This window comes from Mytilus galloprovincialis, chromosome 7 (genome assembly GCF_965363235.1).
Source record: "Mytilus galloprovincialis chromosome 7, xbMytGall1.hap1.1, whole genome shotgun sequence".
Lineage (NCBI taxonomy): Eukaryota > Metazoa > Mollusca > Bivalvia > Mytilida > Mytilidae > Mytilus > Mytilus galloprovincialis.
In genome coordinates this window covers 38,015,787-38,087,875 of record NC_134844.1, presented here as the reverse complement: position 1 = coordinate 38,087,875, position 72,089 = coordinate 38,015,787, and the positions used below count along the sequence as shown (strand labels likewise).

The 72,089-nt window shown below is 33.6% G+C and overlaps 1 protein-coding gene, 2 long non-coding RNA genes and 1 pseudogene across 4 annotated transcripts; 2 read left to right on the top strand and 2 right to left on the bottom strand.

The window, feature by feature from the left end:
• The first annotated feature begins 10,947 nt into the window (after nucleotides 1–10,947).
• Nucleotides 10,948–32,593, top strand: LOC143082922 (DNA damage-regulated autophagy modulator protein 1-like). Of its 2 annotated transcripts, none has more exons than XM_076258937.1 (7): nucleotides 10,948–11,091; nucleotides 23,066–23,119; nucleotides 26,131–26,198; nucleotides 27,555–27,700; nucleotides 28,246–28,426; nucleotides 30,774–30,811; nucleotides 32,242–32,593. In XM_076258937.1, the coding sequence occupies exons 1-7, from the start codon at nucleotides 11,006–11,008 to the stop codon at nucleotides 32,428–32,430; spliced, it is 762 nt and encodes a 253-aa protein (XP_076115052.1). In that variant the 5' UTR covers nucleotides 10,948–11,005; the 3' UTR covers nucleotides 32,431–32,593. The 2 variants fall into 2 exon arrangements, with proteins under 2 accessions (XP_076115052.1, XP_076115053.1); XM_076258938.1 differs by lacking the exon at nucleotides 10,948–11,091 and adding an exon at nucleotides 15,976–16,123.
• LOC143082924 (uncharacterized) lies at nucleotides 18,084–22,598 on the bottom strand. Its single transcript, XR_012980506.1, has 5 exons — nucleotides 22,092–22,598; nucleotides 21,275–21,342; nucleotides 19,882–20,504; nucleotides 19,065–19,132; nucleotides 18,084–18,293 (listed from the first exon to the last, which is right to left on the bottom strand). It is a non-coding gene; the product is annotated as an uncharacterized LOC143082924 (long non-coding RNA).
• Nucleotides 32,594–51,521: 18,928 nt separating the features above from the next.
• Nucleotides 51,522–71,872, top strand: LOC143082921 (uncharacterized). Its single transcript, XR_012980505.1, has 8 exons — nucleotides 51,522–51,651; nucleotides 59,273–59,355; nucleotides 60,050–60,103; nucleotides 62,538–62,605; nucleotides 63,533–63,681; nucleotides 66,582–66,771; nucleotides 69,020–69,054; nucleotides 71,429–71,872. It is a non-coding gene; the product is annotated as an uncharacterized LOC143082921 (long non-coding RNA).
• Nucleotides 55,551–58,463, bottom strand: LOC143084074 (uncharacterized; annotated as a pseudogene).
• Nucleotides 71,873–72,089: the final 217 nt, after the last annotated feature.

Below are 72,089 nucleotides of genomic sequence, written 5' to 3'. Positions count from 1 at the left end.
CAGCTACAGATAGACAATTTTATATTACAGGAGACATTCTACTATAGCCTCCAAGAAGCTTCATTGAAATAACAAATTACAGAAGAATGGTACTAGGCATCAACAATTTGAGTGGTGGCCTAGCAGGTGTTAAATGTCCCTCCGACTGTCAGTATCAATGCAATTTACACTTGGATAAAAAATAATGTAATAAGGTAGTTAAATTATCAAAAAACATCTTTTTTGTTCTTTTTCAGTTATCAATCAGAGAAAATGTGTCCTAAAATTAGTTTGCCAGACAATACATTTCATTAACCAATGTGATTGGAAAGTTTGGAATAGCGGTGTGTGCATAACTTCAAATCATATGTTTGTCCACTTCTGAATTGAGTGGTTGCCAATTCAAATTGACATCAATTCACTTGGGGAAAGAGTCTAACCCTCTGGTAATAATCACTTATGAAAAGATTTGAAGAACTATGTGACTATACCTGTAGAAAACATATTTTTTAAAATGATAACACATTTGTTTATACCTGTATCTTGGTATCGCACAAGACCATGTTTTGCACTTAATCCATTTGATGTTGGATGTGTACTGATTGATAATTAAGTCTTAGTAAATCATACCACATCTTCTGATTGATTGATTGATTGTTGCTTTACGCCGCATTAGCACAAAAAGGCTATATCGCGGCGAGAGCTAATTCAAATATTTTTACAATTTAAAGCATATTTTTAAAATAAGACAAAAAGTTCTTCAATATACTAAAATTCTTGACTAAACCAAATTGATTATATACAAATAAAAATCAACAGTAAAATAAAGTGGTAAAAATTAAAAACGATTTAAATATAATAACATTTTCATATTCTATAAAAAATTCCAATTTCTTTTAAAAATGCAACAATATTTGTAAATGGAACATTATTGAATAAATCATACATATTATTGACATTGAAATGCTTCTTACGAATATCAGCAAAGTCAATACAATTAATTAAAACATGTTTAATAGTATACTTGCAGTTGCAAGGAACACATTGTGGTTCATCTTCATTTTTTAAAAGATACTCGTGTGTTATTCTAGTATGCCCAATACGACATCTAGTAATAGCACACTGATCTTTTCTGCACATAATATTATTAAAAGGTTTGCCTAAATTAGGTTTAATTTCGTACACTTTATTATCATCTTTTTTACTCCATTCATTTTTAAAAATATTAAACACATATTCTCTAATATTAGATTTAAAATCAGTATATGGTATATCACAGTTAGATAAAGGGTCACTCAGGGCATGCTTTGCCTCAAGGTCTACAGCTGTGTTTCCAAGGATTCAAAAATGACTCGGAACCCATAGAAATATTATTTCTTTCAGAAGAATTTTCAAATTCCTCATTACATATAAAATTTGGAGAATTGTTGGGTTTTTAATTTTAGTATTTTGTATAGCTTGTAAGCATGAAAGTGAATCAGAACATATAATAAATTTGGATTTATCTGAAGAAGCAATAAATTTCAAAGGCAAAATTATTGCTTCTGCTTCAGCAGTAAAGATGGATGCATCAGATGGCAAACGGAGAGTTGCAGCTCTGTCCCTGAAGACAGCAGCAGATGCAACTCTGTCGCCATCTTTTGATCCATCAGTATAGACAGTTGAAAAATCTGGATAATTGGCTTTAATTTCAGCATAGTGTTGCTGAATTAAAAGAGGATTTGTTTTATTTTTATTGTGTTCACGGAGATCAAATATCATTTTTGGTTTGGGAAGTTCCCATGGAGGACATTTGCAAATTTTAACTTGAGCAACAGATTTTAAATCAAAAGAAGCTAAATGTGGTTTTAAACGTATACCTAACGGAGGAATTTTATTTTCATGTTTTGCAAAAATATCTTCATAAATCGGATTAAAAACACAGCTGTAGGCAGGATTATCTGAATAGGCTTTTAGTTTGACAGCATATTGAAGTCCAAGCTTCAAACGTCTGTTAGAGAGTGAGTGCTCATCAGCCTCTACATACAGACTCTCAACTGGTGAGGTTTTAAATGCGCCAAGACAGAGACGCAAACCCTGGTGATGCACAGCATCAAGAATCTGTATGTAGGACTTCTTTGCAGAGCCATTCACTATAGAGCCATAATCTAGTTTAGATCTAACTAGAGATCTATATAAATTAAGTAAAATGTTGCGTTCAGGACCCCAGTCAGTGCTGCCGACAACTTTTAAAATATCTAAAGCTTTTCAACATCTCGATTTTACCATTTTGATATGGGGTAGAAAGGTTAACTTTTTATCGAAAATTAACCCAAGAAATTTGGTTTCATCAACCATTTTAATTGGGTTGCCGTACAAAGTGAGTTCTGGATCCAGATGCAATTTCCTTTTGTTACAAAAATGCATCCCGACCGTTTTTGACGTGGAAATTTTAAAACCATTTTCCGAGGCCCATTTTTCAATGCTTCCAAGACTTAATTGTAATTGTCTTTCTATGTTATTCATATTTTTGCCTCTGTAACATATTAAAAAATCATCCACGTACAATGAACCTTCAATGTTACTTTTTAAAACTTCAACAAGGCTGTTGATTTTAAGACTAAATAATGTAACAGATAAAATACTGCCCTGAGGGACACCCATCTCTTGATCATACAGATCAGACATGGTCGAATTAACTCTAACATTAAATTGTCTGTTAGAGAGAAAATTAGAAATAAAATTAGGCATATTGCCTTTCAATCCCATATCAAATAGATCTTTTAAAATACCATATTTCCATGCAGTATCATAGGCCTTCTCAAGGTCGAAAAAGACCGACACCACATGTTCATTTTTCGCAAAACCATTACGGACAAATGATTCGAATCGAACAAGATGATCAAGAGTACTGCGGCCCTGTCGGAATCCACACTGGATATTGGATAATAGCCCATTGGATTCCAAGAACCAAACAAGGCGATCATTGACCATCCGTTCGAGTGTTTTACAGACACAACTGGTAAGAGCAATTGGTCGATAATTAATAGGATCCGTATGATCTTTATTTGGTTTTGGAATAGGCACGACGGTTGCAAGCTTCCAGATTGATGGTAAATCACCAGATTCCCAGATGTTATTCATGAGCTGCAAGAGAGCTTCTAGCGAGGAATCTGGCAAGTGTTTTAAGAGTTTACTAGTTCAACTTCAGTTATAATGAAGATCATACTAAACTCTGTTCTCTCAAAAGAAGAAATTTGCGAGAAAATAATGAGAAGATAATATTACTAATAAGGAAACATTTGTTAAAAACTGTCAACCCTCAGAAATAAAGAAAGGCTACAGTATATTCTATTCGACACCTTTTATTCGTCATTAAATCTGTGTTCTTAAGGTTCCCAAATTCTGTTGTTGGAGTATTTATTTTCCTATTTCCACTTATTATTACTTTATTAAACTATTGCCAGTTTACATTATCAATAAATTTAGTATATCAATTGACCATTATATATATAGAATAAAATGCCTTGGAATATATCTTTTTCTAGGTATTAATGTTCAAGGTTTAATGTTCACAATTCAACGACATGTAATATAAAATGGGTATAATTTTTGTGTATCTATTTTTTAAATCTTTCACCGAGTGAGTACTCATCATATCGCTAGGTAAATCCAAGGAGTGCTCAAGTATCACTAAGCAAATCAAAGGAGTACTCCGGTATCGCTCAGTAAATACACCGAGTACTCAAGAGGTAACTGAATCTTCCCTGTAATATGTATATCCACACATCAATGTAAAATACCTTTCAGATATCATCTAGCATTGATTCATTTTTATGGTTTCCTAATTTTATTTTATAGATTGAACAAAATGAAATGGATATTCAAACAAATGTATGCGACTTTCTTGGAAAGTCGTTAAACAAAATGATATCATTTGGGGCACAGCCCATTACTTTTTCAATAATTGGAAATTATATCTAGCTACCATCTTCAACATACTCTGAAATACAACAATACTGCAAAGAGGCTGAATGCAGATTGGATGGTAAGTAACATTTCAAGAAATATGAAGTTGGCAAGTTAAGAAGAACATATCCTTAATCAACCATATTGTATTTCAAATATTTTCATTAGTTATTATGGATTCTCAAGATCGAATTGTAAAATGTTTGTATAATAAAAGTGCTCAGGATAGCACCTGTGGAAATTTTGCAACGTTAGATGGGCAATATTTCCAACAGGTAGTCGATGTGAATTACATGTACTTTAAAGGCAACATTTGTCTCAAAGATTTATGATTATTTTAGTTATCCAAGTCTCACATATGTACTAGCAAAATTGAGAATGGAAATAGTGAATGTGTCAAAGAGACAACAACCTGACCAAAGAGCAGACAAAAGATGAAGGCCACCAATGTGTCTTCAATGCAGGAAGAAACTCTCCCATCCAGAATCGTACTTCAGGTGGCCACTAAACAAAAAAGTATACTAGTTCAACTTCAGTTATAATGAAGATCATACTAAACTCTGTTCTCTCAAAAGAAGAAATTTGCGAGAAAAAAATGAGAAGATAATATTACTAATAAGGAAACATTTGTTAAAAACTGTCAACCCTCAGAAATAAAGAAAGGCTACAGTATATTCTATTCGACACCTTTTATTCGTCATTAAATCTGTGTTCTTAAGGTTCCCAAATTCTGTTGTTGGAGTATTTATTTTCCTATTTCAACTTATTATTACTTTATTAAACTATTGCCAGTTTACATTATCAATAAATTTAGTATATCAATTGACCATTAAATATAGAATAAAATGCCTTGGAATATATCTTTTTCTAGGTATTAATGTTCAAGGTTTAATGTTCACAATTCAACGACATGTAATATAAAATGGGTATAATTTTTGTGTATCTATTTTTTAAATCTTTCACCGAGTGAGTACTCATCATATCGCTAGGTTAATCCAAGGAGTGCTCAAGTATCACTAAGCAAATCAAAGGAGTACTCCGGTATCGCTCAGTAAATACACCGAGTACTCAAGAGGTAACTGAATCTTCCCTGTAATATGTATATCCACACATAAATGTAAATTACCTTTCAGATATCATCTAGCATTGATTCATTTTCATGGTTTCCTTATTTTATTTTATAGATTGACAAAATGAAATGGATATCCAAACAAATGTATGCGACTTTCTTGGAAAGTCGTTAAACAAAATGATATCCTTTGGGGCACAGCCCATTACTTTTGCAATAATTGGAAATGATATCCAGCTACCATCTTCGACATACTCTGAATTTCAGCAATACTGCAAAGAAGCTGAATGCAGATTCGATGGTAAGTAACATTTCAAGAAATATTAAGTTGGACGAGTTAAGAAGAACATATCCTTAATCAACCATATAGTATTTCAAATATATTCATTAGTTATTATGGATTCTCAAGATCGAATTGTAAAATGTTTGTATAACAAAAGTGCTCAGGATAGCACCTGTGGAAATTTTGCAACGTTAGATGTGCAATATTTCAAACAGGTCGTAGATTTGTATTACTTCAAATAGGTTGCAGATAACTGGGCCTACTATTATTTATTTACAGAAATATATGAACAAAATCAATTAGTAATTTGCGTGGTTAAAGTTTGGTTTTTTTTACTTTTAAATTTTTTTATTTGATACATTTAATTTTATTTTACAGATAAAAGTATAAATGTAGGCGACTTTGTATAAAATTGAGAATGGAAATGGGGAATGTGTCAAAGAGACAACAACCCGACCAAATAAAAAACAACAGCAGAGGGTCACCAACAGGTCTTCAATGTAGCGAGAAATTCCCGCACCCGGAGGCGTCCCTCAGCTGGCCCCTAAACAAATATATACTAGTCCAGTGATAATGGACGCCATACTAATTTCCAAATTGTACAAAAGAAACTAAAATTAAAATAATACAAGACTAACAAAGGCCAGAGGCTCCTGACTTGGGACAGGCGCAAAAATGCGGCGGGGTTAAACATGTTTGTGAGATCTCAACCCTCCCCCTATACCTCTAACCAATGTAGAAAAGTAAACGCATAACAATACGCATATTAAAATTCAGTTCAAGAGAAGTCCGAGTCTGATGTCAGAAGATGTAACCAAAGAAAATAAACAAAATGACAATAATACATAAATAACAACAGACTACTAGCAGTTAACTGACATGCCAGCTCCAGACTTCAATTAAACTGACTGAAAGATTATGATTTCATCATATGAACATCAGGCACAATCCTTCCCGTTAGGGGTTTAGTATCATACCATCATAACATATATGAGAAGAACATAACCCGTGTCATGCCAACAACTGTTTTTAGAATAAATGTGTTTAGTTCCGATGCAAAGACCTTATCAGTAACTCAATATTAACGCCAAAATATGCAATCTTTAATGACTTGACAACGGTATCGTAATTATATCCCTTCTTAATAAGTCTATTCAAAGGTTTTGTAAGTTTCTGAGGTGAATACTGACACCTTTGTGCTTTATAAAGAATATTTCCATAAAAAAATGGATGTGAAATACCTGAACGTATTAGAAGTCTGCATGTTGAGCTATATTTACGAATGATGTCTTTATACCGATGATAAAATTTAGTAAATGTTTTGACTAGTTTGTGATATCGAAAACCCTGGTGTAATAATTTTTCAGTAATACATAAATTTCTTTCGTTAAAATCTAAAATATTGTTACATACACGAGCGAATCGTACAAGTTGAGATATATAACCACCGTAAGATGGTGACAAGGGAACGTCACCATCTAAAAACGGATAATTAACGATAGGAAATGAAAAATCATCCCTTTTATGATAAATTTTAGTATTCAGCTTTCCATTAGTGATATAGATATCAAGATCGAGAAAAGGGCAGTGGTCATTGTTAGTATTAGCTTTATTTAAAGTAAGTTCAACAGGATAAATATCAATAATATACATACTGAAGTCGTCATTATTGAGAGCCAAAATATCATCCAAATATCTAAAAGTATTATTAAATTTGTTTATCAGATGTTGTTTCGATGGGTCTTTGCTTATTTTTTGTCATAAATTGTAACTCATAACAATACAAAAACAGGTCCGCAATAAGTGGTGCACAGTTAGTCCCCATTGGAATTCCGATAATCTGACGATATACGGAATCCCCAAAGCGAACAAAAATGTTATCTAGTAAAAATTCAAGGGCATATATAGTATCAAAGCATGTCCAATTAACATAGTTTTTTTTGTTTATTGCTACTAAAAAATGACCTAAAAGAGTTTGAACATATATATTCACATTCTGATTTTTTGAATGCCCATTTAATTAGGTGTGTGAATTTTTTCTTAATGAGAATGTGAGGCAATGTGGTATACAGGGTAGAAAAATCAAAACTTTGAACAGATTCAAAATCACCAATATAAGCATGCAATTTATCAAGTACTTCCAACGAGTTCTTGACACTCCAAAAGTAATTTATTCCACTATTTTCGAAGGCCTTATTTAAACAATTTATTATCAGGTTTTTAATTGTACCAAGTGTGCTGGTAAGAAGAAGACAATAGTTATCAAAAGTACCAGGATTATAATTTTATACGCCAGACGCGCGTTTCGTCTGCATAAGACTCATCAGTGACGCTCAGATCAAAATAGTTAAAAATAGTTGAACAATGGCTTGAAGACGAAATAAATCTATATTTGTAAGGGGTTTTGTGTAGCTTCGGAAGCCAATACATAGTTGGGACTTTCATTGTATTTTGCTCTGCTTGTAAAGCGGTGGCTGAAAGTTTATGTTTGTTACAGATTTCGTTTTCTGAAAATGGAGTCAGTTGGAATGTTGGTGACTTGGTGATTTCCTTTTTCAGAACCTCAATGTAAAATTTACGTCAAACAATAATAATATTATTAGCAGCTTTATCGGCCGGGACAGAAACAAATAACTTGTATGCAAGTTATTGAAAAGAATGATAACTATGGGGGCACAGCCCATAACCTTTTCTTGTTTGGGAATGATAATTCATACACTGAAATTCGGCAAATCGTGAAAGAAGCTAAATGCAGCTTTGATGGTAAGTAACATTTCAAGAAATATTAAGTTGGATAAGTTAAGAATAACATTTCCTTATTATTAACCATATTGTATTTCAAACAAAACTCATTAGTTATTATGGATTATCAAAAGCGAATTGTAAAATGTTTGTATAATCAAAGTCAAAGTGCTGGATAGCACCTGTGGGAGTTTTGCAAGGGTAGATGTGCATTATTTCAAATAGCTATATATATAGGTTGTAGATGTGTATTTCATGTACGTCAAATAGGTTGCAGATAACTGGGCCTACCATTATTTATATGCAGAAATATATTGAATAAACTCGAACTACGATTAGCAGATTGTGTGGTTAATATTTCTTTCGACTTTTAATTTTTGTTCACTTAATACAATAAATTATTGTTACAAGATGCTGTTAAAAATTTCAGAAATAAATTTATAGAATGTAAATTATCAGCTACAGACTATTTTATATTTCAGGAAAAATTTTAAAACAGCCTTCGAGATTGATTGATTGTTGGTTGCTTAACGTCCAGTGGCAAATATTTCATGCATAATCAGGACGAGAACAAGTTCACAATAATTACAATAGGTAGGTTGATACAATGCAGGCCATCTTGGATGATGGTCGGGGAAATTTGGACTGCCACTGGAAAATGAGGGTATATTGGATAGGGACAGAAATTTTGCCTTGCAACAGGCCACCTACGGACCCCTCAGAGAGTTGTTGCAAGGGTTCTTAACGTGCAAGGAGCGTGGCACTCTCTTTACACGAGGCATCGGATTTAACGTCCCCCTTCCGACCAGTGGCTTCAAAGTTCTCGCCGACCTATCTTTAAGTGTGGATGCAGAAACATGGGAAATACCAGTAATATACGGCTGGTTGAAAAATGAGGTAATAAGGAAAAAAGTAGTCAATTTATAAAAAAAAATGCAAATCAATAGTTTTGAAAAGAATTGTTAACGGTCTTTCCCCTCCGAAACATGATTGATTGGTTGATTGTTTTTTGACTGACTTAACTAAACACACGAGATAGGGTCTCTTGGATTGATTGATGGTTATTTAACGTCCAGTGGCAAATATTGTATGTATATTACGGAGAAGAACACGTTCACACTAAATACAATAGGTAGGTCTTGTCAAAAATTAGGCCATTTGGGCTGATGGTCGAGGAAATTTGTACTGCCACTGGAAAATGAGGGTATATAAGTTAGGGCTTGATGGCTTAAAAGTATCTACCGAAACCTTTTACAAGATACCCCAACAATTATTAACCCAAAGATTGGTCGACTCCGACAGTATTCATTTTCAAAAAAAAAGAAAACATAAAAACATAAGAAATAAATGGAACTTTTATGGGCACTGACTATCAGGACCTCCCAGATTTAGATACAATGACGCTAGAATATGCCATAATCGCGCTGATGAGTATCTCATTAAGCGAAGAAGATGCCAATAAGGCAGACGCAATCCTGTTTGAGAACTAAACATTTGGTTAGGACTAATGTAAGTTTATTAAATTTAAATAAATTTTCTAAGAACAGAAAATTCCCACGAAAGTGAAATACTATAAAAAAAAAAAAAAAGTACATGTGGTATGATTGCCAATGAGACAACTCTCAACAAGAGACAAAAATGACACAGACATTAACAACTACAGGTCACCGTAAGGCCTTAAAAAATTAGCAACGCCCATACCGCATAGTCAGGCCCCGTTATGACAATGTGAAACAATTCAAACAAGAAAAACTAACGGCCTTATTTATATAAAAAATGAACGAAAAACAAATATGTAACACATAAACAAACGACAACCACTGAATTACAGGCTTCTGAATTGGGACAGGCATATACAAACATAATGTGGCGGGGTTAAACATGTTAAGGTGAGCCCAACCCTCCCTAACCCTGGAAAGTGGTATAACAGTACAACATAACAACGATCTATAAAAATCAGTTAAAAAAGGCTCAACTCATCAGAAGGACAAAAATACAAGTGGACGTGGCCTGGTACTTGTACATCCCGACAAAAAAAGACACCAAGAACAGATCTGAGAGTACTCGCATATATCAGACAGATATCAAAGTCACTAACAACTAATAAAAAAATCATGCATCTAAGACTAAACTATTTATCCGTACACATCCAACATTCAATTGATTTACCGTAAAGACGTCATAAGCAGTAAAAAAAAACCTTGACCTTGTGCAATCCTAAGTTACAGGTATCGACAGATTGCAGATCCATGAATGTATATATGTGTATAACATACTAGTGATAAATTAAGTTTGCTTTTAATTTACTGATAACAAAATCAATATTTATACCAATGCAAACAATATTCAGTTATCTTATTACAGTGTTGAATTGGTTACATTTTAGAATAAGTTTAATTAAAGAAGCGATGTTTACAAGGATCATTTCTTAATTTCCGGGCACGGTTAACAACATTTCCGTAAAAATGAGGATGTGCTATCCCGTTTGAAATAAGTTTTCAACAGGTACAACCAAATAACAAAACCAAATCTTTATATCTATGGAAAAATTTAGTAAAGGTTTTAAGTAATTTATGGTAACGATATCCTTGGTTTAATAATTTACCAGTAATACATAGATTGCGTTCGTTAAAATAAAAAACGTCACAACTGCCACGGGCATAGCGAACGAGCTGTGAAATATAAACACCGTAAGGTGGTGCCAAAGGAACATCACCATCTAAAAATGGAAAATTAACAATAGTGCTCCTTTTCAACAAGAAACCAATAACCCAACGACCATTCATTTGAAGTATATTTTAAATTGATCTATTTTGTAGTGTGACATCAATTTCACTGAACTAGTATACATATATTTAAAACCGATACAAGATACCCTAAAATTCATTCGCCTAAAGATTTATTGACACCGACAGCTAATTTATGTACCATTTATTTTCAGAAAAAAAAGAAAGATCCAAGAAGGTAAAATAAATGGATTTTGTATGGGCACCAAATATCTGAACCTGCCAGCTTTAGATACAACTAGACAACACTCGCGAAATCGCAGGCATTCAGAACGTAGTTTAAAGTATGTAAAGTGTCGTTGGAAGAATTTTGTAAAATATTGAATGACTGGAGAATTTCAGCAAAGGTATCACAAGTCTTAGGTTTTTTGGGACAGGGAAATGTTTTTTACCCCTCCTCCTTCATTTTCCAAAATTCCCAATTTTTGATTTTCTATCAATTTCAATATGAACATACATTTAGTATGCTATGAACATTTAAGTAAGGAGCCTGTTCTGACTGGCTTGTTCATGGACTTCGGAAGTCACATCTTAAAACTACTCACCCCAATACCTCAAGACAAGTAAAAGAATACTTCAACACGTTATTACGATCATAAACTATGCCAGTACCAAGAACCTACATTTCCTAATAATCGTGAGGTATTTGTGGAGTTAATACGGAGTGTTTATCAACAAGGTCTTGATACCTTCCTACTATTTTTTTAGGAAAAGATTCATCAACTTTGTATTCAGACACACAAGACAACGTGAAATGCTAGGTAATCAAAACAGAAAATGTCAAAATGAGCCAATCTAAATACAACCAGTACAGTATTGAAATAAAGAAATTGTAACAATGAGTTTTCAAATATAACCTGTACAGGTAAACTTTACCTGATATTGATTTGCTATTTATAAAAAAACAGGTTGACATATAATCCTGAACTTCATACAAAATATTTTATTATATTAAAGAAAGCTCAATTATGAACATAATCATTAATAGCAAAGATACTAAAAAATGATAATCATAGGTTAAACAATACTTTGTCATGATTTATGAAGATTTAAGGTTCATTTTTTAGAAAATGTATAGATTTATACAAGTTTCACTTAATTTAATGTATCTAAGTGCACGAATATCAAAGGTACAATACGGAAATTGGACAAAAATGACTAAACATGTTTATATGACAAATAAACTTTAATTTAGCTTGCACTGCATTATATGTCATTAGCGGATTTAGGGGGGGTCCTGGGGTTGGAACCCCCCTTTATTGGACGATCAATGCATTTGAATGGGAGCATATAGTTGGAACACCCCCTTTTTACTCTGGGTTGTGAACCCCCTTTTTTAAATGGCTGAATACGCCCCTGCATGTACATGTAACAGTGCTCTTCCATACAAATGTTAAACAAATTAAGTCATCTCGCAGGCCTCAAGATTTTTTGGAAAATTTTGTGTTCACCCCTAAAACCGATTTGGCCACATCATAAAAATTTCAAGTTAATTTACAATTTTCACAGTGTGTATATTATGTTTAGTACTATTAAATGAACATATGTTTCCATATTTTTAGACTTGAAGGTTGAAAAATACTGGCAAAGTTTAGAAGTTTCTGCAGTGTCCTATATTTTGACTTTAGTGGAATCTTAAACCCTTTGTAAAACATGACTAATTATAAAAAAAAGAAGATGTGGTATTATTGCCAATGAGACAACTGTTCACAAGAGACCAAAATGACACAGACATTAACAACTATAGGTCACCATACGGCCTTTAACAATGAGCAAAGCCCATACCGCATAGTAAGCTATAAAAGGCCCCGATATGACAATGTAAAACAATTCAAACGAGAAAACTAACGGCCTTATTTATATGAAAAGAAATGAACGAAAAAACAAATATATAACACATAAACAAACAACCACTGAATTACAGGCTCCTGACTTGGGTCAGGCATATACATACATAATGTGGCTGGGTTAAACATGTAAGGGATCCCAACCCTCCCCTAACCTGTATAATTCGTTCTTGTGTTTTACTGTTGACATGTTTAACCCCGCCACATGCTGTATGTATGTGCCTGTGTAATGGTGGTCACTTTGTTTACTTTTTTTGTTTTTTATCTATTTGTGGAAATTGGATAACTTTAGTATGACGTATAGTTCCTTAAATCTTTCTTCCGAGACCGGCTATGTAATTATTCTTGTCGGTACTTCCTGTTCTTGCACGTTCCCGGCAGGGCATGTTGTACCAAGGAACTATAAGTATGACGTCACTCACCTGGCTCGGGGCAGTCTACACTTAGGATTTGAAAAAGCAGACGCTCGTACAATTTAGCTTGGAAATATGGAACTTAACAATGGCAAACAGACTCCGCCCCATCGTATGTTGTATTATGCTTGTATATAACACATAATCAACCATAATGCATGTCTTTAAATAATCATCTTGTTTATATAAACGTGTTTTACGTAGTTTGTCCAATATCCAAGGGTAGACAACGTAAAAACGAAGCTAGTGGAAACTTCCACTCCCGTTACACCTGTCCCGAGTCATGACCCTGTAAAAAGTTAGGTTGGATTTGGCGCAGTTGTTTCAGATGAGAATAATATTGATAAAGTCTACGAACTGCAAGTTTTGACATTTTTTTTTTTAATTTAAACGTTTTTTGTTTGTTTATTTCATATAAAAAAAATATACAAGACATAAGTATAAACTGTCTACAGCAAAAGAGATCAGCAATAAATATTTCACTATGGCAGATACCATCAGATGACTTCATATTCACATGGCCTTTACCGTCAGATGAGTCTAAAAATCAAAGGATCACAGTTTTATTTCCCCGTTTCTTATTTCAAGTATCATGCTCAGAACTATTAGAATCACTTAACTTATATTAACTGGAAAAGGACTTTTGATTCTGTTTGTATTAGAAGAACATTCTTATCAAAATGAATCACTTTTTAGCTCACCTGGCCCAAAGGGCCATATGAGCTTTTCTCATCACTTGGCGTCCGGCGTCCGTCGTCGTCGTCCGTCGTCGTTAACTTTTACAAAAATCTTCTCCTCTGAAACTACTAGGCCAAATTGAACCAAACTTGGCCACAATCATCATTGGGGTATCTAGTTTAAAAAATGTGTGGCGTGACCCGGTCAACCAACCAAGATGGCCGCCACGGCTAAAAATAGAACATAGGGGTAAAATGCAGTTTTTGGCTTATAACTCAAAAACCAAAGCATTTAGAGGAAATCTGACACGTCGTAAAAATGTATATCAGGTCAAGATCTATCTGCCCTGAAATATTCAGATGAATCGGTCAACCCGTTGTTGGGTTGCTGCCCCTGAATTGGTAATTTTGAGGAAATTTTGCCGTTTTTTTGGTTATTATCTTGAATATTAATATAGATAGAGATAAACTGTAAACAGCAATAATGTTCAGCAAAGTTAGATTTACAAATAAGTCAACATGACCGAAATGGTCAGTTGACCCCTTAAGGAAATATTGCCATTTATAGTCAATTTTTAACCATTTTTCATAAATCTAAGTAATCATTTACAAAAATCTTCTCCTCTGAAACTACTGGGCCAAATTAATCCAAACTTAGTCACAATTATCTTTGGGGTATCTAGTTTAAAAAATGTGTGGCGTGACCCGGTCAACTAACCAAGATGGCCGCCACGGCTAAAAATAGAACATAGGGATAAAATGCAGTTTTTGGCTTATAACTCAAAATTCAAAACATTTAAAGGAAATCTGACATGGGGGTAAAAATGTTTATCAGGTCAAGATCTATCTGCCCTGAAATTTTCAGATGAATCGGTCAACCCGTTGTTGGGTTGCTGCCCCTGAATTGGTAATTTTGAGGAAATTTTGCTGTTTTTGGTTATTATCTTGAATATCATTATAGATAGAGATAAACTGGTAAACAGCAATAATGTTCATCAAAGTAAGATTTACAAATAAGTCAAATGACCGAAATGGTCAGTTGACCCCTTTAGGAGTTATTGCCCTTTATAGTCAATTTTTAACCATTTTTCGTAAATCTTAGTTATCTTTTACAAAAATCTTCTCTGAAACTACTGGGCCAAATTAATTCAAACTTGGCCACAATCATCTTTGAGGTACCTTGTTTGAAAAATGTGTCCGATGACCTGGCCATCCAACCAAGATGGCCAACACGGCTAAAAATAGAACAGGGGTAAAATGTAGTTTTTTGCTTATAACTCTGAAACCAAATCATTTAGAGGAAATCTGACAAGGAGTTAAATTGTTAATCAAGTCAATATATATCTGCCCTGAAATATTCAAATGAATTGGACAACCGGTTGTTGGGTTGCTGCCCTCCAATTGGTAATTTTTAAAGAAATTTTGCTGTTTTTGGTTATTATCTTGAATACTATTATAGATAGCAATAAACTGTAAACAGCGATAATGTTCATCAAAGTAAGATCTACAAATAAGTCAACATGACCTAAATGGTCAATTGACCCCTTAAGGAGTTATTGCCCTTTATAGTAAATTTTTAACAATTTTCATTAATTTGGTAAATTTATGTAAATTTTTTAACAAATATTTTTCTCTGTTACTAATAGGCAAAGTTCATTATAGATATAATTGTAAGAAGCAAGAACGTTCAGTAAAGTAAGAACTTCAAACACATCACCATCACCAAAATACAATTTTGTCATGAATCCATTTGTGTCCTTTATTTAATATGCACATAGACCAAGGTGAGCGACACAGGCTCCTTAGAGCCTCAAGTTATTACTTTCATGTATTTATAAACGTATATTTAAATAGTAAGTTGGCACATATATGTTCTGCAACACTGTACAGAAATTATACTTTTGTGTTTAATTCTATTTTCCAACCTCAATCACTATAATCGTAACTTTAAAATAGTTATTCTCAACACGTCATTTGCCCCACCATAGGAGCTTTCCGAAATAAAAAGTAAAATAACAAAAACATCGAGCATAAAGAAAATTCAAAACGACAATTACCTGTGGTTTATATTTAAGTCTTTTAGGAGAAAAACAATTCGTGTCAGGGAAACAATCTATTTAAATAGACCACATTCAATAAACTTAACGGGTCAATTTCTAAAGTAGTAATTGTTCATACTTCTTATTGATTTGTAAGAAATTTAAATTTCAGATTTCAAAAGTAAACAATATATTACATTTAAACGTGTTAATACCATGTAGTCATAACAGGAAGTTATAACGGTGTGTGTTAGAATTTTACAACTATGATCTATTACATAAAACCATGGATTTATCCAATAATATTGGCCATAGAAATGATATTTGCTTGCATAATACCGTGAGTATGGATATTTTATTTGATAAACACATGTCTGTAAATTGTGTAAGAAAGTATGACAATCACTAAAAGAGAAAGGGGACAATCCGTTGTTTTGTGTTCTATAGAAGGGAAAGTCTGTTTACATTTTATTACGAATCCACTATAATCGTTGATAGGTAACCAAACTAAAATCACATGAGAAAAGTAAAATCACAAAAATACTGCACTCCGACAAAAAATTATCAAAACTGTTATTCCCTAAACAAATGGAAAAATCAAAGTTCTAAAACTTCAAACGAATGGATAACAATTGTCATATTTATTCCTTTTTTGGTTAAGACATTTTCTTGTGTAGTAAATCACCCTCTTGTATGTATTTCATAGATTAAATGTAAAAATGGAAATTAAATAAATTTTCATTGAAAATTCAAGTAATCCAAAAACTACTCCAATAGAAAATTTGTGTTCGCTACACCCTAAAAGCACCAGTAACACTATCACGTTTTAACTACTTTTTGAATAAAAATGTCCCGTTACAACGTTATTCTGAAAGTTAAGTTTTACTAGGTTTGTGTTACGTTTTTATCACGTTCTGCTACGTATTACTAAGTGTAGACCCACGTTTTCACCACGCATTGATACGTTTCGATACGTAGTAAGCACGTTTTGTTACGTTCCGCTAGGCTTTGATACGTATTTACTAGGTTGCTATATCGTTTCAATTTTCGCTACAGTTTGTTGTTGAATTTTCAAAACATACGGGGGAGGTCCTTTATGTGCAGAAAAGATCAGTGTGTTATTTCTAGATGTCGTATTGGTCATACTAGAATAACGCACGAATATATTTTAAAGAATGAAGTAGAACCACAATGTATACCTTGTAATTGCAAGTATAATATTAAACATGTTTTAATTAATTGTATTGACTTTGCTGATATTCGTAGGAAGCATATCAATGTCAATAATATGTATGATTTATTTAATTATGTTCCATACAAAAATGTTATTATATTTAAATCGATTTTAATTTTTATCACGTTATCTTACTGGTGATTTTTATTTGTAAATAATCTATTTGCTTTAGTCAAGAATTTAAGTTTATTGAAGGACCTTTTGTCTTTTTTTTTAAATATGCTTTAAATTGTAAAATTCGAATTAGCGCTCGACGCGATATAGCCTTTTTTGTGCTAATGCGGCGTAAAGCAACCAACAATCAATCAATCATTCATGATATTGACGATTTTAACTTTCACCGTTCATCAGTTATTGTTCTTGTGATATTGCTAGGACACAAATCAATGTAAATAAATCCAGTTTGCTGTCGTTGTGACAGCCTCTTGATTGTTAATCAATTCACACCTTTTAAAAGGAACACAGGGGGCTTTATTGTAAAGCATACTAAAAATATAAATAAATTTGCATTTATAGAATTTAATCTGACGAAAAAATAAACAAACCTTGTGAAACAGTTTTACAAAAACTCGAGAAATAGTTTTACACTAACACTAATTTAACTTGTGTTCTTCAAATTATCTATTTTACATTTGGAGGTTGCCATTTTTAAGTGTTTCTCAGCGATCATTCTAGACCTCTAAATCTTCAAACCAACTACCATTTAGTCTCTAAATAAACTCATAGATGGGTACAGATGCGCATTAGTTTTTCCATAGGCCGTAATGGTAACGTTTTCTTCTGTTGCTCAGTCCATATCGTTAACTTGGATATGTGTGATGGCTCGTTTCGAAGCTGAGACATTTTGACATATGTGGTTAAATTTTCGGGGTACGAAGTGAGATTACTTTTTCCGTAAATTAGTAAACCCCGAGTATCCTTTTGTGATGCGGCTCCTCATGGTAAATAATCCCATTTTTAACACAAAAAGTTCTTTGAAAATTTAATACTTTGAACACATTTAATAGCTCCATAGATTTTACACATTTATTCTGTGTTCCCCTACTTTCTAAATTAACTCAAATGGTTAAGCTCAGTCACTTGTTTATCATAGAAAAGTGTCAAATATCACTACACAGAGAATTTTTGTTTACACGTGACTTTTGAGTTCCTCATTTCAAGGCGCATTAGGGATCTTGTCCCATATTGAAATCCATACTTCTGATTTTTCCAAATATTTTTATGTGATCTTCATCGGTATAACATTCTGAATAAATCTGTGTATTTTTGTCCATTTCTGAAAAAAAATAAAGTTGTTTTAGCACTATAAGGCAATGACACTTTCGTCGCTATATTCATTTATTTTGAATACAATGAGTATGTATAAGTAATTTCTTCCAGAATACCTTCACTAGTCAAAACAAGGACAAAACTTCTGATTATAACCTCTTATTACAATACACAGACCCTGTTAAAGCATTCTACAAAATTTTCTTGTGCCTTAAAGTGCATTTTGACAGAGAAATTATGCAAAAATGAAGGTTGTAAAAAAAAAAAACACCAAAATAATTATTCTTACTACAATGTACTAGTGGAAATCTGGTATTTAATACTGTTAAAACCACTCTAAACTACTTGGAAATCATCCATATCATATAATTAGAGTACAATATAGTGCAAATTTTCAAAACTTGTCCTTTCACATAATTCTATTTGAGAAAAAAATGTTTTTTACATGTATTTCAGTGAAAACCTTTTATCAGTGAGAAATCCACAAGAGGTCTTAATGGAAACATTGTGACATCACATGTATAATGGCGTCATTAAATAACGACAGATCAAAGTAGTGCTAAATATAGTTTGCAGTGTTACATGAGAAACAGTTGCCGCAAGATTTAACTCTAAATATTGAGTCGTAACGATCTGTAACTAAGCCTTTTCATTTAATACCAAGACCATAGCAACAGTTTTCATATTAGCATATTTTTAACATACCGACTGTAATTTCAATTGCATAAATATCATAAAAAAACAATTTAGAGCTTGCCTAATAAAACAAAATGCTTACCAGTTATTCAGGACTTTTTAAAACCTCTAGTTTGCCATCTCAGGTTGAAAATAATGATACGTCTGGAACTGAAATAAGACAAAAAAATTACTCAGGCTTTGTTATCATTTGATTTAAATACATAAGTATTATTGAGAGAGAAAAATCTTATTCTTGAAAGTTTAATCACAAAGAAAGACAAATGCTTCTCCCTTGTGGCTTAGCCACCTTCATTTAAACCTTTTGTATTAGAAGCAATGGGTAGTAGCTAACTAGCTTAATAATTGAATAGGTGCAGAAATATTGTTTTCAAAAAAGTTTGACCCTCCCCCTTTTTCAGTGCTGAGAAATGACAGTATCTTTTGTTTTGCTCATGTGCATTAAAAATAATAATTCATGATTTTCTTAAAGCATGTAAATGTTTTTTCTGTTTTTTATGCATATGATATCTACTGACCAGGGGTCAAATCATTGGTTAAAAGCACATGCGATGATGTATCTCACTTTACTCGTATGAAGTTTGTTATCTCCCTTGATTATCAGGTATTCCTGTAGACCAGAGTGATAATATCATAACAAAGACTATATTGTGTCATGTTTACTTACAATTTAATAATATTTAAAAGTTATTTCTTGCCTTTTCAATGTAGCAAACAAATTCCTTTCGGATCTCTCGGAAGTAAACAAAGTTATGATTGTGCCTAAAAAAAAGTGTTCAGCCCCGTGCCAGTAATGTATTTTAAAAGCGAAAATTTCCTTGAGTTTTTGCTGATCTATATCAATAATATTTATCTTAAACCATTTATTATAACTAGGTATAAATAAAAAAAATACTAACCATCATTTTCGGTGGTGTACAGGTGAAATCATCCATAAATCAGTCCGACAACTTCTGGAATTGAGCTTCTAAATTGGGTACAGATGCGCATTAGTTTTTCCATAGGCCGTAATGGTAACGTTTTCTTCTGTTGCTCAGTCCATATCGTTAACTTGGATATGTGTGATGGCTCGTTTCGAAGCTGAGACATTTTGACATATGTGGTTAAATTTTCGGGGTACGAAGTGAGATTACTTTTTCCGTAAATTAGTAAACCCCGAGTATCCTTTTGTGATGCGGCTCCTCATGGTAAATAATCCCATTTTTAACACAAAAAGTTCTTTGAAAATTTAATACTTTGAACACATTTAATAGCTCCATAGATTTTACACATTTATTCTGTGTTCCCCTACTTTCTAAATTAACTCAAATGGTTAAGCTCAGTCACTTGTTTATCATAGAAAAGTGTCAAATATCACTACACAGAGAATTTTTGTTTACACGTGACTTTTGAGTTCCTCATTTCAAGGCGCATTAGGGATCTTGTCCCATATTGAAATCCATACTTCTGATTTTTCCAAATATTTTTATGTGATCTTCATCGGTATAACATTCTGAATAAATCTGTGTATTTTTGTCCATTTCTGAAAAAAATAAAGTTGTTTTAGCACTATAAGGCAATGACACTTTCGTCGCTATATTCATTTATTTTGAATACAATGAGTATGTATAAGTAATTTCTTCCAGAATACCTTCACTAGTCAAAACAAGGACAAAACTTCTGATTATAACCTCTTATTACAATACACAGACCCTGTTAAAGCATTCTACAAAATTTTCTTGTGCCTTAAAGTGCATTTTGACAGAGAAATTATGCAAAAATGAAGGTTGTAAAAAAAAAAAACACCAAAATAATTATTCTTACTACAATGTACTAGTGGAAATCTGGTATTTAATACTGTTAAAACCACTCTAAACTACTTGGAAATCATCCATATCATATAATTAGAGTACAATATAGTGCAAATTTTCAAAACTTGTCCTTTCACATAATTCTATTTGAGAAAAAAATGTTTTTTACATGTATTTCAGTGAAAACCTTTTATCAGTGAGAAATCCACAAGAGGTCTTAATGGAAACATTGTGACATCACATGTATAATGGCGTCATTAAATAACGACAGATCAAAGTAGTGCTAAATATAGTTTGCAGTGTTACATGAGAAACAGTTGCCGCAAGATTTAACTCTAAATATTGAGTCGTAACGATCTGTAACTAAGCCTTTTCATTTAATACCAAGACCATAGCAACAGTTTTCATATTAGCATATTTTTAACATACCGACTGTAATTTCAATTGCATAAATATCATAAAAAAACAATTTAGAGCTTGCCTAATAAAACAAAATGCTTACCAGTTATTCAGGACTTTTTAAAACCTCTAGTTTGCCATCTCAGGTTGAAAATAATGATACGTCTGGAACTGAAATAAGACAAAAAAATTACTCAGGCTTTGTTATCATTTGATTTAAATACATAAGTATTATTGAGAGAGAAAAATCTTATTCTTGAAAGTTTAATCACAAAGAAAGACAAATGCTTCTCCCTTGTGGCTTAGCCACCTTCATTTAAACCTTTTGTATTAGAAGCAATGGGTAGTAGCTAACTAGCTTAATAATTGAATAGGTGCAGAAATATTGTTTTCAAAAAAGTTTGACCCTCCCCCTTTTTCAGTGCTGAGAAATGACAGTATCTTTTGTTTTGCTCATGTGCATTAAAAATAATAATTCATGATTTTCTTAAAGCATGTAAATGTTTTTTCTGTTTTTTATGCATATGATATCTACTGACCAGGGGTCAAATCATTGGTTAAAAGCACATGCGATGATGTATCTCACTTTACTCGTATGAAGTTTGTTATCTCCCTTGATTATCAGGTATTCCTGTAGACCAGAGTGATAATATCATAACAAAGACTATATTGTGTCATGTTTACTTACAATTTAATAATATTTAAAAGTTATTTCTTGCCTTTTCAATGTAGCAAACAAATTCCTTTCGGATCTCTCGGAAGTAAACAAAGTTATGATTGTGCCTAAAAAAAAGTGTTCAGCCCCGTGCCAGTAATGTATTTTAAAAGCGAAAATTTCCTTGAGTTTTTGCTGATCTATATCAATAATATTTATCTTAAACCATTTATTATAACTAGGTATAAATAAAAAAAATACTAACCATCATTTTCGGTGGTGTACAGGTGAAATCATCCATAAATCAGTCCGACAACTTCTGGAATTGAGCTTCTAAATTGGGTACAGATGCGCATTAGTTTTTCCATAGGCCGTAATGGTAACGTTTTCTTCTGTTGCTCAGTCCATATCGTTAACTTGGATATGTGTGATGGCTCGTTTCGAAGCTGAGACATTTTGACATATGTGGTTAAATTTTCGGGGTACGAAGTGAGATTACTTTTTCCGTAAATTAGTAAACCCCGAGTATCCTTTTGTGATGCGGCTCCTCATGGTAAATAATCCCATTTTTAACACAAAAAGTTCTTTGAAAATTTAATACTTTGAACACATTTAATAGCTCCATAGATTTTACACATTTATTCTGTGTTCCCCTACTTTCTAAATTAACTCAAATGGTTAAGCTCAGTCACTTGTTTATCATAGAAAAGTGTCAAATATCACTACACAGAGAATTTTTGTTTACACGTGACTTTTGAGTTCCTCATTTCAAGGCGCATTAGGGATCTTGTCCCAGATACCAGGACTAAATCTTATATATACGCCAGACGCGCGTTTCGTACAAAAGACTCATCAGTGACGCTCGAATCCAAAAAAGTTTTAAAAAAAGCCAAATAAAGTACGAAGTTGAAGAGCATTGACATCCAAAATTCCTATAAGCTAAGGTAATCTATGCCTGAGGTAGAAAAGCCTTAGTATTTCAAAAATGGATATTAGGGGAAAAAAATCATACCCTATCTTATTTTATACTACTGTATCTAAAATATAACTCTGAGCCCTGTATAACCGAATATACGATATCGGTCTTTCTCATTGTTGAAACTGATGCCGTTTGTTTACCTATAACTGCTTACGTCTTCTTAATTTAAACTTTAGGGAATAGTTGTCTCATTATATCATATCTTATTTATACATAGCTTTATGGAAATGATAAACGAAAACTAATTCCTTTTTTTTCAGCTATCTGAAATCCACCCATGATGGAGATGTGAAAAAAGATTTTCCATACATAAGGTAATTGTAAAAATATAACCCAAAACCCGATACATTTACATTTATTGTATATCAGTTAAACAAAACAGACTCCAAAGAGCACTTTTTTACACAAGCAATTCACGTAGTTGGGTTGAATTGAAACTTTCAGCGCAAAACTAGTGTCTGCATATATAAATGTGTTTATCATTAATACTTTTCATTCACAATAAAAGCAAAATGGAAATGAAATGCTGAAATTTTGATATTGAGAAAAAAACTCATGTAAAAAATATAAATTTTATACTCTAATAACAATTAACAGGTATATAGTATCTTCGATTGTCCTAATTATGTATCGGTGCTAGTTACATGTAGTTATTATGGCATTCAGAGGTAATAGATTTAATCACAAAACATGTGCATCTTTTATCAAATCATGTTTAACGGTTTTGAAGCACAAAAATATTTTAAATTACAACTTGTGCACAACACATAGTTATGTGTAAAATACTGAACGAATTGCAACGTATACTGTACTTTTATTTCTTCTTTGGAGGTGGGGTGCTTTTTTAAAATGATTTTGCTGGTAAATGTTGACCAACATTTAATCGAACAAATATAAAACACATTTGTTTAAAAAAGAAGGACAAAAGATACCTGAGGGACAGTCAAACTCATAAATCGAAAATAAACTGACAACGCCATGGCTAAAAATGAAAAGGACAAACAATAGTACACATGACACAACATAAAAAACTAAAAAATAAACAACACGAACCCCACCAAAAACTAGTGGTGATCTCACGTGCTCCGGAAGGATAAGCAGATCATGTTGCACCCGTCGTGTTAAGTATCCACTCAACTGCAAATTAAGCTTAACTCATCATAGTATTTAAATTAACAATGATAGGATAGTACGTTGACATACGGTAACACAAGTATTTCAATCTCCAACTTCATACTGCTTTAAGCTCAAACCTAGCAGAGAATAACCAAGACAGTTTTGTTTATTCATTTATATGTCCCATTGAATGTCTAACGCAATTTCTTTGGCTAAATCGTGGCTGTTTTTGTCCTGAAAAAAAAACCGTGTTTGTGTTAGGATTTTTGTAGTATAGTGTTGTGCCGTCGTCATATTTTATAAACAGACGAATCATAACAGGCTTTCCGAGAAGTTAATTGAAAGAGATCGAAGAAATTCATATGTACAAAACCCATTGGTGGCTGGCTGCTATTTGATCGCGTTGTTGGTCCTTTGACATATTCCCCATTTACGTTCTCAATTGATACTATTAAAGTATTTGTTTAACTTGCAGGTTCAGAATGGGAATGTTTTATTAGTGATCCGTGCACAAATCTTGCAAAGAGTAATATACATTTAGGTTTGGGGTGTGATCAAACTGTGTATGTAAAGATGTTTCTATAGTTAACCTTTAAAATATGTGTACTTCTTTTGCCCGATTTAAAAGGTGAAACTTTGTAGAAAACAGAATAGAGGTTATTGTTTTTGTGGGTTATTAAGTTTTGATATTTTCCTTAGCAAGGAGTGCATTATGTTCGAGAAACCCCTTAATTAGAATTCGATTCGATTAAATGTTTCGCATACATATTCTGTTGTTTCATCGTTACCATGAAAAATGTCGGGATGAAAGAGGGATTAAATTTACGTACTCGTTAAAACGCTATTCAACGACAAAAGTCATCAATTCATTTTAATTGGCATCTCACAATTCACAAATAGAGTCAATAGAGTCAATAAACACGTCCGGTTGTCAATACTGAATTCTTTGTTTAAAAAAATGTTGGTTTGCCCCATTTCTATATTCGTTGGTAAAATGTTTCCTTGGTCAAATTATTTTAAAAACTTTTTTTGCAAGAAGAGAGGAAGTTGAGAAATTTAAAACGTAAGACACGACAATGCAACGCACTGTTCAGACCCGTCCTGGATTCTGCCATGAATGCTTAGTTATTTAAGTTCTTGTTGAGAGCTACATGTAATTGCATATATGTACGTTCATGAATCAGTCTCCTATATTGATATTAAAACTTTCTTAGTTTTAATATTGGAGCCTTTGACGATTCTTGTGTAGACGAAACGCATGTCTGGTGTAGCACAAACTAATGTCAAAGTTGTGCTTAAAAGGTTCAAACAACACTCTGGTAACTACAACAACAGCCCACGGGCACTTGTTTTAAGACTTTTCCCCTATATACCTTAATATTAAGTATAATATTAAGGTATATAGAATTTTTTTTTATATTAAGGTATATAGGGGGGGGGGGGGAATTGGAGACAATTGCCTGAGCAACAGCCCCTTTAAATTTTTAAATGTGTTTATTTAACAAAAAGATGTTTGTTTTTCCCTTTTTATATTAACATTAGAAACCCCGAAGGTGACTGGGGAAGTGAAATATGGTCACTCATAGTCTTCAACCCGGCAGTAAAAATCCTCGTCAAAGTGACTGTGAGGGATGTACAAGTACGCAGTCATGTTAAATATGTTTCCTCGGGTACAGAATGACACTCTCCATGATCCTTAAAATTGAAAAGTTTTGCTTTTTGATGTCGGTGCTTTTCTATTCCTTAGGAATTGGCGTAGCTGGGAAAGAAAGTAAAGTTTGGTTTATTTTTTATGCATAATTTTTATTTTCCTTTCATTTGACCATTTGTTTCAAGTTCATTTAGTTTATATGCATACATTTTGCAATAATATTCTACTAAATTTTAAAAGAACTAATATAATGACTGAAAGTCTGTCATCGTCCGTGACCGTCTTTTAACTTCAACAAAACATATTTTCTTTGAAGCTATTAGGCTATTTGAACCTTACTTTCTCACGTTCAACTTATGGGATCTCGCTAAAAAGATGTGTTCGATTATTCCACCTTCTAACCAAATTAGTTCACATGGCTAAAAAATAAACCATAGGTGTAAAATGCAAGAGTTTTCTATAATCTAGAAACCCGCTATAGGTGGAAATAATATGATTATTCTGAAACCATCTCTTTTTTTATATAATTTTACAGATTTAATGTAATTATATTTTTAGTGACACAGGAAACAAAGGGATATCAGCTTCTGCTTTCAGTTTACTTTTCAATATTTATGGATTTTTAGGTGAGTGCAAAGTTTTAACAGGTTTTAAAAAATACTTTACGCTTTCGTCAATCAAAAATTGCAGAATGATCTAACACAAATGTTGGGATAAAAAATAAATAATTTGCACTTGTCACTTAATTGCAAAGATATGATCCATGCTTTGAATCTTTAAATTAAACTGGAACTTTTCCATTTCAATAAACTAACATTAATGAAACAGTAACCAATAATTATCCAAAAACACAGCTCAATCAATGTGTAATACCACCACACACATATAAAATTTAAAAAAAAAAGCACGCACAGTCACTCCTTTAAAACAAACAAAAGAATTAAGAGAACAGCCATTTAATGGGTCAGCCTAGGCACATGCCATCTGTCCACGGATAATAACTAATATATGCATTTTTTTCTTACCATTTTTATTCACACAAGAAATACAGGTGCCAGATTTCTCACAATGCAATTTTCCTTAAAATTTTTTTTTCAAGGAACATCATTTTTAAAACTCGTTCAAGGCGTTGCTGCTTTTTTTTTAAACCTGAAAAAAAAATCTGTGCTCTTACCAAGAATTGTTCATATAAATTAAGAATTTACATTTTCATTGAAAATGATTACACAGATGTATTAATAACTGTTCCACAGATTTATTTATCAGCTGCAAAAAATATCAAATTCACCCGCCGCGACATGGCTGACAAACCATTCTGTCTGGCAAAAATTGTTCAAGCGGTTACAATTTAAGTTTCTAGTGGTGAAGCTCAAATCTTCCCGTCACAATTTTACAGATGCCATCAGGATATGGTTAATCGTTATGGAATAAATACTTGAGAGATGACGACGGATGTTTCGTCTTGTCCTCCTTTACCCCTAATGTGACCTACCGAATTATACCAATCACTGGGTTTGTACCTACTTGAAAATCAAGCCGGCTATCGCATGTTGGGCAGGATCTACATACCCCTATAAAGCACATGCTATCATTAAAGGTTGTTGGTAGGGGTTCATGTTACCCAGTCTTAAGTTTCTATGTTATGGTTTCTATATTTGTTTGTCTCTTTATCTTTGTTTTTAGCCAAAGCGTTGTCAATATATAAAAAGATGATGTGGTATGATTGTCAATAAGACAACTCTTCACAAGAGACCAAATGACACAGACATTCACAGGTTTAGGTCACCATACATTTTATTTTCGACGTTGAATGACCCCTTTGTATCTATCGACTATATTTTACAAGCCTGTGCACACTGATCTGGTTTCCCCCTCACCGCGTTACAACCGGGACTTAAATAGTTGAGACAAATAAAAACAAGTATTATTATTGTTGAGCAACAACTTTATATAATATTAATAGTTTTCCACTTGCTTTTCAGCATTTATCAATATAACTATTAGATTTGAACAGATTAAAGTAAACTACAGTTACCAGAAAAGTCGGCCTCGATACATAGTTAACATAATTACAACAGTAGTTGGCCTCATATCATTGTCTGGTATGGCTTTGGTTTCTACCTTCCAGGTAAGACATTAAGCAGTTATTATCTCCCCTGTAACTGTATCGTATGCCCTTAGGCAGTTGTTATCAGCATCTTATTTGTAAAAAGGTGTTTCTTATAGTTATATATCATCCGAGAAAATAATCCAGACAATTGCTTTGGAATTTGAAGCTATGAATTAAAAGTGCCTTTGGTGTGAAAACCTTCGTCCACAGCAAGTCAAGTAACTTGCATCCGGTATAGATCTAGAACGATGTAACTGAAGCTATGTAGGTTGTTAACAAAAGAGTCATCCTTTTCTGTGGGACAAATAATAGCACGCCAGGTACTTGTACTATCTCAGATATGTCTTTGAATTAAGACAAACATAATATTAGAAAGCAGATAAACACATATTCTTCATTTCCACATGTTTGATATTTGTTGTATGTTACTCTCTTCAATTGAGGCTGCTTAGCCTCGAAAATTTTACCTCAAGTAAACAAAATAAAATAAGATGTGTCCTTACTGTCCTGTGTCATATATGTGTCAACAGATCTAAATCAATGATTGGTTTACTCTTTTCTAGGTTGGTACACATGAAGGAGTACACAACACTGGTGCTGTATTGGCCTTTGGTGTTGGAGTTTCATATTTAGCAATGCAGTCATTATTTTCATTTTTTTTAAAAGACATTCCTGGGAGCAATATTATAATAAATATTATTAGAATAGTGATGTCGGTTTTACAGTTTGCTTTTTTACTAGGAAGTATCCTTTTTTATACTGTTAATATCAGCATGTAGCAAACATTTAAATTTGTTGAAAAGTATAGATATAATTTCTTTGCCCATAATATATTGATCAACTTCCAGAGAAAGGTCGTCTGCTCTCCTAATGTTTGAATAGCACAATGACAGCAATATTTGATTGGAGAGTTTATGAGCTTGGAAATTGCATATATGGAATATATCGAGACGACACCATTTGCATGGAAAAATATAATTATCAGAGCATAAAAGAAAACTGGTTTAAGGAAAGAATTAAAACCGTGATTAGGTTAATTTGGCTTTAGGAATTTAGTAACTTCGCGTTAGAAATTCAATACCATTGGCTTATTAATATCTTATGAGCAATAAATTTACAGACAAAATGTTTCATAAAATTGTGATACGGCTACTGTGCAGATGGTTGGTTATACATCTGAAAGTCCATCATCGACTAAAGGATGAATCATGCATTTATATTATATCTATAAGTATCCCAGGGGACTAATATTCCACCTGATGAGGAATTGTCTCAGGAGTTAACAAAAAATATGGCTAATGGGCGGCTGGTACTATGGAGGATCAATAGTCTTCCTTAAAGAAGGGTACCGACTCGGGGGGTAAATCATGCTGAAATAGCTATTTGTACCTTATAGCTAGGAAAAGCGGTCTATTTAGCGGTACTGATTCTGGGTGAATTTTGTTAAAGCAACTGGGCAGATGACACCCTAGGTGACTGATATTCAACCTTCAAAGGTACCGACTCAGGAGTAAAATATGTAAGTCTATAAGTTTGGAGTGATACACTAGAGGCCGACTGGTATCCCACATTCAGTGCTCTTCAAAAGAGGAACGAAAGATGCCAAAAGGGACAGTCAAATTCATAAATCTAAAACAAATTGACAACGCCATGGCTAAAAATGTAAAAGACAAACAGACAAACAATAGTACACAGGACACAATATAGAAAACTAAAGAATAAACAACACGAACCCCACCAAAACTAGGGGTGATCTCATGTGCTCCGAAAGGGTAAGCAGATCCTGCTCCACATGTGGCACCCGTCGTGTTGTTTATGTGATAACAAATCCGGTAAATAGTCTAATTCGGTAGGTCATATTCATGACAGGGAAGGGGATTGTAGTTACGACGTAAGGAACATATCCGATATCATTTGTGAAACGGTTATTCCATAATAGTCAACTAACTCGTGATGGCGTCCGTTAAATTTACGAAAGGATGTCAACTTCACTATTTGGAACTCTTGGTTTAATAGCTTCCTTGTGAGCAGCAACCCCCTATCAAGAAAATCATTATAGGAAATGCAAGCACGAGAATATCGAATCAATTGGGAGATATAAACCCCGTATGGAGGTGCTGCTGGAATATTGCTACTTAGAAATAGAAAGTTCACAATTGGATAGCTGAAATCATCTCTTTTGTCGTGAAGTTTGTTTTCAACCGACCCTCATTGTCAATTTCTAGATGTAAGTCAAGATATGAGGCCGACTTAACTGTAGTATCCTTTGTCTGTAGTTCGATGGGATAGATGCGTTCCACATAGTCACCAAATTTTGAATTATTTAGTGAAAGAACATCATCTATATAGCGGAAAGTAGAGATAAAGGATATTACTAACTTCTTATCTGTCTTCCTTGCTGAAGTTGCTGCTTGAAGTCCGCCTCATAATAATAAATAAACAGGTCGGCAAGTAGAGGGGCACAGTTTGTTCACATTGGAATGCCGACCGTCTGTTGAAAAACACGTTCTCCGAACGTAACAAATGTGTTGTCAATCAAGAAATCAAGCACCTTGATAATATCAGTTTTAGAGAGTTTTTTTGTTTGAATCAGAGTGATCCTTTACAAAGTATGATTTATCCCTCCCTAAGACAAGATACTTGTATCTACGTTGGCCATTCTTTTTTAATTTTTTTTTCAACTTTGTACTTGTTTGGCTTTAGAACCATATAGATCTGAGCGTCACTGATGAGTCTCATGACGACGAAATGCGCATCTGGCGTATTAAATTGTAATCCTGGTAACTATTAAGGTATTCAAAAAGCATGCTTCGACTTCTGTGTACACAATATGTATACTTTTTAAAGTTCTTCATATACACGAAATATACATTTTAGTTTAAAACAAAATTTAATGTTGGCTGTACATGTATTACCAATTTCAATTGTTATGAAAATGCAGAATGTGATTGTTGCTTTAAATAAATCATACAATTATCATAAAAAATAAAAATAAGTTGGATCTTTTAACCACCTATTCTCAGTGTATCTGAGAGAAGTCGCCAGTATTGCATAACACATTTTTGAAGTTGTTATCCTTAACCAGACAAAGCATTCATTGTAACTATACAGTACAAACAATCTAACAGCGTAAGTGTATTGATGTTTACAAATGTAGTTCTATAACACCACAAGATGCATTTTGAAATAGAAACACATTGAGGCAAACTTTATAGAGAATTTTGATTTAACGTATTATATCTAATAGTTTTAGCTTACTAGTCTTCTACTAGAATTACAATAATGTATAAGGTATTAATCTATATTTTTGTAACATCTGAACAGTGCCAATGTTGTTGTTTTAACATATGATTTGCCAATGGAATGTAATTGTGTTTTGAAGTTATCTTATATCGAATCATTGGCATTTAGTAAGTTATATTCGTTAATTACAAAAATAAGGAACCAATTTTACGGAACTGTTTTAGGATGGTCTTACGACATATCTTAGTCTTAAGTTGGTTTCACAAAGTGGACATTTCGTAAAGTTGGTACATGTAATGAGTAAGAACAACACGAAAGGTGTCTTATGATGGTCTTATGATAGTCATAAGTTAAGACATCCTTATGATGTCCTTACATGAGTTTTAAACTAATAGGACTGCTGTAGTTTAAATTTTTGAAATACTAATGCTTTCCTACCTCAGAAATAGATTACCGTAGCTGTATACGTATTTGGCAACATTTTAAGGAATTTTGGTCCTCAATGCTCTTACACTTCGTACTTTATTTGGCCTTTTGAATTTTGGGGATTTGAGCGTCACTGTTGAGTCTTTTGTTAACGAAACACGCGTCTGGCGTAAATACAAAATTTAATCCTGGTATCGATGATGAGTTTATTATCATTCACCTCAAACAATAGCAAGAGGTAGAACTAGAATACTCAGAGACCCTGACAATCCTTTGGATCACTTATGTGATGCAGAAATAGCAATACAATACACAATAAGGCTGTCACGTCCAATGATTATTGACAATTTACAAGCAATGAACATTCGATGTATAAATATCACGAATGCACGATTTTAGCCTTTAACCTTATTTTAACCGAACAGCGACAGTCACACATTGAATTCAACACATTTGTAAAAACAAATGTTTAATTTTTATTTTATTTTTTCTTCATTTTGTATTTGAATTTTCAAATTTATTTTGGTGTATTATTTATATATTTTGCACTTATTTTTCATAGGAATTTTACAAATTATCGTATGGAATATTTGTCGAATCGTTAAGTAATTTATGGGAACCACACCTATAAATTTAAAGACCTTACACCAGGATATCTTTACAAAAATCATCATAACACAACCTCGAGGCGAGGTCTGAGATTTGTCCTAAGATAGGCATAAGAGGATCATAAGACATGTTCTAAAAGGTAAGATATCTTTGTGAAACCGGCTTAAGAATTCTTTAAGATTAAATTTCGTATTATCGTGTTACTAACTTAACTAAATGTAAATATTTCGTAAAAAAAAAATTGTTGTAATTCATAATATTTTATTATTGTTTATTTTTAGGATCTTTCAATCAAACGACAAGCAGCGATTTTAGAATGGATATTAGCTTTCCTAGTTTCGTTTTACTTTTTGACTTTTATACCAGAATTTCGTCACTACGACTGGAGAATACAACTAGATGAAACAAATATTAAATCTAACAAAGTAGATATAAATAGCGATTCGATTTATAATGTTGGATCGAAATGAAAATGGCAATGACTTTTAGTGAACCTAACGTCTTTTAAAGCACATCCACAGTTTGAAGAATACTAAATGTTCGAATTAATTGAGACTGTTAATCATCATTATTTATATTTTTGAATGGTTTCTTATATATATCTTTAATATCAATAAACCATAAACAAAGGTATAGAGAACACAATTATATACAATATTTACATCAAAACATAACAAAACAGTTGCTAAGGCAATGGGCGCAGGACATTTTAGTGAAAAATTTGAACTGCTGGGGGACTTTTTAGCGCCGGATTAATCCATTCACCTGTATTTTCAATAGTCCATTTTAGCAAAAACTTACCTGATTGAATAATACACACTAAGCTTTGGGCAGAAGTTCCGTGAAATTCAAAGCGAACAAATATTAAATGGTTCAGAGTCGTTCCATGCCCATTATAATGAGCAAATACTAGTTGTCACCCAGCTATTTGCTTTTTCTTGACAATATTATCAAATTGGAAACAACAACATATATAAAAATACAAAGTAAAAACGAATGTGCACCTCAATTTAGACATGATAAAGAGAAAGTCTTAGAACAGTTCCTAATGTAACCGTATTGTATAGGGGTATATTCAGGGCTCATTACCTACGTTCTCTGGGATATACATTTCAGGCTGGAACGGACTTTTATTATTTGATTTAATCTTTTAAGACATTTAGTGCTGCTTTTTTTTTTTTATCTATTAATATATTGTAATGGGTAAAAATATTTCGCTAAAATGGGCATTGGCAATTTTATTTTTGTCCTATCAATGCGCTAAAATGTCCTCCGCTGAATACACCTGTGTGAATAATCTTGATAAATTTACAATGTTTAATCAATTCTGATTTGATTTTTGCAGACATAATCATTGCTTGTATTTAAAAATATTTGCAGTTGTTAAACAATAGTGTGACATACAATGTTTCCTGTTTACTTTAAAGTATTTACATTCTAATAGGAATAATGCAATTCACCGCCAGTATCATTTTTATTACACAGAACACAAAGTTGATTGATTGATTGTTGGTTGCTTAACGTCCAGTGGTAAATATTTCATGCATATTCAGGACGAGAACAAGTTAACAATAAATACAATAAGTAGGTCTTGTGAAAGAGGCCAGCCAGGATGATGGTCGGGGAAATTTGGACTGCCACTGGAAAATGAGGGTGTATTGGATAGAGACCGAAATTTTGCCCTGCAACAGGCCACCTACGGACCCCTCGAAGAGTTGTTGCAAGGGTTCTTAACGTGCAAAGAGCGTGGCACTCTCTTTACACGAGACATCGGATTTAACGTCCCCCTTCTGACCGGACGTGACTGCGAACTTGATACGTCCCGCACAGCCAAACGGACGCCCCACTTCGGAAAGCGTTTTACTGCCGGTCGGGAGAAGACCAAGTGACCATATTTCTATACCCCAGTCACCCTTAGGGGCTAGGACACAAAGTCTTTTGTTTGTGACTATATTATTCTATCTAGCCAGTTCAATAGGGAGCTTGTTATTTGCGGTTCTAAATCTATAAAAATCAATGCTAAGAATTCCAATTAAAGTTTGTAATTAAGTGTTCTTTGTGAGTTTTCTAGTAAAGAATGCCGGACTTGTACAAACTGATCCTTAAGTTTGAAATTGATGAATGAAACTTACATTGATAAACGATTGCGTTTCTCACACATGCATGACATATACATGTATTTACATATAGGCTTGCAACATAATGAGATTCAGGCAAAACATTAAAACAATGCCGGAATAGTGTCATTTCGGATCTTGTGCTTGTAATTACTATCTAAATATGACTCATTGCTTTTCCCAATAAAATATTTTGTCACAAGATGATTGTTTTTAACAAAAATGTAAAAAAATATATAAACTATGTTTGTTAAACCTTGCCTCTTATTTTTTTTGACAAAACATTTCAGTTAAATTATGTAAATTTTTACATGTTCTTAAAAGTCTAAACAAGTTCTTATACATAAGCGCCCATTTTATATCGCCGTATTCATCAATCAATTGAAAAATTTTGCTAGACTTCAGGATTTACAATTTCAGGAGCCAAATAATGGAATGATATTTATAAGAATATGTGGTATGGGTGCAAATGAGACAACTCTCCATTCGAGTCACAATTTGTAAAAGTAAACAATTATAGGTCAAAGTATGGTTTTCAAAACAGAGCCTTGGCTCAAACCGAACAGCAAGCTATAACGGGCCTCTAAATAACTAGTGTAAAGATATTTAAACGGGAAAACTCACGGTCTGAACTATATAAAAACGAGAAACACTTATGAATCACATCAACAAACAACTACTGAACATCAGATAATTTATGACTTGGGAAAGGTAACGTCACGGTACCAAAATTGCACCTATTCAACATAAACAGCTGAGAAATTTTTTAAAGTTTTCTTTAAGACTAAACAATTTGTATTTGGATTAGTTTGACATGTCTCATACATGTCTTACAAAAAATATGAATATATTCAAATATACACCAAACGTTCACAACTTAAATCAACAGATGAAGCTTTCACCGGAAAAGAAAAATTTACGAAAACTCCGTTATGCGACGTTCACAAAAAGTAATCTTTTAAAAATGAATAAAACAAATATGTTACAAACATCCATTAAAAAAATGAATTATTATAGTGAACTTGTACCAATGTCAAATTGTTCTATATATTTGAAAAAATATAACAAAACATCTGTTATTCGATTTTTAATGATGTGAATTTAAACATGGATGCATTTGGATACTCCTCATTACGGGATCATGGATATTTGGAGGTTGTTTCTATCCAAATTTGCCATGAATCAATATGGATTAAAAGTCAAATTGGTGTTCCTATATAATAAGGAAGGAAACGGCTACAAAATAAACACAGAATGGAAATTCTTGTCTTGATCATAAAAAAACGAAGGTGAAAAAAACTGTCAAAATAATTGCAATTGGAGTACCGTTACGTTACAAAAAAATGCAGCAGGTTCACACATTTTAACAGGTACCAACCTTCACCATTATCTAAAACAATAGTGTAACATCACAACATTGCAAGTATAAAAAAGATGTGGTATGATTGACAATGAGACAACTCTCCACAAGAAAACAAATTACACAGAAATTATAACAAATATAGATCATCGTACGGCCTTCAACAATGAGCAAATCAAAAAGTAAAATCACAAAAATACTGAACTCGGAAAGTCCCTAATCACATGGCAAAATCAAATGACAAAACACATCAAACGAATGGACAACAACTATCATATTCCTGACTTGGTACAGGCATTTTCAAATGTAGAAAATGGTGGATTGAACCTGGTTTTAAAGCGCTAAACTTCTCGTTTTTACATCAGTCTCATCAAATTCCGTTACATTTACAACGATGCGTGAACAAAACAGACATAATAAATATAATAGTCAAAATATGGGTACAGTAGTCATCACTGTGTTAGAATCTTAGAACAAACAATTTTACAAAAAAAAGCACACAAGCATCGTTCAAATTAAAAACACGTGTCTGAAAAAAAACAAATTTTTTCGTTCAATGTTTACACAAAACAATTTTATAATTTCACATGGGAAATGTTAGCAGATACAGGGCTAATAAATTAAAAGTATGTTAGAATTAATTTCAGAAATAGACCGAGATTTAAAATCGTCCAGAACTTCTGTAGAATGTCTAAGAATCCAAAAATGGTTAATACCACTACTCGATTAAAATAATTTTGTCGTTCAACGTATTTTCTAATTTATAATTGAACTACAACTCAATGCTATTTGATAGAAGATCAATATATCATATATATAAAGTGCGAATCCAGCTAGTTCATTTTCACTGTCATATGCGAGTATGTCTATTGTATAATAAAGGATCATGGGAAAACTGTATTTTATTACGTTTCGAAAATACCAAAATAATTGATTTGAAGTTAAGTTTCAACATATTTTCATTTTGATATGTCTTTTTAATGTACAAACATAGCAATAAAGTTCAAATAAGTGATATAAAAGCAACATAATAAAGCATATCGATTATTGAAAGCGATCCATTTTAACTATAGATGCGATGAATTATCACTATTAGTGCAATCATTTCTGATGTAGAATTTCCGAAGATGCGAGGAATTTTTATTGTAGATTTATGGGATAAATGGGCTTGCAACAAATATGAAAAAAACTTAGATGATGACGTTAGTATTTGTGATATTTTCAAATTGAAATGCAAACTCCTCATTCATTCTTCATCAAATATATAGATATTCAAACTTGTAACAAAAACGCTTCTCAAAATGTCATACTGTATTCTAAAAAGTGTAAGATTGATATGGCGGACTTTAAGTGCACTTGTTTTTAGGAGTTACTTCATTATTTTATTTTTGATGTAATATTGCGTAGACCTACATCTGAATGTGCAAGACTTTGTCATACTATCAACGAAATGTCGACTAAAAAAAAATGTACTTAAATCAAGGTGAATGTAATTAATGTATACTTGATGCAACTGGCTTAATAATTTCAAATTGAAACACCCCACATTATTTTATGAGACATTAAGAGAAAGAGAAAGAATCATTTTAATTCGACACGAGATCAAGAATTTTTTTTTGTTTTTTTTCAATATGAAGATATTACAAACGCCATAGCATATACGGTGGTATTGGATTATTTAAAGTCAAACTTCGCCAGTATTCCGCACAAACGCCATTGAAGACTCATGGGTGGCAGTTATATGTATGCTCTTTGGTTGGGTTGTCTCTTTGACATACTCCCCATTTCCATTCTCTATTTTTTTTTTAAAATTCATCGTATTATGAAAACTAACATTTGAAGTGTACAATAGGTAACTATAAAGGCTCTCAAACATGAACTAAAACTACCGGTTAACCGGTTAATCGGTCGAACGACTATCCGAGTAACCGGTTAGGCAAAATTGTACGATTTGACCAGCAGGTGGAAGTTAGGTCCGCTGCTGTATGCCCTGAGGTAATCGGTGCCCTGAGGTAATCGTGGTAATGCGTCATTGATTAAATACGCACGAAAATATAGTTCTTATTTAGATAGATCTTAATACCAAATTTAAATGTGACAAAATACCAAAGATGTCAACAAACTTCCCAAATGATTTTATTATTTGTATTCACCGATCATTCATTTCGTATGTACGTGTAGGTTGGGGATGGCTGGTAAAATTATAAACTTTTTTTTTTATAAAAGTTCAATTAATGATCTAAAGTATTCATTCATGACAGGGTTACCTGAGGTAACCCAAACAATAACAGCAAATAAAACTATTTAACTCAAGTTAATTCAGATCACCTTTACATATACATCACATAAACAATATAACTTCAATGAATTCCTACATTATAAATGACGAAGTTTGTTTTATTACACCATAAATGCTTATACTAGCAAAGTATCTAATAAATATTCTGTCATGAGAGGGTTACCTCAGGTAACCCATGAAATAGCAACAAGTATTATCCATTCATATCAAGTTAACTTAAGTCGCCTTTCTGATATATCACATAAACAATACACATCTATGAAGTCCTAAATTTAAATCAAAGAAATTGTTCGATTACAACATAAATGTTTACACTAGACGTTTGTTTATTACAATTTATGTAAACTCTAGCAAAGTATTTATGAAGAATTCATTCATTACAGGGTTACATCAGGTAACCCAATAATAACAACAAATACAACCCATTTAACTCAAGTTAACTCAGGTATCACCTTTAAATATATATGCATCACATAAACAGTACAAATCTATGAAGTCCTACATTTTTAAATTAAGAAATTGTGTAATTAAAATATAAATGTATACACTTACAAAGTATATACTAAGAATTCTTTCATAGCAGGGTTACCTGAGGTAACCAATACCAAAACAAACATAAAACTTAATTAACTCAAGTTAATTCAGATCACCTTTACATATACATCACATAAACAATATAACTTCAATGAATTCCTACATAAAAAATGAAGAAGTTGGTTTATTACACCATAAATGCATATACTAGCAAAGTATCTACTAAGTATTCTGTCGTGACAAGGTTACCTCAGGTAACCCATAAAATAGCAACAAGTATTATCCATTCATATCAAGTTAACTTAAGTCGCCTTTCTGATATATCACATAAACAATACACATCTATGAAGTCCTAAATTTAAATCAAAGAAATTGTTCGATTACAACATAAATGTTTACACTAGCAAACTATCTTAAAAAGCATTCTTCATGTCATGGGTACCTGAGGTAACCCCAGACATAATTACAAATATAACCCACTTAACTGAAGTTAACTGAGGTCACCTTTACATGTACATCACATAAACAATACAATTTTCATGAAGTCCTACATTTGAAATAAAGAAGTTTGTTTATTACAATTAATGTAAACACTAGCAAAGTATCTACGAAGAATTCATTCATTACAGGGTTACCTCAGGTAACCCAATAATAACAACAAATACAACCCATTTAACTCAAGTTAACTCAGGTAACATATATCTATACATCGCATAAACAATACAAATGTCCTACATTTTAAATTAAGAAATTGTGTATAATTACAACATCAATGCATATACCAGCAAAGTATCTACGAAGTATTCTTTCATAACAGGGTTACCTCAGGTAACCCCAAAAATAACAGTAAATATAATCAATTAAAATCAAGTTAACTTAAGTCGCCTTTCCTAAATATCATATAAACAATACACATCTATAAAGTTCAAATTTATAAAAAAGTAAATGGTTGATTATAACTTAAATGTGTATTCTGAAAAACTATCTACGAAGTATTCTTACATCACAGGATAACCTTGGGTAACCATAACAATAACAACAAAGATAACCTTTTTATTTCAAGTTAACTCAGGCACCTTTAAATATATATGCATCAAATAAACAATACCAATCTATGAAGTCCTACATTTTTAAATTAAGAAATTGTGTAATTAAAAAACAAATGTATACACTAGCAAAGTATCTACTAATATTTTTTTTCATAACAGGGTTACCTGAGGTAACCCAAACAATAACAGCAATTACAACCTATTTAACTCAAGTTAATTCAGATCACCTTTACATATACATCACATAAACAATATAACTGCAACGAATTCCTACATTGAAAATGAAGAAGTTGGTTTATTTCAGCATAAATACATATACTAGCAAAGCATCTACTAAGTATTCTGTCATGACAGGGTTACATCAGGTAACCCATAAAATAGCTACAAGTATAATCCATTTAAATCAAGTTAAGACAGATTGCATTTTCTAAATATCACATAAACAATTTACATCTGTGAAGTCCTACATGTAAAATAAAGAAATTGTTTGATTACAACATAAATGTTTACACTAGCAAACTATCTAATAAGCATTCTTTCATAACAGGGGTACCTGGGATAACCACAAATATAATTACAAATATAACCCACTTAACTGAAGTTAATTGAGATCATCTTTACATGTATATCCAATAAACAATATAACTTCAATGAAGTCCTACATTCAAAATGAATAAGTTGGTTTATTACAATTAATGTAAAGACTAGCAAAGTATCTACGAAGTTTCATTCATGACAGGGTTACCTCAGGTAACCCCAATTATAACACCAAATACAACCCATTTAACTCAAGTGAACTCAGGTAACATTTACATATAATCGCATAAACAATAAAAATCTATGAAGTCCTACATTTTAAATTAAGAAATTGTGTAATTACAGCATCAATGCATATACCAGCAAAGTATCTACGAAGTATTCTTACATAACAGGATTACCTCAGGTAACCCCAAAAATAACAACAAATATAATCGATTCAAATCAAATTAACATAAGGTTGCAGTCTTGTTATTGACTGTTCCATAGGCTTACATGCAAAACAGCTGATCTTCATGTTCATATCATGTATGTACCAAAGTGAAATTGTGATTTAATTGAAAAAAAGGGGGTCTTGCCACGAAGAATAAAAAGTTACGCAATCCTGAAGTCAACTCATTTTTTTTCTACTTTCTGTTTGCTATTTTTACTATACCTCACCACTTCAAGTAAACATGATATCCTTCCACTTTCCTGGGATGATATCCCCAAAAGATGCAAGATTTTTTTAAAAGTCTATATTTATGTTTCCATTCACCATAAACCTATAAACAAACAGAAAAAAATGAGTTCAGAAAAAAATTCAGTCTACCAAATTATCTGTAACTCTCATTCTAGTCTATCTTTATGAATAACCTGACAATGCCCAGTTGTACAGTGGTTCCCTGGGGTAACATGACCATGCACAGTAGTACAATGATTCCCTTAAGTTACCTACCATGCACAGTAGTACAATGGTTCCCTGAAGTAACCCGACCATGCACGTTAGTGCAATGGTTCCCTGAGGTAACCCGACCATGCACAGTAGTTCAATGGTTCCCTGAGGTAACCTCACAATACACAGCAGTACAATGGTTCCCTGAGGTACCATGACCATGCACAGAAGAACAATGATTTCCTGAGGAGACTTGACCATGCACAATAGTACAATGGTTCCCTGCAGAGTAGTACAATGGTTTCCTTAGGAAAACTGACAATGCAGAGTAGTACAATGATTCCCTGAGGTAACTTACCATGCACAGTTGTACAATGGTTCCCCGAGGTAACCTGACCATGTACAGTAGTACAATGGTTCCCTGAGGTAACCTGACTATGCACAGTAGTACAATGGTTCCCTGAGGTGAACTCACAATACTCAACAGTACAATGGTTCCCTGAGGTACCATGACCATGTACAGTAGAACAATGATTCCCTGAGGAGACTTGACCATGCACAATAGTACAAAGGTTCCCTGCACAGTAGTACAATGGTTCCCTGAGGTAAACTCTCAATACTCAATAGTACAATGGTTCCCTGAGGTAACCTGATCATGCACAATATTACAATGATTCCCTGATTAAACCTACCATGCACAGTATTGCAATGGTTTCCTGAGGTAACCTGAACATGCATAGTAGTACGATGGTTCCCTGAGGAAACCTGACAATGCACAGTGGTACCATGGTTCCCTAAGGTGACATGGCCATGCACAAAGTACAATGCTTCCCTGAGGTAACCTGACTGTGCACATTAGTACAACGGTTCCCTGAGGTAACCTGACCATGCACAAAGTACAATGATTCCCTGAGGTAACCTGACCATGTACAGTAGTACAATGATTCCCTGAGGTAACCTGACCATGTACAGTTGTACAGTGGTTCCCTGAGTAACCTAACAATGCACAATATTACAATGGTTTCCTGAGGTAACCTGATCATGCACAATATTACAATGATTCCTTGATTAAACCTACCAATCACAGTATTGCAATGATTTCCTGAAGTAACCTGAACATGCACAGTAGTACAATGGTTCCCTGAGGAAACCTGACAATGCACATTAGTTCAATGATTCCCTGAGGTAACATGACAATGCACAGTAGTACAATGGTTCCCTGAGGTAAAATAACCATGCACAGTAGTACAATGGTTTCCTTAGGAAAACTGACAATGCAGAGTAGTACAATGATTCCCTGAGGTAACTTACCATGCACAGTTGTACAATGGTTCCCCGAGGTAACCTGACCATGTACAGTAGTACAATGGTTCCCTGAGGTAACCTGACTATGCACAGTAGTACAATGGTTCCCTGAGGTGAACTCACAATACTCAACAGTACAATGGTTCCCTGAGGTACCATGACCATGTACAGTAGAACAATGATTCCCTGAGGAGACTTGACCATGCACAATAGTACAAAGGTTCCCTGCACAGTAGTACAATGGTTCCCTGAGGTAAACTCTCAATACTCAATAGTACAATGGTTCCCTGAGGTAACCTGATCATGCACAATATTACAATGATTCCCTGATTAAACCTACCATGCACAGTATTGCAATGGTTTCCTGAGGTAACCTGAACATGCATAGTAGTACGATGGTTCCCTGAGGAAACCTGACAATGCACAGTGGTACCATGGTTCCCTAAGGTGACATGGCCATGCACAAAGTACAATGCTTCCCTGAGGTAACCTGACTGTGCACAGTAGTACAACGGTTCCCTGAGGTAACTTGACCATGCACAAAGTACAATGGTTCCCTGAGGTAACCTGACCATGTACAGTTGTACAGTGGTTCCCTGAGTAACCTAACAATGCACAATATTACAATGGTTTCCTGAGGTAACCTGATCATGCACAATATTACAATGATTCCTTGATTAAACCTACCATGCACAGTATTGCAATAATTTCCTGAAGTAACCTGAACATGCACAGTAGTACAATGGTTCCCTGAGGAAACCTGACAATGCACATTAGTTCAATGATTCCCTGAGGTAACATGACAATGCACAGTAGTACAATGGTTCCCTGAGGTAAAATAACCATGCACAGTAGTACAATGGTTTCCTGAGGAAAACTGACAATGCAGAGTAGTACAATGATTCCCTGAGGTAACTTACCATGCACAGTAGTACAATGGTTTCCTGAGGTAACCTGACTATGCACAGTAGTACAACGGTTCCATGAGGTAACCTAACCATGCACAAAGTACAATGGTTCCCTGAGGTAACCTGACCATGTACAGTAGTACAATGGTTCCCTGAGTAACCTAACAATGCACAATATATCAATGGTTTCCTGAGGTAACCTGATCATGCACAATATTACAATGATTCCCTGATTAAACCTACCATGCACAGTATTGCAATGGTTTCCTGAGGTAACCTGAACATGCACAGTAGTACAATGGTTCCCTGAGGAGACCTGACAATGCACAGTAGTACAATGATTCCCTGAGGTAACATGACAATGCACAGTAGTACAATGGTTCCCTGAGGTAAAATAACTATGCACAGTAGTACAATGGTTTCCTGAGGAAAACTGACAATGCAGAGTAGTACAATGATTCCCTGAGGTAACTTACCATGCACAGTTGTACAATGGTTCCCTGAAGTAACCCAACCATGCACAGTAGTACCATGGTTCCCTGAGGTAACCTCACCATGCACAGTAGTACAATGGTTCCCTGAGGTAACCTGGTCATGTATAGTAATTTACATATGACCTGAGGTAACCTTGTCATGTACAGTAATTTACAGATCACCTGAGGTAACCTGGTCATGTACAGTGATTTACAGATGACCTGAGGTAGCCTGTCCGTGAAAAAAAGAACATAGATATAATCTGGACTAAGCTGACGAAGGGAGTTATGAACATTCATTTGTGGTAACCTGAGGTTTCCAGAAAATAAGCGTTTTGCAAAGTTTATCTGTGGTAACATGCAGCTGGTACAATGACCATGAAGTTGTGACCTTAGGTAACCTCACCATATTCTAACATACAGAGGTATTCTGAGGTTACATATTCATATACAGTAGTTAAGAGATGACATTAGTTAACATGTGCACTTGGCCATGTATAGAAATGCAGAAGTGCCCCGAGGAAAACTAAAAAAATAGTGTTTTGTAAAGTTTATATAAACTGTGGTAATACGAGTATGTGCAGTAATACAGAGTAACCTCACCAAGTACAGCAATACAGAGGTGATATTAGGTAACCTCACAATGTTCAATCATACAGAGGTGACCTGAGGTAACCTCACCATGTGAGCAATCATAGATATGATCTGAGATACAGGCAAGACACAGTTATTTAGAGATGAACTAAGGTTATCTGACCATGTACAAAAGTACACTGGAGATGTGAGGTTTTTTCTTGAAAATATCCAACATCTGTACAAATAAGATTAATTAAAACAATTAACATTTTAAAAAAGCAGTTATATACTATATAACCTGTGCTTGTTACTACGTTACTTTCAAAGTAATGTCAAATGAAAAAAATAAAGATTACTGTTCGTACTGTAATGTTTCTCTTTTTTAATACTGGTGAATAAAATCCTTACAGTGTGTACTGGCTGGTCATCATCGCGTATGATGCGATTTTGATACGCATACACAGCTAATGAATAGTATGCATGAATATAGATAAGATCAGCACGTGAAGTCATAGACTGAAAGTTGTAGATTTGTAGATGCCGTTTATAGAATACAACATTAGATCACAAACATAGTTATTAAAATTGAGAAAGGAAATGGTGAATATGTCAAAGCGACAACCATCCGACCATAGAGCAGACAACAGCCGAAGGCAATAAATAGGTCTCCAATGTAGCGAGAATTCCCGCACCCGTAGGTGTCCTTCAGCGGGCCCCTAAAAATATGCATAATAGTACAGTGATAATGGACGTCAAACAAACTCCGAATTATACACAAGAAACTAAAATTAAAAATCATACAAGACTAACAAAGGCCAGAGGCTCCTGACTTGGGACAGGCGCAAAATTGCGGCGGGGTTACATATGTTAATGAGATCTCAACCCTCCCCCTATACCTCTAGCCAATGTAGAAAAGTAAAAGCATAACAATACGCTCATTAAAATTCAGTTCAAGAGAAGTCCGAGTCCGATGTCAAAAGATGTAACAAAAGAAAATAAATAAAATGACAATAATACATAAATAACAACAGACTACTAGCAGTTAACTGACATGCCAGCTCCAGACCTCAATTAAACTGATTGAAAGATTATGTGTTCATCATATGAATATCAGGCACAATCCCTCCCGTGAGGGGTTTAGTATCATACTATCATAAAATATATGAGAAGAACATAACCCGTGTCATGCCAACAACTGTTTTTTAGAAATAAATGTGTTTAGTTCCGGTGCAAAGACCCTATCAGAGAATCAATATTAAAGCCAAAATATGCAATCTTTGATGACCTGACAACAGTATCGTAACTATATCCCTTTTTAATAAGTCTATTTAAAGGTTTTGTTAGTTTCTGAGAAGAATACTGACATTTTTGTGCTTTACAAAAAATATTTCCATAAAAATTGGATGTGAAATACCTGAACGTATAAGATGTCTGCATGTTGAGTTATATTTACGAATTATTTCCTTATACCGGTGATAAAATTTAGTAAATGTTTTGACCAGTTCGTAATATCGAAAACCCTGGTGTAATAATTTTTCAGTAATACATAAATTTCTCTCGCTAAAATCTAATACGTTGTTACATACACGAGCGAATCGTACAAGTTGAGATACATAAACACCATAAGATGGTGACAAGGGTACGTCACCATCTAAAAACGGATGATTAATAATAGGAAATAAAACATCATCTCTTTTATCATAAATTTTTGTATTCAGCTTCCCGTTTATGACATAGATATCAAGATCGAGGAATGGGCAGTGGTCATTGTTAGCATTACATGTGTAGCTTTATTTAAAGTAAGTTCTACAGTATAAATTTCTTTAGTATACATAAGGAAGTCGTCATTATTGAGAGCCAATATATCATCCAAATATCTAAAAGTATTGTTAAATATTTGTATCAAATGTTGTTTTGATGGGTCTTTGCTAATTTTAGTCATAAATTGTAAGTCATAACAGTACAAAAACAGGTCCGCAATAAGTGGTGCACAGTTAGTCCCTATTGGAATTCCAATAACTTGACGATATACGGAATCTCCAAAGCGAACAAAAATGTTATCAAGTAAAAATTCAAGCGCATAAGTAGTTTCAAAGCATGTTCAATTGACATAGTTCTTTTGTTTATTGCTACTAAAAAATGATCAAAAAGAGTTTGAACATATGTACTCGCATTACGACTTTTTAAATGCCCAGTTAATTAGGGATGTGAATTTTTCTTAATAAGAATATGAGGCAAAGTGGTATATAGGGTAGAAAAATCAAAACTTTGAACAGATTCAAAATCACCAATATATGCATGCAATTTATCAAGTACTTCCAACGAGTTTTTGACACTCCAAAAGTAATTAATTCCACTATTTTCAAAGGCCTTATTTCAACAATTTATTATCTGGTTTTTTATTGTACCAAGTGTACTAGTAAGTAAAACAGACAATTTAGTAGTTGAACAATGGACAGTGACGGGTCCAGGGGTGTTCTGGGGATAGGAACGCTTTTTTTGGAACCCTCTCCTTGTGTCCTGGATTGGAAACCCCCCTTTTTTTTAAATGGATGGATCCGCCACTGCCCCTCATGCAGTCGGACAAGATGGACTGATTTTCAATAACCTATCTATTAAATGTTATCATTTTCTACTTATGTTACTTTAAAAGAAGTAACCAAAATCAATATATGCGTTATCTGTCCATATATAAGTGTCATATATTACCAAACACAATGATAGTCAAAGTTTCAACAGGACATTCACGAAACTTAGGCAGCAATCATTTCATTTTCAGGGGGGGGGGGGTTTCTAATTGTTTGAGAAATGAAATGAAAGAAAAAAATGTTTTCGACTGGTCTCCAAAAAATATTGTCTTTTGCCGAAGGAAAAAAATCCATAGCCCCCCCCCCCCCCCCCCCCCCCCCCCGGAAAATCAAATGTTTGCTGCCTTAGGCATGTGTGGATAACTTTTATTCTTTAATAGTTAGTTTAAATAATTGTATACATTATTTACATAAATCTTTATGAAACCAGTTTTTGAAAACTATTATTATAAAAGTTTAAATCGCCATTCAAAAAGGGTTTTCTTTTTAATTATTTTAAGTCATTTACGTTTCACTAAATAAATATCTGTTCACGTTGCAAAGATCACAAATTAACCAAATATCTGGGTTTTTTTCGTGAATTATTTGTCGTAACTTATTGTCAAAAGTTGTATGTGTTCCTGTTTTCTCCTATTTTTCGCACATATACTGTCAGTCGAAATAGAAAGTACAATGATGTATTTTTAGTTTATTCTATTTTTAGATCATGTTATTACTACGCATAATGGGCACTATTGCCACGATTACCTGAGGGCACCGATTACCTCAGGGCATACAGCAGCGGACCTAACTGCCACCTGCATTTGACCACACACATATCAAGCCCATTATAAATATATCAGAAAAGTAGTGTGTTTTTTTTTTTATCCCGTTCCGTTTCGGTTTGAGCCATAGATACTGAGAAGTAGAACCATTATAGGTCAAAATACATGGAGTCTTGGCTCACTCCGAACAGCAAGTTATAAAGGGCCCCAGTGTAAAACCTTTCAAACGGGAAAACCAACGATTAAATCTATATCAAGATGTACGTAATTAGTGATGAAGTGTCATGGAAATGGACAAATAAAACCAAGGATAAATAAAAGATCCCCACGATTTATAAGCAATAAAATGGAATACATTTGTTTCTATTGACTTTATTAGAGTGTTAAATCAAACTTTCCTCCGCAAGTTAAACTTTATCATTTCCTTCTTTTACTTTATCTATTGTTTGAGCAAGTCTGCTAAATTAAAGCTTTAATAGATAAAAAAAAAATAAAAATTCATATAGTGAAAATGCACCGCATATACAATACTAATGAATCGCTCTACAGTGAAAATGAAAGTAAAGTATAATTATTCGACAGTTAACATGACTCGCATAAAGAAAGCATCATAGTGGAATTTAGTTCAATATGAAGAAACTGAATGACAAAACCTATTCTACGTTATACAACTTTAATAATTGTGTTGAAATGAATATTTTTCTGCAACAACACCTTACCTGCTAGTTTTAAATCACCTGCACGATCTGTCCGTGAAATGTCCTAAATATTTACCTATTTCGGTATATATTTCACAGCTGGATGGCTTTAGGCGCGATAAAACCCCGTTCGCATCTCTTACATTGTCTTACTAGTATTATTTATTTCTAAACATATACATTTTAATTCATTTTCTTCAAAAATCAAAAAAAAAATCGTCTCTTTATTTATCATTCTACATCAGAAATTTATGGCATTTACAGTGAAAATGATATTTTAGGATACGCACTTTACATACACTGATGACGGGATCTTTCAAAGTACAAGCTCACGTTATGAGAACAAAAGAAACAAAAAAAGTATCATATACAAATACACCAGCAATAATGAAATATAATACAAACACATTGATCATTGATGGGATGTATAAGTACGGAGCCACGTCAAATGGAAAACAATCCAAACAGTTAAAGTAACACTTATAAGAGAACAAAGACAAACGAAAGAACAATATAACACGTTGTTAAGATGATAAACAACGTCAGTACGCAGAATCTATACATCAAGACCATTTTGTATTATTTGTGAAGTTGATACGGAATATTTATCAACAAGGTCAAGGTACTTTCTGATGAATTTTTAGGAAAAGGACAAGACATTCTTTTACATACCCATGGTTCATCAGTTTACTGCCCAGACACTGGTGACGTTTTAGTCTGAGAAGGAGCTGCAAATGACAAATGTAAAACAATTTAAACGAGAAAACTAATGGCCTAATTTAATCAAAATAAACAAAATAAAATATGTACATCACGCTAAAAGGTTTAATCCCGCCGTACTCTGTATGTACAGTACAACATAAGAACAAACTATAAACAATAGTTGAAAAAGGCTTAACTCATCAGACGGCTACAAATAGAAATACATCTAACAAAAACAAACACTGGACGTGAGGGGGTACTTAAATATCCCAACAACAAAAAGACACGTAGTACAGTAACTGCTCTGAAAGTACTCACAGTTTCTAACAGCTACTTCAAGGTCACTAAGAATTGATAAATAAAGACTAAAGTAACAATCAGTACACATATCCTACATCCAATGCATATAGTGTAAAGACGTCATAAACAGGGAGAGAAAAACACGACCTTGTGCAAAGCCAAAATACACTGTCAAATATCGATTTAACAAAAAGACATATTAACACTAGTGAACATAGTATTACATTGAACGAATGAATTTAATCTGTAGTGCAATGTAAATACAAAATCCATAAAATAAGGGGCGAATAAATACAAGCCACAGTAGTATACGGCTGTGAGATGTTTAACAAATAGTTATCATGAAAAGGACTGTGCTGTCATATTTAATTAAAGTTATCGTGAATGGTTATAGAAAAAAAATAGTATACTATTTTATAATGCCTTTGACGAAAGTCGTGTTAGTTAAGAGTTTCCTTTTCCTATCGAAGGTCGGTGGTTTTCTCCGGGTACTCAGGCGTATTTCACCAATTAAAACTTGTCGCCACGAAATAGCTTTAGTGCGGTGCTTAAAAGTCGCGTAAAAACACAATTATTTTTAATCAACCTATTCATCTGAGACAAAATAAATATAATAATAATTTAAAAAATAACATAAAAATCAGAAATTAAAAAGCGGACAATTTTTATTGGCATACGGGAACCCTCATTTTTTTGTAGTTTCGTGTTGCTCCGTCTTGGCCAAGATGAAGTTTGCGCCACCGAAAATGTGCAACCTAGCCTCATTCTATTACCTGTCCCCAAGCCAGTAGTTGTAGTTCAATATAGTTGTCGTGTTTTCGTGTCTGTCATTGTTGCTTTTTCTTAAAGTGTTTTGTTATGAATTGGTCGATCTGTTAGTTTTCTAAATTGAATTGTAACATATTTTTATGTCTAGGTCTATGTCTGAAACGATGGGTATATCTCATAAATGAAGGCAGTTGCATATGGTTGCCTGTAATTGCTTATCAATACTACATTTGAACTAAGATGTATAGTTATCTCATTGGTAGTTACACCCCTAGTTTTCGGTGGGGTTCGTGTTGTTTATTCTTTAGTTTTGTATGTTGTGTCATGTGTACTATTGATTGTCTGTTAGTCCTTTTCATTTTTAGCCATGGCGTTGTCAGTTTATTTTAGATTTATGAGTTTGACTGTCCCTTTGGTATCTTTTGTCCCTCTTTTACACCACATCTCCTTATTTGTAGGTTTTTGTTTTTCTTTCATTACTTTTTTCCGATTGGGAAAAGTTATTGTTTTGTTTTTCATTGATGCAATCCCTTAGGGTTAAAAAAAAAAACACAAAACTTTTCAATGAATAAAACTAACAAGATCGTTTTAAGCCCAACAACTGTTGTTACAATTATAGATATGTGATTTGAAACTTATTTTTCATCAACATTGAAGTTAAACTATAACCAGAAACATAACTAATTAATAAAGATAGTTTTCATCAAATTCTGGCTTAAGTATGATAAAGGGGCAAATAATTCAAGGGAAAAACTGAAATTCATACGCTGAAAAGTAATTTCTTTCGCATAATACACTAAACAATACATTTAAGGAAGTGTTTTAGCGCATATATATATTTAAGGAGGCCAGCAGTCGGTACTTTCAATTTCTTTCACTGTTGTGTTAAAAATTATTTAAAAGAAATTATAGAAGAAAGAAAAACCTTCGGTATAAATGAGGCAATAACAAAAGATTTGAAAACAAATCCGAATGGCAAAAAAGGAAATTCTGTTGGTTTTGTCCACCTAGTACGACTTACGCACACGAAAGCTAAGACAATATATCATCAAACACTGACATATCTTGAAGAAGGTCATACATGCATCAAAACATTCTTTGTGGAATGTTCTCAATTCTCAAATACAGCATCATGATGTAATTGACCATTATTGAAATATTTGTCACATACATGGATATCTACGGATGATAAAAAAAAATGTCCTTTGGAGAAACTACAACAAAATGATTCCTCTTTTTCAATTGGCCCATTGTTGATAGATTTTAACTTTTATTAAGTTAAACGTGTGTCACTAGATTAAAACAGAAACTACTTAATACCGACAGTCAGCGCTTCTGTACAGGCATAGAATTTCATATAATAACAACATTATTTTCGTTTACCCCTTACTCTCATGGTCATGCTATTGGTTGTGTGTTTTTTTTTGCCGTTTAGAATTTATCTTTTTTTATCATTATTTCATCTTTGGCCCGGGCAAAAAAAAATGTTCATTTGGCAATGGTATCATCGGATACAGACATTACCCAAACAACGGTATTTTTTTTGCTGTATCCTAGCACGATGTTGTTAACTTTAAGGTTGAGACAAAGTGGTTTCAATAAAAGAGTTTGTTGTGATTATAAAACCAATAAAATGCAAGTTTTTAACTTTTATTTCAATCGTCGACAAAACCGAGTTTATATTCTACCTGATAAGTGAATCTTACAATCAAAAGGGAAGTATTATCATACACCTGTGTTAAACTACAATACAGGGAAGTGGTTATTTATAGAGAAATGGATTTCTGTTTTGAATTTTACTTACAAAGAATGTCCATATAGCCTCTGTGGAACAAAACTGTAAGTGTTTTTATCTTATATTGTCGATTAATTTAGCTATACAGAGTGAAATCCAACCGAATGTGACGTATTGGTTGAGCTTGGCTTTAATTCCATAGTCAAAGTAGAAAAAAAATGAAACTTTTGATGAAGGATATGCAATTACTACCTCACCGAAATGGCCTCATGTCAACATTAATTGTTCTCTAAGAGGAGAAAGTATTGATTTACTCTTTTTAATATATTATATGAATATATAATTTGTTTTATATATGTATATGTGTGAACGATACCAAAAAGGTATCAATGGATTCCTCGTTATTAAATCTGCTGGGCAATGAGCCACGAATGTACAACTTGCAAATGCATGTATAATTCATGAGGCGTATGTGTATTCACTTAACCCCCACAAATAGTATAACCTATTGACTGGGTGTGAGGGTAATAGCAAGTTTGTTGTCCCTGGGATACCAACTATTGCTCGAGGCGAAAGTTCACTACGAAAGTTATTATTGACACCAACTGTTGAACTACATCAGGGAGGAACAATATTTTGAATGTTTGTCTGATTTGACTCGTAGCTTGAAATTTCCTGTAATATTTGATCAAATTCAATGTCATTAGAAAGGAGGTCAACGCTATTATCACATATTGATGTTGTTGTATCCTGAGTTTTAACTCTCTTTTCTGATAATTCTCCATTCAAACTTGTTGCACTCTGAATAGTTTCACTTAGAATGTTTGACATTTTATTTGTTTAAGTACTACCGAAACGCTTGCAGTAGGACTTTACTGCTGATTCAGATTTGTGGCCGCTAAGTTCCATAATGTGTCGAGTTTCAATACCCCCCTTGTCCTAGACAGTTATACATGTACTGCGTATGCGATGATTTGTGTACCGACGAGACAAATCACACTCTTCACTTATTTAGCCATTAGATTTCCAAGAGTATTTTTTCCAACTGGACTATTGTCAAACCATACATCTGCTGATTCTGTAGTTTTGGATGCACGCTTTGGACGCTGCCAAAACTCTGTTCTATCTGGATTCAGCTTAATTATACCTATACCAAACCTATTGCAACTAAGATTTTCAATTACAAACACGTTTTGCAGGATCTCGATATTGACGACTTCAAGTCTAAACTTCCTGATTGCACTTGTGCTAGTTCCCAATTCACATATAATCCGGCTGCCCACGTTATTACCGGTGATCTCAACATTGTTAAAAACACTTCACTACGAAATTTGTTATCGAAAGGTCCGAAATATCGTGAGCCTAAATCCATCAATTGGAAATACAACTTTAAAATTTTGATGTATTCAGTCGAGGATTAAGCCAGGCAATGAACTATGCGCGAGATGGAAGACGTAGACACTCTTTCCGAATGGATTAAGGCAGTGAGGTCGTTGATACAAATCAGAATTAAGAAACTAAATGGGTCTATCGATGCCCATGCTACGTCAATCTTTAAAGACCCAAATGTTGCAAAACACTTATCCTACCTCCATGACAAATATGTTGTTGTCCCCGCAGATAAAGCCCCAAACAACATCGTTTTTTTGGTGTAAAACTCATTACACTAACTGCTTGATAAACGAATTAGGTATTGACAATTCACTTGGAAACTCAACATATACCCTCATGAGACTTACCAAAGAGGAAATCCTGGATAATCATATTGATTGATTGATTGTTGGTTGCTTAACGTCCAGTGGCAAATATTTTATGCATATTCAGGACGAGAACAAGTTCACAATAAATACAATAGGTAGGTCTTGCCATAAAAGAGGCCATAAGGGATGATGGTCGGAGAAATTTCGACTGCCACTGGAAAATGAGGGAATATTGGATAGGGACAGAAATTTTGCTTTACAACAGGCCACCTACGGGCCCCTTAAAGAGTTATTGTAAGGGTTCTTAACGTGCAAAGCTGTTTACACGAGGCATCGGAGTTAACGTCCCCATTCTGACCGGACGTGACTGCGAACTTGATAATCCCGCATAGCCAAACGGACGCACCACTTCGGCAAGCGTTCTACTGCCGGTCGGGAGAAGACCAAGTGACTATATTTCTATTCCCCAGTCACCCTTGGGGGTTGGATAATCATAGGTCTGTTATATGTTCCTTTGGAATTTCAACCAAAGACGAAGAACTTGATCTTCCATCACTGTATTGGATACCTAAACTACATAAGTGTTCTTACAAACATTTGACTTTTCTACTCTTTACACAAGTATTCCACATTCCAAACTAAAAGACAAATTAAAAGAGTTGGTATTGCTTTGCTTCATAAAAAAGAAGGGCAAGTATCTTGTCTTGGGAAGGGATAAATCCTACTTTGTAAAGGATCACTCTGATTCAAACAAAAAATTCTCTGAAACTGATATTATCAAGATGCTTGATTTCTTGATTGACAACATATTTGTTACGTTCGGAAGACGTGTTTTTCAATAGACTGATGGCATTCAAATGGGAACAAACTGTGCCCCTCTACTTGCCGACTTGTTTCTTTATTATTATGAGGCTGACTTAATGCAGGAACTTCTAAGGAAGATAAGAATTTAGCGATATCCTTGAACTCTACTTTCCACTATACAGATGATGTTCTTTCACTAAATAATTCAAAATTTGGTGACTATGTGGAACGCATCTATCCCATCGAACTAGAGTAGAATACTACAGATACAGTTAATTCGGCCTCATATCTTGACCTACATCTAGAAATAGACAATGAGGGTTGGTTGAAAACTAAACTTTACGACAAAAGAGATCATTTCAGCTTTCCAATTGTGAACTTTCCATTTCTAAGTAGCAACATTCCAGTAGCACCTGCATACGGGTATATATCTCCCAATTGATACGATATTCCCGTGCTTGCATGTCCTATCATGATTTTCTTGATATAGGGTTGCTCCTCACATGGAAGCTATTAAACCAAATGGTGAAGTTAAAATCATCCCTTCGTAAATTTTACGGACGCTATCAGTTGGTTGACCGTTATGGAATAACCGTTTCACAAATGATATCGTATATGTTCCTTACGTCGTAACTACAACTCCGTTCCCTTTCATGAAAGTGACCTACCGAATTAGTCTATTTACCGGATTTGTTATCACATAAGCAACACGACGTGTGCCACATGTGGAGTAGGATCTGTTTACCCTTCCGGAGCACCCGAGATCGACCCTGGTTTTTGGATTAGTTCGTGTTGTTTATTCTTTAGTTTTCTATGTCGTGTCATGTGTACTATTGTTTGTCTGTTTGTCTTTTTGATTTTAAGCCATGGCGTTGTCAGTTTATTTTCGATTTATGAGTTTGACTGTCCCTTTGGTATCTTTCGTCCCTCTTTTACTAAAATACTTGGTAAAAGATATAACAGGGCAATTACTAAGTAGCACTCCCAGAAAAAAAGGATAGACACTTTTAATAGATAATTTAAGTTAAACAGAAAATTGTTTTTTGGTGTGTTTATTAGATTTTTTAAACACTGTTCCTGCAATGTTTGAGAGAGTTTTGATTTTTTAAAATCTCAGTTCAAAGAAATAAACAACTTACATTTTCTCGTAATTTCCTATCTCACAATGCTGATGTTACAGTATTAATCACAGTAAAAAACAATGTTTCATGATGTCAGTTAATTTGATTGACATCTGGTCAACTGTTGTAACTCATCGAGAAAGATATATATGCATGTGCTTGTAATTAATATGTCTCATCAGTGAGTTAAGTAAACAATGGTAAAATTAAGGAATAACAGTACTGTAGTTGAAGAGTTGCCACCGTCAATTGCCGATTTGACGGTCGCAAATGCAGTTTTAATGGCGACGCGTATGTGAACTTCATATGTGAAAGACTCATTATAGAATGAATTGAACGTAATCTTCTTTATCATGGTTTAAGCAGCATGCATTTAATCTATTGATCTATTACCAATGAATAATTTACCTGGAATTCATACATCCTGCCGTCTTTATCATCAACATCTGTCAAGTTATCCCCTCTATGATTTTTGCTCTGCCGTACAACTCTAACTCTGACATACCCCAGCCCTTTTGCGTCTCTTTTCAACTCGAAATCATCCCTTTGTACATCCCTTATATTCTCCCTGCCTCTATTACAGGAGTGATACAAATACTCAAAAAAACACTCTCTTCTGTAATGCCTCAGGTGTGTTAAGGGAATATTGTTCATGTTTATATAATTTTTGCAAGTCTTCAGGACAAATAGGCTCTTTGTGATTGACATTGGCCCTCCCTTCTTTTTTTTTTATCGCCACCATCATAGCTTTGAACAAATCATTTGCAGCTTGATACTTTGCATTGTTGATTATGTGTTCATTCCTTGTTTCAACCATAGATGTTTCAACGAAATGTACATGTGTTTGTAAGCCAAATTTGAATGTAATCAAAGATTTTTTAGCATATAAAGTACAATCTATTTTTCTGACCTCAACATAAAATTGTCGGAGTGTTTTGACGACGTCTTCTGTGGTGGCCTGGTCTAAGTCTTGGATAGTTTTATATAAACCGTCTTTTTCTAGCAAATATTCTCCTATTATCCTTTTTGATACTCCTATAATTACGTTTTTAGTATTTTTCGAATTTCTGTCATTCAATATTTTAGTAAGATCATCATGTTCTAAAGATGCAAATACTCATGTACTACTTCTGTATGTTTCTGTTTTGACCGTCTGATGTTGCCTTCCTGTTTTCGATATTTCAGTGTTTTACCTGACCATGCGAAAAGGTCAGAGAAACGCGAATGATAAATGACGTCATTTGTTACCAATGAAAAGAAAGTTAGAAAAGTTCGGGAAATCTACTTACAAAACTATTCACCGGGTAAATAGTCTTTGAAACTATTAACTGGCAAAATTGTCTTTAGGATGAAATAGCACAACTATTTCATTTATTTTATATATAGGAAAAAAACTCTTGAAGTATAATAAAAATACTATATTTCCGTTGAATGTGATATACAAAAAATGTAGTAAAAAAAAATGTTTTAAATTAGGAATGCTAAAAGTAAATAAGAGAAAACTCGTAGTGTCTCATTATTGTATTAAGATGTAGTTTCTGGTTACGGAAGCTATCAAATTAGGCCTTACATTAAAAAAGAGAGTGAACGGCCTTTAACACTGAACGAACCCCATACCGTATAGTCAGCTATAAAAGGCCCCGAATTGACAATATAAAACAATACAAACGAGAAAACTAACGACCTAATTAGTTCGAAGTTGATTTTACTATTAATTTGATTGACCTAATATTTACAAAAGACAACCTTAAATTAAAGTTAGGAAACATGTATAAAATTAAGAAATCCGCCATGAAAGCGATGTATAAAGTGTTGCGAGATACAAGGGAAGTTGCAAATATATCATGCACATTCAGGACAATAAAACAAGAAGGTATGTTCAGTCTAATCGTACAGAACGAAGAACACGGGACTTCCATGAGTATTGGTGTAAGTTGGATAGGGCAAAATATTTCCCTCTCATTCAATGTGGTTTGAATTTACCTCCCCTTGTGATTAGACGTGTATTATATTCCACGCAACATATGTTAAATGTGGCCCGTCATTCGTCCTGTCCTTGTCATCACAACTCCTCTACAACAACAATTCAGAATTTCATGAAACTTTGCAGATATTTAGAACATATTATATAGATGTGCAAAACGACATGACATTTTATTTTTTTCTAGTAGTCATACTCCTATGAATTTAGTATGTTAGAAATGATATGCATGTACCACTGCATCAGTTGGCCTGCGCAACTCCTTCGAAATCTAACAACATAATTTTATGAAACTTTGCAGATATTTACATATTTTTATCCATAATCATGCTGCAGCAAATAGTACGGGGAGCCGAACGGGACTCTTGTGGTTTTGTACTCGAAATTCAATTTTATAAGGACAAAAGTGAGTTTTGTTCAACAAAAATGAGTTCAGTTTAACAAAATTTGTAGTATACTACAAATTGAAATTTTGTCATACAAAATTATCTTTCAGTGGACAAAAGTATGACAAAATTCTTTTTAGTATCACAGACTTGACTTTTATTACCTAAATTGAAAATTGGGCGACAAAAGTCAATTTTCTATGCCAATGAGTTAAGTTTGGATTCTGTGAACTAATTTGCATAAAAATCGACTTTTGTGAGACAAAATTGAAACAAAATTGAATTTTGTCGTCACAAAATTAAATTTTGTCTCAAAAAGGCAATTTTGACTCGCAAAAGTCTATTTATCTCACAAAAGTTAATTTTGTCGTCATTAAATTGAATTTTGTCGTCACAAAATTGAATTTTGTCATCACAAAATTGAATTTTGTCGTCACGACGTTGAATTTTGTCGTCACAAAATTGAATCTTGTCTCACGCAATTGACTTTTGTGTTTTAATTTCCATATCAGGTAACAAAAGTAAATTTTGTATGCAAATCAGTTTATATTTGCAAACCTTTTTGACAAAATTTACTTTTGTCATGACAAAAATGAATTTTGTCATTACAAAATTGAAGTTCTCATAAAACAAGTCTGTATCACATAGTTTTGTAAGACAAAATGATTTTGTTATGACAGAGTTGAATTTTGTATACACAAATTTAATTTTAATTACCAAAAGCGCAATTAAGTCTCTTTCGGCACCCCGTAAATATTTTGTAAGCGTAACTCTTTTGACCACCCGACAGATTTATATGAAACTTTGTAGTTTATGAGGATATATAGTTTATGGGGACATATTGTGTAGATGTGCATATAAAACTCATCTTTGAGCAAGAAGTTTTATTTACATGTTCACAACCAAACCCAGATACAACTCCATAAATACATAACCTTGGTAATGTGGTAAACGAACTGACCCTTAAAGTACATTAAAACAAGAATGTGTCCCTAGTACACGGAATCCCCATCCGCACTATCATTTTCTATGTCCAGCGGACCGTGAAAATGGGATGAAATATATAATTTAAATTAAAAAGATCATGTCATAAGGAACATGTGTACTAAGTTTCAAATTGATTGGAATTCAACTTCATCTGAGACTACTTTGACCAAAAATCTTAACCTGAAGTAGGATTGACGGACGGACGAACGGACGCAATAACCAGAAAACATAATGCACATAAATGGGGCATACAAAAACCTACAAGTCTGAATAAAAGTGTGGCTGACACAGTTCTCTAGACACCGTACTTCAGTTCTGAAGCAAAGGTTAAGCTTAGCTCTGGTTCCAATAATAGAGGAATGAAAACCTTTGTCGAGGAAAAAATAATCTATTATAAAAAACAAACAAATAGCAAATAACTACTTTAGTATCAGAATATTTGTAAACTATTTATTCAAGTTCACCGCATGGAACGATGTTGCAAAGACCGTACCGAACAAATTAATGAGCAGGACAAGGAAATCGATTCACAATACAACAAAATAAAAGATCTACAGACTAGACTTGAAAATCAGAAGCATTTTTCTAGACGAAACCGTGACAGATTTCATAATATTCCAGTTCTTGTGGATTGGCAAGGTAAAATTCAACAGCCAGTTAACACTGATCTTGTAGTTTTAACACTCCATATGAAAGAGTGAAACAGAATGCCTAACCATGATTATAATAGGAATTTTATATTGCAGGTAGACAAGATGATTTTCTTTATAAAGCCTGTCATATATCCGATGCTGTTGAATTTAATAGCAATTGTCGCCTGTACCGTTCCGTGAGTACTTGTCTGCGTATTTCATTTTAAAACAATTAAAGCTAACAAAATCAGTTAACGATTATTTGATATAAATACATATATTTTGGAAAAATGGATAAATGAACTATTGTATATGCATCTACAAATTCTGTTGTAAGGTAGATAAAGTCGTCTGAATTTGAAAATTAATGTTAAGTCTTGACTAAAAGCCTTGTCATTTAATAGATTTTAAACACATTAATTTTCATCGGAAATGCTTTACTGTTAGGTATAGATGATCGACAAAAAAAATTACATGAAATATTGTATACCTAATATTTTAATACACTACATGCGTAAAATATAAAAAACCAATAATATGTAGTTTACGATTTTGTTTTTAACTTATTTGCACATACTTAAGCAACAGACAAAACATGAAAATCTCAGTTGTATTGTTTAAAAACACCTTACACGAATCAACAACGCTTAGGAGCGGACCGCCAGGATGACCAATCCTGAATTATGAACTTATAAGGCGAAATTAAGCATGTTTAGTTTTAATAAGGTAGCTCATATTAGAAGCATAACACAAAAACACAATATTCATGAAAATACCATTTGGACATTATTTATGTTGTCCAGGACTCCATGAACAGGTCGAGATAACTGTGTAATAGTGTTTGTTACTTTTGCGAACAGTTAAAGCTCACTTTGTATATTTTTCTTTTAGCTACTTTCTAGCATCAGCTAAAGAGACAATACACAAAGATTTCCCATTCATAAGGTAATTTTTATTTTAGATATATACATTTCTGTGCAACATAGGTGACTTCATTGTAAAATGAAATTTCTGATGTTTTGTTGTACATAGCATTCACGGTAGTGTTTCATACCTGTGTGATAAATAGTTATGTATAGGTACTGTCTGTCATCAGCCGAAGAGACAATACAAAGATTTCTCATTTAGATGGTAATTTCTTTGTTTAGATAAATGCGCGTTTAACATAGTACATTAAAGATCAGTTCATTGTGTGTTAATTTTATATGCATAGACATAATCTTAATATTTTATGAAAATTGCTAAATATTGTAACATTGACATTCTTCTGACTTTAAAACTTGCGAATAAAAGAGGGACGAAAGATACCAAAGGGACAGACAAACTCATAAATCCAAACCAACTGACAACGCCATGGCTAAAAACGAAATAGACAAACAAACAACAGCACACACGACACAACATAGAAAACCAAAAAATAAACAACACGAACCCCACCAAAAAACTAGGGGTGATCTAAGGTGCTCCGGAAGGGTAAACAGATCCTGCTCCACATGTGGCACCCGTCGTGTTGCTTATGTGATAACAAATCCGGTAAATAGTCTAATTCGGTAGGTCATATTCATGAAAGGGATCGGGATTGTAGTTACGACATAAGGAAAATGTCCGATATCATTTGTGAAACGGTTATTCCATAACGGTCAACCAACTCGTGATGGCGTCCGTAAAATTTACGAAATGATGATTTCAACTTCAACATTTGGAACTCTTGGTTTAATAGCATCCTTGTGAGCAGCAACCCTCTATCAAGAAAATCATGATAGGAAATGCAAGCACGGGAATATCGTATCAATTGGGAGATATATACCCCGTATGCAGGTGCTGCTGGAATGTTGCTTCTTAGAAATGGAAAGCTGAAACCATCTCTTTTGTCGTAAAGTTTTGTTTTCAACCGACCCTCAGTGTCAATTTCTAGATGTAAGTCAAGATATGAGGCCGACTTAACTGTATATGTAGTATCCTTTATCTTTAGCTCGATTGGATAGATGCGCTCCACATAGTCACCAAATTTTGAATTATTTAGTGAAAGAACGTCATCTATATAGCGAAAAGTGGAGTTAAATGATATTACTAACTTCTTATCTTTCTTCTTAAGAAGTTCCTGCATGAAGTCAGCCTCATAATAATAAGAAACAAGTCGGCAAGTAGAGGGGCACAGTTTGTTCCCATTGGAATGCCGACAGTCTGTTGAAAAACACGTCCTCCGAACGTAACAAATATGTTGTCAATCAAGAAATCAAGCATCTTGATAATATCAGTTTCAGAGAATCTGTTGTTGGAATCAGAGTGATCCTTTACAAAGTAGGATTTGTCCCTCCCTAAACCAAGATACTTATATCTACGTTGGCCATTCTTTTTTACGAAGCAAAACAATACCAACTCTTTCAATTTGTCTTTTAGTTTGGAATGTGTAATACTAGTATAAAGAGTAGAAAAATCAAATGTCTTAATACTGTTACAAGATGAAAGAGAGTTAGATTGTATGTACTCTAAAAGATCTTTGGATTTTTTAAGTATCCACATCTGATTCACGCCTCCTCTAGAATAGGCAGTTTCACAATAACTTTGAAGCCCGTCTTTGATTGCTGATAAAATAGATGTTAATAATTTAGAAAGAGGTTTTGGGGAGCACTTGGAAGACCAAGCAATATACCGTTGTTTGTAAGGACACTTATGTAGTTTAGGTATCCAATACAGTGATGGCAGATCCAGTTCTTCATCTTTGGTTGAAATTCCAAAGGAACACAGAACAGACCTATGATTATCCCGGATTTCCTCTTTGGTAAGTGTCGTGAGGGTATATGTTGAGTTTCCAAGTGAATTGTCAATACCTAATTCGTTTATCAAGAAGTTAATGTAATGAGTTTTACACACAAAAACGATGTTGTTTGGGGCTTTATCTGCGGGAACATATTTGTCATAGAGGTAGGATAGGTGTTTTGCATTATTTGGGTCTTTAAAGATTGACGTAGCATGGGCATTGACAGACCCATTCAGTTTCTTAATTCTGATTTGTATCAACGACCTCACTGCCTTAATCCATTCGGAAAGAGTATCTACGTCTTCCTTCTCGCGCTAACTGAGTATGGCATAGATTAATTATCTATGTTCGCTGCTTCACTACATTTGTGTATGTCCTGACGGAATACAGAAGAGAAAACATTGTCGCTTTGAAATAAGAGTAGACTCACTGCACGCATGGTATTTGTACATTGATCTCTACCACGTGCATAATACATTAACTTTTAACTAGAATCTGAATGTGATTTCTAATTTCGTTATATGTTCTATAATTATACGCATTCAAAAGTATCCTTGGTTATCACAAATTAATCTAAAAAATGTTTCTAAATTCTTTATTATTGATGTTTTGTTTCAGTGACAGTGGACGACAAGGAGTTGCTGCAGCCTTGTTCAGCTTGTTTTTCACACTTTACGCATTCATTTGTAAGATATTTTTACCTTATATGTATATGATAATATTTTTTGTCATACTACATTTTTCTAAAAAAAAATTGTATCTTACTTTGTTTGCACCAAATGTTTGCCACTAATTTTGAAAATGACATATAAGGCCCGTTAACAAGTGACTGGTATTAAGTTGACGTAAATAATTATGTAACACATACGTATCATTTGATTTGTATGATTTGTTTATTTGCGTATGGAACATAATTTCCTGTTTTCAACTGAGCCGCCTTTTGTCTATTTCAGAGAATTTCGTGCAGTAGCATACTTACCTTTATATATAGCACCCGCTCAATATAATATAACTCGGTTACGTCACTAAGCTTGTCCAGTCGCTATTACGATTTGATTTGATTTTAACCTTATATACCTTAAATTCTTGTACCAAATTCCACCACTGACAAGTACATGTACAACAATGTGCATGCAAAAAAGCTATGTTGAAATTCTTTCGGAGCATCCAATTTTGCAAACTGCTCCCGGCTTAAAGGGAGTCGAGCTTTAGTTTGTTTATCACCTATCGTTTATGTATGCATCTTATTTTATTGAATCCATCACCGGTCTTGTTTTCTTTCATTTGTATCTGGCCTCTGAACCAACATGTTTTTCGAACTTTGATTTCGTTTTACATAAAGTTAGCTTAGATTATAAATATTGTTGAAAACGTATGATGGCGTATAATTTCTTGCATCCATGCACTTCATTTGGACTATGGTAGATAGTTGAATAATTTAAAATATCTATCGCGATGTGGACGAAAACATGCAAGCAAAGAATATATTCTTTCCTTGCAGATCTTTTACATTGTGACTTAAAACAGCATTTTAGTTTGTCATTATAATAGTTCAATTTCATTACTGAAAGTCCCTTATATCTTGCATTTTTGTGTTCTTTTAACTTTTGCAGTTTTCATAATTTTAACACTGAGATTTGAGCAGATTAAGGCAGTATATAGCAACAGGAGTCACAAATGTTTACATGCTGTTAACACAGTCACATACTGTATCGGAATGCTAGCTTGTGCAGGTGTTTGGTTGCTAGCAAACTTTAGAGAGGTAAATTAATTGAAAAAGTAAACGATTAAATTAATTTATCAAATTAAAGGTTTTTATGATAAAAGTTTTAATGTAAGTTTGAAACCAAGTACACGGATTATATAAGATAATGAAATGGATCGCGCAAACGTTTTGCCATTTCTCCACGCAAATATAGGTCGTCCGAAATGATGTGTAGGTCTTGCTTGGTTTATATGCATGCATATAAAACTTTAAATAAATAATGACACAGAAAGCATACGTATTAAAGAGATAGTTAAGTTCAAGTTTGATGCGAGTTAACCAAATGTATCATCCGCAAACCACTTCGAGTGATGGAATATTTTTATTGTAGGTCTTTAAAAATTCCGAACACGACTAAGTTTTAACTATTTAAACTGAATATTACATTTACATCAAAATACAAAATGTTAGATATAACCTTATGCAAATTATTCTTGGTTTAAAGTTTAATAAATGTGTAAAATGAGGATAGCAATTCACATAATTTAGAGTTAAAATCAAGGCTATCGTTTGACATGAACCCAATAAGCAGATTACTATCGGATATTTGGGATAAATATGGGTATTTTGTAAAGAGTTCATCCAGAAAGGTTTTTCTTTCCTTATTATAAAGGGCACATTTAAATAATAAATGTTCTTCGTCTTCAACCGAGTTCATTGAACAAAACTGGCATGTTATCTCTGATCTTGGCAGTGTTATATTGTTTCCATGTTCATCAATTTTTTTGTTCGTTACGGCCTCTCTCTATGCGGGGACAATGATTGCTAATTCTAAACCTAGTTAGTAGAACTCTCTTATCCCTGTTCTTAATATTGAAGTAATCTTCAAAAGTGAAATTATGTTTAAATTTAAAGTAGTTGCTCAATTTACTATCTTTTTTATTAAGTCTTTTTGATGGCTCCAATATGTTAAAATAAAGGGCTGCGCTTTTAGCGCATGATACGCCCGTTGCTCTTTTAACTTGTCTTTTATGCTTTAAATGAATTTATATGATCAACTAGAAACATATATACAAAATCTATATAAAAATGGAAAGGGAGCTTATGTCAATAGATATAAACAATTTATCAAAGTTGCATAAAATTTTTTAGCATAAAAATTCATAACACGGAAATATAAAATCTAAAATTTATAAAAATTGAAAGGGAGCTTACATCAATAGATATAAACAATTCACCAAAGTTTCATGGACATTGGTGAAAGCCTTTTTGAGTTATTGTCCGAAGTGTTGAAAATCCCCCTTTTTTATGAATAAAGCCCCATAAATCCAAAACTTAAAATCTGAAATTTATAAAAATTGAAAGGGAGCTTACATCAATAGATATAAACAATTCACCAAAGTTTCATGGACATTGGTGAAAGCCTTTTTGAGTTATTGTCCGAAGTGTTGAAAATCCCCCTTTTTTATGAATAAAGCCCCATAAATCCAAAACTTAAAATCTGAAATTTATAAAAATTGAAAGGGAGCTAACATCAATAGATATTAACAATTCACCAAAGTTTTATGGACATTGGTGAAAGCTTTTTTGAGTTATTGTCCGAAGTGTTGAAAATCCCCCCTTTTTTATGAATAAAGCCCCATAAATCCAAAACTTAAAATCTGAAATTAAAAAAAACGAAAGGGAGCTTACGTCAATAGATATAAACAATTCATTTAAGTTTCATGGAAATTTTGAGTTATTGTCCGAAGTGTGGACGACGGACGGACGGACAGACGGACGGACAACGGTACCATAATACGTCCCGTCTAAAAGACGACGGGCGTATAAAAGTCAGTTTTGATACATTTTCTAAGTAAAATTTTGAATTTATTTTTACTGAGTTTTATACAAAGTGATAAATTTAAACCAAGTTTTTCACTAAAAAGCTTTATGTTTGCATACCACGATTGATTAGCCACAGCTTTATCAGAGGAGCTTTCAATATAAGCATCACTTAAGAGATGAGTGGGCGAGTTTTCAAGGCTGTGCCAATACATAAACATTTGAATTACTATGTTAATATATAAAGGAAATCTACCTAGCTCTGATATAACTCCAATATTTATGCAATTCTTGGAGCCACCAAGAACATACTTGCAAAATATAAGATTTAATTTATCAGGTTCCTAATCTTTGAATTTTTCAAAAAGATGCATGGCTTTTCTTTTTGGATTCAAATTTAATATACCCCATATTTCACAGCCATTTAAAGTATATAGTACTAGAATATATGAAGTAAAGTCTTAACAGATGGAGAACATAACTTGATGTTTTTTATAAAATTTAAAAGAAGCCTTTAGTCCTTTGTCATATAGGTTTTTTCTAGCTGCATTAAATTTTCCAGTATTAGTAAGAACTAATCCCAAGTATTTATAGAATTTCACACACTCTATTCTGTTTGCATCTATATTAAATTCATCTGACAGTAGTCTCCCATTTTTATTAAAGATTATAATTTGTGTTTTCTTTGTGTTTTTTTAAGACACCAGTCATTACAATATTGGTATAAAATATTAAGTTAGGTTTGTAACCCCTTTTTATTATCTGAAAATAACACCAGGTCATCCGCATAGAGAAGGCAATGTGCACATTAATTATTTAATTGTAAACAGTCACAGTTGTTCTCTAAAGCTTTGGGCAAATCGTTTGTGAAAAATTGAAACAGGTTTGGACGTAAAAACATCCCCTTGACGGACTCCAACTTTTGAACTAAAAAAATCAGTTATTTTATTATCTACCCTCACACAGAGTATGTCATTGTTATACATACTTTTTAGAATTCTATAGAAGAAAAAAACATCAATATTTTCCTCTAACAATTTCAACATGATACTAACGTGAAGCACTTTATCAAAGGCTTTACAAATCTCTGTGCGAGGTATCTATCATTTTCATCTCAATAAATATCTTTTCAGAAAACTGCACCCGAAGAACTCATGAAAGTACATAATGCAGGTTCGGTGATAGGATTTGCATTGGGAACAATATACTTTTTGCTACAGACAATATTCTCATTTTTCTGGAAGGAGGTTCCTGGCAGAACACTTTCTGTCAACATTTGCAGAGGAATATTTTCGAGTCTGCATTTTGCATTTTTAGCTGCATGTATCCTTTAGTTATAAGTACAGAAACTTCTGTTTCAAGGTACACATATTTGATATGCAAATTGTCAAATACCGAGGTATAATAGTTGTGGTTCTTACCATTTAAAAACCACGATATGGACCACGCTCTGATTGGTTAATTCACCAATCATTTTTGTCATCTATCTTACCATTGGCTCTTAATCAAACTCGGATTTTTTATACAAAGAAGAGAGGTTCCGAAGTTTATGTTTACTTTCGTTTTAACTTTACTTTACTACTGAGACAGTCTAGAAGATGCCGAAAAGGGTAACACATTAAAATAGAACCATCATATTGCAAATATAACCTTTGCATTAAACTTTAAAGCAAAAAAGTGTCCCCCTTTTTTGTTGGAAACAATTGATGATTAGACAAGGGATTACTTCAGCCTGACTGGAGCTGTCCCGCCTTCGTGGCAGTCTATGGGCCGCTTCATAAACAATTCTGGATCTACCACTGATTAAAAGATGAAAATACCAAAGTTACTTCACCTTTTTGTATTCTTGAGGGTAGTATAATTAAAGTATTACACGTGTCTAAACCAATCCAAGGAGTAATCAAGCATTTCTATAATGTCTTCGTTTTTTGGAAGACATTTTGCAGTTTTCTGTTTATTATAATTTGTCATGAGGGTTTGATTTTGACACTCGTTGTGTGTTCCCAAGTGTATTGGTGTCATGTAATTATTTAAGTATTCTTTCTATTGTGTTGGATTAAATGTTTTATTGTTTTCATTCCGCATGGTGTTTCGGATATCAATTTAGGTCATACTCGGACCAAGGCCGTTCATCCTCATCAGGTGCTCTGGCCAATACTTAAATTATTTATTTGATCTATTAATATGCTTGCATTTTATATCGGATGCGATTATCTTAAAGAGCACTATAATTAAATTATTACACGTGTCTAAACCAATCCAAGGAGTAATCAAGCATTTCTATAATGTCTTCGTTTTTTGGAAGACATTTTGCAGTTTTCTGTTTATTATAATTTGTCATGAGGGTTTGATTTTGACACTCGTTGTGTGTTCCCAAGTGTATTGGTGTCATGTAATTATTTAAGTATTCTTTCTATTGTGTTGGATTAAATGTTTTATTGTTTTCATTCCGCATGGTGTTTCGGATATCAATTTAGGTCATACTCGGACCAAGGCCGTTCATCCTCATCAGGTGCTCTGGCCAATACTTAAATTATTTATTTGATCTATTAATATGCTTGCATTTTATATCGGATGCGATTATCTTAAAGAGCTCTTATATCTTAAAGAGCTCTTTAAGATAATCGCATCCGATATAAAATGCAACCATATTAATAGATCAAATAAATAATTTAAGTATTGGCCAGAGCACCTGATGAGGATGAACGGCCTTGGTCCGAGTATGACCTAAATTGATATCCGAAACACCATGCGGAATGAAAACAATAAAACATTTAATCCAACACAATAGAAAGAATACTTAAATAATTACATGACACCAATACACTTGGGAACACACAACGAGTGTCAAAATCAAACCCTCATGACAAATTATAATAAACAGAAAACTGCAAAATGTCTTCCAAAAAACGAAGACATATTATAGAAATGCTTGATTACTCCTTGGATTGGTTTAGACACGTGTAATAATTTAATTTTGGTAAATTAACCAATCAGAGCGTGGTCCATATCGTGGTTTTTAAATTGTAAGAACCACCAATATTATACCTCAAATACCACGATCCAATGATCTGTCATGTGTGTGTTTAGGGGAGAGGAGCGAGCAATTATGCAGTGTTATGTCATGCTGTCGCAAAGTGACAAGAATTTATAATGGTTTTAGAATCTTTTTTCTCAAAGGAATAAAAATAGCCTTTTATAAGATGGCTATCAATGTGTATATCAGATATAATGCAAATGAAGCAAATGCATTTGTTAAAGTTATAAAGGTTTCATCTAATATGCATACAGGGAATGTATTTTTCGCCATTTGAAATTAAATCATTCAAGCAAAGTTCATTTTATGTTATGTTGCAAAAGCAAAAAAAATAGAATGAAAATTATATTTGAGTATTTACTTGAACTATGATATCGTTCTTAAGTTTTCTATAAAGCAATGTAAAGCTAAAAAAAGTCCAAGGTCTACTTTGAGACAGGATGTTGTAAACTAAGTTCTAGAATACTGACATAATTATTCAATGTAACACTTCAGTACCTGATCAAAAGCAATACGTTCCTTAATGTCATGCAGTCATGGTCCTGTTGCAGAACTACACGAACACATTTGTAAGTATTCCACTTTGGTTTTGTATGCCCCATTTATGAACATTATGTTTTCTGGTCTGTGTGTCCGGTCGTCCGTCCGTCCGTCTGTCCCTCTTAAGGTTAAAGTTTTTGGTCGAGGTAATTTTTGATGAAGTTGAAGTCAAATCAACTTGAAACTTAGTACACATGTTCGCTATGATATGATCTTTCTAATTTTAATGCTAAATTTTCACGGTCCACTGAACATAGAAAATGATAGTGCGGATGGAGCATCCGTGTACTATGGACACATTCTTGTTCCATCTTATGTTTGCGAACATCTAATAATAAGCAGGCTTATACGAAACACGTCATACATCTCAGATTCCATGTTATCGGTGTTAAATAATTGTATATAATAGTATTGTAAAATTTATCAAAGGTACCAAGCTTATTTATATATTATTGTTTGGTATGACTGGCAATAAGAAAAATACCGCTGACAGAGCACAACTAAAAGAGGGACAAAAGATACCAAAGGAACAGTCAAACTCATAAATCTAAAACAAACTGACAACGCTGTGGCTAAAAATGAAAAAGACAAACAAACAACAGCACACACGACACAACATAGAAAACTAAAGAATAAACAACACGAACACCACAAAAAAACTAGGGGTGATCTCAGGTGCTCCGGAAGGGTAAGCAGATCATGCTCCATATGCGGCACCCGTCGTGTTGCTTATGTGATAACAAATCCGGTAAATAGTATAATTCGGTAGGTCACATTCATGAAAGGGAAGGTGATTGTAGTTACGACGTAAGGAACATATCCGATATCATTTGTGAAACGGTTATTCCTTACGGTCAACTAACTCGTGATGGCGTCCGTCAATTTACGAAGGGATGATTTCAACTTCACCATTTGGAACTCTTGGTTCAATAGCTTCCTTGTGAGCAGCAACCCTCTATCAAGAAAATCATGATAGGAAATGCAAGCACGGGAATATCGTATCAGTTGTGAGATATATACCCCGTATGCAGGTGCCGCTGGAATGTTGCTACTTAGAAATGGAAAGTTCACAACTGGAAAGCTGAAACCATCTCTTTTGTCGTAAAGTTTTGTTTTCAACCGACCCTCATTGTCAATTTCTAGAAGTCAAGATATGCGACCGACTTAACTGTATCTGTAGTATCCTTTAACTGTAGCTCGATTGGATAGATGCGTTCCACATAGTCACCAAATATTGAATTATTTAGTGAAAGAACATCATCTATATAGCGAAAAGTAGAGTTAAAGGATATTGCTAACTTCTTATCGTTCTTCCTAAGAAGTTCCTGCATGAAGTCAGCCTCATAATAATAAAGAAACAAGTAAAGTAGATTTAGTCCACCATTGGTCAGCGTACGGCTTCCGATAATGATTAAAACCAAACCCGAATTATGCTGTCCCAAAATGTCAACTTATGAAACTATTCAACCGAAATTAATAAACAATAATATAGGAAAAGAAAAAAAGAATTAACGAAAACCAATACGACAGGCAGCATCCCCCCTAGCCTGGGACAGCGGTGTAACAGGCAGCATCCCTCCCCTAGCCTGGGACAGCGGTGTAACAGGCAGCATACCTCCCTAGCCTGGGACAGCGGTGTAACAGGCAGCATCACTCCCCTAGCCTGGGACAACGGTGTAACAGGCAGCATCCCTCTCCTAGCCTGGGACAGCGGTGTAACAGGCAGCATCCCTCCCCTAGCCTGGGACAGCGGTGTAACAGACAGCATCCCTCCCCTAACCTGGGACAGCGGTGTAACAGGCAGCATCCCTCCCCTAGCCTGGGACAGCGGTGTAACAGGCAGCATCCCTCCCCTAGCCTGGGACAGCGGTGTAACAGACAGCATCCCTCCCCTAACCTGGGACAGCGGTGTAACAGGCAGCATCCCTCCCCTAGCCTGGGACAGCGGTGTAACAGGCAGCATCCCTCTCCTAGCCTGGGACAGCGGTGTAACAGGCAGCATCCCTCTCCTAGCCTGGGACAGCGGTGTAACAGGCAGCATCCCTCCCCTAGCCTGGGACAGCGGTGTAACAGCGAAATATAAGTTAGAATCAACTACAAAACCTTTAAGTTTCAATTCATCAGATTAACACGAAGCACGCTCACAACGAGCATTAAGACAACTACACAAAATATCAACCCAAGAGTAAGTAATACGCACCGTTGTGTCGTCATTTCGTCTTTAAAAGCCAAAAAAGTACACTTGAATGTAAAAATCTGGCAGGCTGAATAAATTACTTGAAAACCATTTTTTTTTTTAAGTTTTGCAAAATTCTGCTTTTACACCGAAATAACAATTACAACCATCAAATTAGGGACAATGAAAAAAATAGATTCTTGTTTTAATAACATTAGTTGTTGCAGGATATGACAATGAGGAAAAATGCAGCTATCATGGAGTGGATATTTGTATTTCTAGTGACACTTTATCCTCTGACGTTCATACCTGAATTTTACAAAGCTAATTTCAAATGTACCGTCGATTTTTCTGGTTCTGATAGAGAGGCTCATGGAAACAATCCACGTCTCGTTTTGCACGAGTCGGGTGTTGCAACTAACAGACATAGAGGGTCCGAAGAACAAAACTCTCGTCTCATAGAGATTGAAGAAACTCAAGAATTATTGGATGGTGACATTACCAGTGATGACAATATGTTATTATAGTGAAAATATTATTTTGAAATGTCACAAGTTGATGTGAAAAAAATACACTTGAACTTGAATACTAAAAATAATTGTATTTTAGTTAGTGATTTCATGGAAAGTGCTTGTGTATTAGAAGGCTTAGTAATAAAATAATGAAATGAATACATGGATAAAAAATCAAATAAAAACAGTTCAGGTTAAAGAAATGTACTTTAAATAAATTGTAAGCTCGCTCGGTTTCCCTATGAGCACTAATGTAACCCTTTTATAACATAACATTTTGTATCTTTGAGTTTCACAAGTGACCAACATTTTGGCCAATAGACATGAATAATTGTTTTCTGTTGCTGATGTTAGGACGGTATGACCCTTCTCCCTT

Bases quoted from the DNA above. Each gene is read 5' to 3' on its own strand.
- LOC143082922 (XM_076258937.1), top strand. From the start codon at position 11,006: ATGGGCACCAAATATCTGAACCTGCCAGCTTTAGATACAACTAGACAA. The intron at 27,701-28,245 runs GTAAGACATTAA...ACTCTTTTCTAG, and splicing joins CTTTGGTTTCTACCTTCCAG to GTTGGTACACATGAAGGAGT. The intron at 30,812-32,241 runs GTAAGTGTATTG...GTTTATTTTTAG, and splicing joins AGTACAAACAATCTAACAGC to GATCTTTCAATCAAACGACA.